The sequence below is a fragment of the Lucilia cuprina genome, chromosome 2 (genome assembly GCF_022045245.1).
Source record: "Lucilia cuprina isolate Lc7/37 chromosome 2, ASM2204524v1, whole genome shotgun sequence".
NCBI classification, from domain to species: domain Eukaryota; kingdom Metazoa; phylum Arthropoda; class Insecta; order Diptera; family Calliphoridae; genus Lucilia; species Lucilia cuprina.
In genome coordinates, this window is record NC_060950.1 from 2,463,561 (window position 1) to 2,528,111 (window position 64,551).

The window sequence follows — 64,551 nt, forward strand, 5'->3', positions numbered from 1 at the left end:
AATGATGTTGTTGTATGTTAATGTTGTCAGTATTATTTTTATTTTATTATATTATTTCTGTCAAAAAGGGGGATTATCGTCTTGTTAATTTTCCTGTTGGCCCAATGATGATTATGTCAGATCTGTGCAAGTGCCACCATAATTTTAAGAGTATTTGAGAAAATTTATTACACTAACATGTTGTTGTTGTTTATTTGCTGTTGTTTGTGGTGACTATAATAGCAATGGGGATACTTACTTACTTAGCCAGTTTATATGACATAATTTTTATTTGAAGAATACAAATGTCAATAACATGCTACTAGTATAGCAATACCAAAAGAGATAGAGAATGAGTGTAATGAATAGCAATGCATTTTGTGTATAGCAATGCCCTACAGCAAGTGGTTACTACAAAATCATGTGAATTAAATAAAAAATATTGCTCTCTGAAGTAAGTTTCGCTTTTCGAACAATCGACAGATATTACAATCATATTTAAAGTTTCTACTCATATTTTAAACTTTAGTTGGCAATTATTTTTAATCAGGTAGTGTATACACAAGCGACCTTTACGTAAACAACTTAAGAAATAATTCTCTCTTCAATTGAGGTTTTTTTTAGAAAATTTCAAATAAGTTGTTTCACTTTCTGGCAAAACTAAGCGCCTGTTAAAAAGTTTAATACAAATGTTGGTAACATTGTACAATAATTTATAAAATTAGTGTTGTGTTGTTGTGTTTACTGCTAAATGCAGCTACACACAAATGGCAACAATATTTTGTTGAAATTTATTTTTATTAACAGATTTTAATGTATACGAAGAAGCATTGAATAAGAAACTGAAAATGTTCAGTTTTTTTGAATTTGTTTCAAAAGGAGTTGCCAATTATTATAGTGCTGTTGAAAGGATGTTAAAGGTGGTTAATATTTGAAATTATTTTAAACTTATTGCTACAATATTAGTTTATTTTTAAAATCCCTTTGTAGAGAATACATATGTAAATGTAAATACATTTAAAACAAAAACAATCCCTTAAATTTGACTTACTTTTCTTCGTACAAAAAGTACGTACGCTACATTCATGTATTTTATTGTTGTAATTTGTTTAAGAATAACAAAAATATTTTTTGTTTAACAACATTGTTGTCGTCGTATCGGTCTGCTGAAGAGCGATGAACATTTTTGAAATTTTTGTTTATTTGACTGCCATATTTTCCTGTTTTCCTAATACAAATGATGTGGATTGTAGTCATTCTTTGAAATTTTCAAATTCTCCAAATTCCAACCCGACCAACCAACAAACAGGCAAGATGACGGACGATGAATGAAAAAATGTGGTGAAAGAGAGAAAGAGAGTGTATTAAGTGAATGTTGAGAAAGAGAAGGGAAATGAATAAAGATTGTAAATAAAATTTCATTATTATAATGATGATAATAATGATGACAACAAGTAAATAAATAAGTACATACATACATACACATGCATGATAATAAAATTTAAAAAAAAGTAGGCAACACAAAAAATCCATTATACCTACCAAATTTGTTTGACTATAGTTTATAGTCTGGTCTATACTTTAACGAAATTATAAAATATTTATTTTACTTATTTATAAAAAGTAATATTTATACAAAACTTTTTGACGTTTGGTGCGGGAATTTTTATGGCGGTTCGAGAAAATAATATAATTTTTAGACTTTTCGACTATAAGTATTTTATAAAAAGTAGACTTTTCGACTTTTCGATTTTTTGACTATTTTTGACAACTTTCGACTTTTTTCCGACTATTTTTTTTACTTTTTTCTAGTTTTTTTTTTCGACTATTTTAGAGTTTTTGACTTTTTTCCACTTCTTTTAAAATTTTCGACTATTTTTGACCTGTTTCTACAATTTTCGAGTTTTTGAGTTTTTTCGACTTTTTCCGACTTTTTTCGACTTTTTTTGATAAAAAGTTGATTGTTCGATTATTTATAGAACCCTTATTATAAGCTACCGTTTCTCAAAGGAAATAAAAAAATTAAGAAAACAATTTTTGAGTTCAATAAATATTTTTTTAAATTATGAGCTGTTTAGGATTTATTTTTAGGTTATTGTACAAATTAATCATGCATTTCAATTCAAATCGAAACATTCTCCTTTTGGCAACTTTAGTAGTTAACATTTCGATTCCAAGCTCCGTCACTTAAACGTAATCGAGATGCAGAATAGGTGTGAATGAATTGAAAAATAGTGTACATTTAGAAATAGTTTTTAGCTTATTTTATTTTCCTATAAGTTACAAATGTTTAATATTTAATATGTATCTCTTACATGCTGTTTTTTGGCATTTAAAGCAAAAATTTATGTATTATAACTTCATGCACAAGATTCTTTACATTTAACAGATGATCTTGCATATACAACTTATATGCAGTTGTAATTCAGGTCTGAGTTGGGGAACAACTCTCGCGTCATCGCGATTATTTCTTAAACGCGTTCAGGCTTGTGTTTGTTGCCTGGCTTTCGACAGTTTTGCGTCTCGCTCGCACTGGTGTAATGTATTACTTCATATAACTGTTCAAAGTTGTATGTTGTCTACATTAACCTCGTGCTTTCGTATTACCTCAAGTGAGGTTATGTTTTATTGGTGGAGACCATAGAATACTCAAACGTTTTTAACTGGTGGAGACCATAAAATACTCACGATATAACCTGGTGGAGACCATAAAATACTCACGATATAACCTGGTGGAGACCTTTTAGACTCAAATATATACTGGTGGAGACCATTAATACTTTTGATGAAATCAAGTCCGGATGCTCCAACTTCCTATATGAAGGTATAGGTCGGTTGGTGGGGTTTTCTCTGGACAAACGTGTGATAACCTGGCAATATGAGTGCTTGATGCACCGCCATCCTAATCAAAACCCCAAAAAAAAAAAATACAACTTATATGTATACGTATAAAACTAAAACAACACTCACTGCACGTGATGATGCGAAACGTAAAAACTTACGCATACTTCCTTAAATTCAAGGTCTACTCGATCAAGAGGATAATGAAGTAAAATGTTTATTTAAACTAGTTCCTCTTCCTTTGGTTTTAAAATAAATTGTAATATATATAGAATGCACATTACACAGAAAACTGCATCAAAACAGGCACCGAACGACCAACACAACACAACCCAGACATATTCCATTAATGAAATTAGACGCACTATTGTCCTCATACAAATCCTCTTTGTAACAAGAGACCAGAATTTCAAAAAATGAAAATTTTTATGAAATGAACTTGAAAGTAACAATAAAGTTACTACAACAAAATTAATGCAATAATAATGGTGATGATTGCAAATAATATACATAAGTATAAAAGCAAGAAAAGAAAAAAAAACGATGCATCATAAAGCAGAAATACCGCAGATACTTAAGGAGAATCCTACGCTGAAAATAAATACAACAAAAATACTTAAATGCTCGATGCCATCGAACCAGCCAGCCACAGCCATTGCCAGCCAACCACCAAACAAACATCCAACGAGACACCAGCTAGTCAACCGCACACATTAAGTTTATATTAAAATGAAATGAAACTACATCTGCAGCTTCCCTTGCGTTCCTTATTATAGTAATATATTCCCCAATACTCCATACACACACAAAACTCAAAATATGGCAGAGTTATAAAGAATTATTTGTTAAATGAAATATTCATGTGTAACGTAATAAATATCAAATTTCTACAGAAATGTTGATTTTCTTTGGAAATTTTAAATTTAATTTCAAATTTCGCCAAATTCGTATTTCTAGTGAGAAAATTCGAATTTCTAGTGCAAATTCGATTTTTAGTGAAAAGTTGGTGAAAAATCAATTTTTTGGAGAAATGTCGTTTTCCTAGAGAAAATTTGAATTCCTAGTAAAAATTTTATTATTTGTGAAAATAAAATTTTTTTGTAAAAAGTTGATTTTTAGGTGAAATTTTGATTTTTTTAGTGAAAAACTGTTTTTTTTAATAAATGCAGATTTTCTAGTGAAAAGTAAGTTAAATGTCGAATTTCTAGTCAATATTTTATTTTATCTTAAAAATCTACACTTTCGTGAAAAATTTAATTTCTGGTGCAAATTCCTTTTTATTAAAAATTGGATTTTCTGATGCTGAAATACCGATGCTGAAATTTGATGCTGAAAGTCGATTTTCTAGTTAAAAGTCTATTTTGTACCAAAATATAGTATTTTGAAAGTTGAAACAAAAAATTTTTCTTTAAATATTTTATTTAAATTAAAAATTCATTGTACCTTAAAAATTTAATGAATGTTTAAAATATGTATACTCTCATATGAATATTTTTAATAAATACCAACAACATGAATAGTTTATTTAATAAAGTAATATCATTTTTTTTTTAATTTTTAAATTTGTAATTGTATTTAGGCAAAATAAAAGCAACAAAATTAGACAGATCTAAAAGACAAACATATAACTTTTAGCTTTATTCTAATTGCATAACTTTTGTTCTGCACATTACTGTATATAATGTAAATATGTAATTGCATCTATTGTTTTTCTTGTTTAAAAATATGTATGAAAATTAATTGAGAAGATATTAAGAGGTATATAAATATATTTATAATCTTCATATAAATCTATTTTTACGATTAAAAATTATAATAACAATGTGTTGCGTTTGGAAGTAAAAGATTCTTGATTCTGTTATAGCTTTAACAAAATGAAAATTGTACTATGAAATGTTTTAAATGTACTTATGTATAAATAAAAATTTGCTTTTGATTTAATTTTAGCATAGTAATGATATATTGCCACTTTCATTAGCAGCCAAAAAGGCATGATTTAAAGGCAAAACTGCCAGAGAAGTTAGAACTCCACGGAAATTTTCTGAACGTAATTTGGTAACATTGTGAGAGGCATGAGAACTACTTAGATCGGAATATATGCCAATGCGATTACCGGTGGTGGCATATACTAATTCAGAGCCAATAGTTTGTAGAAAATGAGCAGGTTCTGCCGGTGGCCTAAAAGATAGTTATTTTTAAAAATTAAATAATTTGAAATGTAGACTAATTTTTGACTTACATTAACTGATAGTGTAAAATACCATCGTGAGCATGCCACACCGCCAAGCTGTGATCCAAAGCTGAACTTATCAATTGTTGATCATTGGGTGCTACTAATTGCAATAAATCACATTCCATGGGTCGCCAGGAATTCAAAATCATTCCCGTTCGTGTATCTAACATAACAATGGAGCCTGAAGATAAACCAACTGCCATCCAATTACCCGATGGAGCAACCGTTAAACAACGAACGGTGGCATTATTTTGTGTATTTGTAATAACACGCCATTCATTGACATACTGCATACAACGTGAATCGATAATTTTGACTGAAGCTTCTGCTGTACCAGCCACAACCAAAGGACTGGGTGAAGGTAGACATTTTACTACAGTTATGGGATTATGTTTGGGAGAGTCTAGTATGCCTAAAGGTCTTCCAATGAATGGATCCCATATGTGAACTCCAGAATCACAAGAAACGACAAAACGCATAGATTCAAGAAAGGCTAGGGAATGTATTGATTTCTTGTGGGCAGTATAAGTAAATTGGCAGGATTTTGCTTTTGTACCATCTCCCTCGCTGCGAAGTGACCATAATTTAACGGTTTTGTCCTAAAGACGAGACAAAAAATTCGGTTAAGCTGTATATAAAACAATTTGGAAAATATAAAATTTAATTTTTAAGTCTCTCCTCACCTTTGATGCTGATATAAAACTATTCTCATTGTCCAAAGCCAAGATTGCACGTACCGAATTGGTGTGACCAACAAACGATTGCAATTTAATTTGTTTCAAATTCAATGTAGTATCCTTATCAGAACGAGTTATTTCGTGACGCCAGTAGGCCAACCAATTTCCCTTTAAATGGCGAGTATTTGGTAAATGTTCAAATTTATACGCCACCATATCCAAAACCTCCATAGTATCAAGATTTTGAAGTGGCGCATCATTTGATTTCACTCTAGTCAAGGGTTGTGTCACTGGACTAGCCACCTCTATACGATTTCCTACCACCTGGGTGCCAAAACTATTAGCGGCTTGTTGATCGGGTCCAACATCTAAAGAGGTACTAGTGGGGCAATCAACAGCATCACTTGATCTGCGAGGTACACTGGAAAACGGTTTGTAATCAGGTGATTCAAATTCGTGACATAGTGTTAGTATAAATTCAAAATTCAAAACTGTTCTTTTCATTATATCTTCACCAAGAAAACGCAAAAAAGCCAGGTAGGCACTGTGAGCCAAAGCTGGAGAAAAAACATCACGGATTTCTTCTAATTCTCTTTTATTTTCCAACTCACTCTCTTTAGAAGGTGGACTTATACTAAATGAATTGTAATCTGTCTCGAAATTTATAGTTTCCCCGAAAGCTTTATCGAAAATTAAAAAGAACGGCCTTAAAACGGAATTGCATAGATGCTCTCGGGTCATATCGGAACCAAGGCGTACACTTAAGATATATACAGCATCCAAAAGTTTACGCGATAAAACGGAGCGGCCCAAATAACCACTAGGCATTAAGACATGTGTTGAGGCCAAGAAGCGGAGAACAGGCAATATAATGGAATCCAAAAATAAATCCTATAATTAAATAACAATTTCATTAGCATTAAAATAAATATAATTATTATTACGCTCACCTTCAAATGTTCCATAATGGTGGCATCTGTTAGACATGGTATCAAATACTTCAACAATTGTAAAGCACTAATTAAAGCTCCCTCTAGGCTACCGGTTATACGTTTTGTACTCAATGCCACCAGCTCACTGATATGCGGAAAATATTGTAATAATATCACTTGCTCTCCATACAAAGCCGCAATAGTCATTAAACATTCTAGAACTCGCACAGCACAACGATCTCCCACAACGCGAGCATCCGATACAGTAAAATAATTCAATAGATGAGCTTCATCTAAAGCTCCGGATTCAGGTAAGAGATTTTCTTGGCCCACATAACATAAAGTAAGCATTTTGAGTAGATTTTTCGTGATAAATCTAGAAGTCAAAACTGGTCCCAAGCGATGAGAAAGCCATACCAAGCTTTTGCTACTCATTTCGGATATACAATTATTTTGTAGAGATTTTTCTTCAGACATTTTTGAAATAACAGAGGCTTGTAGAGAATCGCAGGCTTCCTGAGAAAATATCTTTGAATTTTCATCTGGTCTTTTGTCATCTTCTTCATGTCCTTCTGATTTACTCTCCCTTCTCTTCTGTTTCTCTTCTTCTTCGGCGGCATTTTGTAAAATTTCAAAAGAATCAATGCTTTTACGTGAACCAATGTCACAATCGATGGTATTAAGTTGATATGATCTGCGAAATACACTAGCTGGTATTGCAATAGTTGGTGAACGTGGTCCCAATTGGCTTAAATTAATCGGTGAATCGCTATTGGCATTTTGACTATTTAAAGAGATTTTATCAGGTTCTTCAAAGGAATTATTTGATATTTTGGAGCCATAGATCATTTCCGAAATAGCCATTTTTTCAGGTGTGGTATCCAGTTGGCGTTCATCGTCTTCCTTGGCTTCTTCGGCAGTAGTGGGTCTCATTTCGAAAGAGTCCAGAGACCTGTTGGAGATGTGATCGGATGTTGATATGCGATCCGAATTGGCATCATCATCAAAGCTAAAAACATCCTCAATATCCGGCTTTAGATGAGATCCTTTATACGATTAAAGTGGAAAATATTTTAATAAAGTAATATTAAAATATGAAAAATATAAAAATTATTAGTAAAATTAGTTTAATATTTTTTTTCAAAATTTTGTTAGTTAGGTTCGATTGCATTTTATAAGACGGATTTGTGCTTACCATCCATATCCACCGACAGGGTATTATCCTCCAAATCATCGGCCTTTTCAGGTGACATTAAAGTTAAATCCTCTTCATTAGCAGCGGCACTGGTGGCATAACTGAGATTCTTACTAGTTCGTCTTCCCGTCATCGTGCTATGGTAGTGAAGTCCATTACCATCCTCTGGTTCTTTATAGCCACCCACAGCCTCTATGAGAGGAGCAATAAAGTTGGTCAAAAAACATTTCAAGCCGAAACGCACCATCAGCCTGAGCAAAAATATCTGATGATATAGCTTAACAGATTTTCGAGATTTAAACGAGCTGCTGGTGGAAAAACGCAAATGACCTGTGTTACTTGTAATGGAATCCGAAAGAGAACGATTTCGTACAGATGTCATGCCACGTTCAAAACTTTCAACATCGTAGAGTTTCATAAGAGGGTGTAATAAGAGTTTTTGCGTTTGCACAATGCCCAGCGATTGGGCCACTGCATCGAAAAGATTCCAAGATGTCAGTATGGAAGTGTGTTCTTGTGTCAGCAGATCAATAATATGAGGTAAAAGCAAGTCAATTGCGGGAAATTGCTCATAACCAATGGGGTCTAAAAGACGGCGTATATGAGCGCTGCAAGACATTACTTTACACTTGGCTATTTTACGTTCGTATAGAACCCGCAGACGATCGATTTCTGCATATTTCGCACAGTCCAAGCCATTGCAGTGGAAATGTGTGTGAAGTTCTAGGAGAACAGAGGCAAAATCAAACGATTGTAGAGATCTTATTAAGGCATAAGAGGGATAATAATTGCTGGGAAAGGGAATAAGAAGGTTATGATATATTGGTTCCAACAGCTGCTGAGCCGAGGGTAAGGGAAGTCCATTTTCTGTAATCATGTCTTGGCAATTCAAATTAAGTAGTTGCAACGTAATGGATCGCAAACACTTTGGTATTTCGTGCTTGTTAAGAGTAAATGTGGTTAAACAGGCCTTTAATCTATCCTCAAATTTTGGTGTCAAATTATGACCAATCAAAGGCCGCAACTTGGGTAAAGCAAATATTTCCACTATCAGACAACCTAATATTTGTAAATCCTGAAGTTTTTTCTCTACAGAATGTTGCGGAGATCTAGGTTTATGAACTGTTGGCAAGAGTTTAGTTGCTGTCAATAGCTTGGGTTTTTGTTTAGAACCTGCTGCACTTGTTGTGGGAGAAACGTCATTGAAAAGTTGATTGGTAAAACTATGATTTTCGCTGTAGTCTTCAAAAAGTAAGTCACTGTTGTAGATTTTTTCTTGAGCATTTTCAGTGGGCTTTTGCAGAGGAAAGGTTTTCGCTATGAACTGTTGAGCCGTTTCTAAAGATTGTAATTGGGCACAGGGATTATAATCTTTGGGCAGCTCTATAAAGTTGGTAGACTTGTAAAAGTTGGATGTTGTAGAGACTTCTTCGTGATTCGTAGGTATTTTTAACGACAGCCTGGGTGAGGTTTTAGAAGAAGCATTAGATTTTGTTTCCTGTATATCCAATGAATCTGAAGATTTATTAAGATTTTCTGTACTCTTGGCTAAACGTTTAGCTTCTTTGTTAAGATGATGGCTTCTAGATTTTGAAGATTTGTCTGCTTTTTTGCTGCTGGAAGGAAAGAGATTTTGCATTCTGGGAGCTGTTTTGTTAAACCATATGGAGTTTGTTCTCTTGGCTGGATGTGGATGGGTAAATAATTGCACTATACCACGCTGGCAAAGATTTTTATGTTGATCAACCATGGTTAGGCAGACATTTTTAGATTTTATGGCAGCTTTGCCACTTAATTTACAACCAAAATTTAAGTCAATCCATTGATGTAATCTATCGCTAACATATTGAGATTCTAAAGCTTCCCGGTGTTTGCAAATAAAATCCTCGGGGCAAGAAGCCCATGAGGGAATTTCCAAATCTGGTAAGTCTTCATGTATAGACTTAAAAATCATAGGATCTGTGTAGAATTCCGGAATACATTCATCGGGAGTCCATTCTTGTAGTCTTTGTATCGAGACCGGATATTCCGCTGGTACCCATATGGGTCTGACGTGTTCCCTTAATATATGCTGCGGTGTTCTACGAGCCATGTAAACAAAATAAGTAATTTCGGATAAAAAGTCTGATACGTGATGGGGTACTTGCGGTGTATTCAAAGGAAAAACTGATTCTAGTTCCTTGTGAGATTGCTGAGCAGCATGCTGAAACATGAGATCAAGATGAATGTCACCTTTATTTAAACGATATTTACTTTTGGACAAGTCGCGCCAATTTGCTCCGTTACGAGCAGAAAAGTCCGTCACCCAGGGCATGATGTGATGATACGAAGGGTTTGTAAGCGATCTGCCAGCAGCATTATTCAGCAGAGTTAAATAGTCATAGTTGCTAAGTAAACCATTACACCACATTTCGCAATAATCTCGTAAAGTAAACTGCTTCAAATCGTAAGAAAATTTCAAATCAAGTTTTAAATTTGATACTGATAAATGTTCTGCTTCATCGTTTACATGATCGAATTCTAAATCCTGATGTCCTGTAGCCTCACTTGGTGAATGTGATAGAGCCTCATCCAGATATAAAGGTAAGATATTGGCTTCCAAAGAAGGCATCAGCAAAATCCATAAGTTTTCATTTAGTAAAATATCCTGTAGAAATACATCTCCCAACAGTAAACCCTGACTATGCAGGAATTTATAAAGTTGTAGTAGTTGATAGACAAGAAATAAGGATTTATTATAGTTTTTAGTCAGTATAGCCGGACTAAAAGTAATGCAGTCATATAGGGAAGTCGAAATACAAGGTGGGTAGAAAAAAACGGCAAAATATGAAGAAGTCTCTATGGCCACTAAAGCGGGCATTATGTTAGAATGACATTCACGTGCATCATCCGATTCTACTTGTATATCCATAGAATCTTCCCTTAAACGATCTAGTTTACAGTGTATAACAGGACATTTGTAGAACCGCATAATTAGTTCTTTTAAAACTACATCATAAGGCAAAATACTCCCAGATGGTGAGTGACCTACTTTCATGTGCTGTTTACTCTGGTTTTCAGACTTTAAATGAGCCTCCGGGCACTTTTTATAATAGGTTTCCCATAAATTTTTGAAATTTGTCGCCATAACCTCAAACACAGCCTGTGAATAACTCAAGGGCATGGATGTAGCAAAATCTCCATTGACCTCAGCATCTAAGGCATAGTTTTTCAAAGGATACACTTTTACATTTGGCTGTTTCTTATACAACTGCAGTAGAATTCGACACCATGGGTGTTCTAAATCTCCCTCCGGATGGGCTCTTTTATCCAAATTTGGATATAGAGGAAAATTGGCAATTTTCCGTTTCTTTTCTAAGATTTGTAGCCACTGCTTGTCGCAAATCAATTGATAACGTAAATGTTGATTTGTCTCAGCTACATGTTGATAATTTAATCCAATTTCCAAGCACACCGAATCCATATTGCAAACTTGCGGAATTTTAAAAATGGTGCTGATGTGGTTAGAACTGAGAACAGAAAACTTAATTGTATGTACACAACAAAGAATTTTTCGTTATCACAGACTTAACAAATTAATCATAGTTTTTGTTTTTATTTTTCCTAAAAAAAACAATCTAAATTATTTTTCTTTTATCAAAATGAGGGGTGTTTTATTTAGCACAAATTCTTTGTTAGATTTCACTAATATAAATTATTTTAATTGTTTCTTTTACGATAACAGGTGCTATTTAAATATTTTTCTTTTTTAATTGATTGTTTAATTATTTTTGATGGATTGTTTGTATATTTTCTTAAACAAATAACTTCTTCTGCAATGCATAAGTAATAAAAATTTTGCACTGTTTGTCACTTTTTCTTTGTAACCCAAAAAAAAAAAACAGAACAAAAAATACAAATGAAGAATCAAAACAAACAGTGAAAATGACTAAAAAGAGCAAGAAGAAGATACATTTTAATTTGTAAACAATCACAATAGTGTTTAACTGTGGCATTATTGTGAATGGTCAGTAAAAATATAGAGTACGTTCAGTGAAGGTTAAACTTATTAAAACTGTTGAAATTAGAAAAGTTATTTAAAATTTAATATATATAATTTTCAGTAGCTGAAATGCATATTGTTATACACACAATTATTATTTAAAACATCATTTAATTTTAAATATTTTTTTTTTTCAGCTAAACATTTTCTTTTATATAATAACAATTATTTTTTGAATATTTGTGTTTGTCGTTAGAAATGATAATTTTTAAGATATAGGCTTGACCATTAATATATCAGTCTTTCATTAAGCAATAAATAACTGTAAAATTTCCTTTAACAGATCTTCATATCTGTGACATTAAATGGCAGTACTTCAAGATAATAACGTTACTTTTTTTATTTTTTAAAACCGCTTATATTAAATATTTACACATGTCAATACATACTAACATATGTGTATATTCAAAGGAATTTTATTGAGACTAATAATGATAACGTGCCTTGATATTGTTTAAATTATATCTTGATGGAAACAAATAAAAAACATTTTATTCCTACAAGTTCGACCATTTAAAACCGTACAGTTGTTGCTATTAATTAGAATATTAAATCAAAGAAGTATTTGACCCTAAATTGTTTCGGGTATACACCAGCAAAGAATTTGTAGACTTTAAATATATTTTAAGGTGTCAGTAGATTGATTCTAGCAATATTTCTAATATTTTTATTGCGGTTATGCTAACTTACATTTTTCTTGATTCACATACATATGTAAATAACTGTATCCGAAATTTTATGATATTACCTGCAAAATCCACCTTTATTTCAAATATCATGTTGACCAAGAACTATTTAGCCATGCGACAGATTCGAAACAGGTGATATAATCCATCATTTATGGCTGTTGAAACGACATTGTAGGGTACAATAATACAACTCGATAATCTTTAATACACACCGATTAAATTCATAACTAAAGTCAGACGATAGTAACAATATTTAATATGAAAACAATTTTTTTCGATTAGTATTTAAACAATTAAATGGAATTAGTCAAGAATTATGAGCATTTAGATCGATTAGTTAAAAACATTATATGACATGAGTCATGTTTAACGTGACCAGATGGTTTTGGGATTTTTATCAAATAATGTGTTTTTCTAAATTAGGGATTTGCATTTTTTAGTTAAATAGTAAAATCAAAAATATTGTTTAATAAAAAAGTTAAAAGAAGAGATTTTTCGATTTTTTTGGAATATCTACAGACGATCCCTTCTATCATTCGATTTCCTAAATGAAATTTTGTTATTTTTTAAGTTTTTAACTTTTTTATAGTAAAATAATTAATATTAAGGTGCGATAAGGGTGTAGTTAAATTGGAAATATATATTTAACTATAAAAACTAATTGGTGTTAACACTCGTGATATTTTTATGACAATGAGTCATTATTTTTTCACAAGTGGACTAAAGTTTTTATACGTGGTAACCAGATAAACAAGTTCTTCATAATCTTCTAGCAAAAGAAAATTAAAACAAGTATGAAAGAAAACAAAACATGTCAGTCAATTAAGTGACAACTATATCAGTGAAAAATCTTGTTAAAATATGCTTTAAAATACGAAATATTTATAGTATGTATAATTGAAAACAAGTGAAAATTTCTAAAAATATTCGGTTATGGCGAATCTTATAAACCCTTTACTCTACAAGGTAAACTTAATAAATGCTATAACTTTTTATTATCTTTTTCAGATCTATCTTTTAGCTCTAAGTTTATAAGGATATTTTTGAAAATGTGAATGAAGCCTTTACCATATATATTTATTTATATTGTCTCTTCATTAAACCAAAAATATATTGCTTTAAAACAAACAAACCTTGAAAATATTCGAAACAAATGGTGGACATACATGTATGGCATATTTATCAGCTAATAAGCTATAATAATACCTTAAACTTATATATATTTTTAATGTAATTTAATAATTTTTATAATTGCTTATAATTTATAAAATTTTTTTTTTCTACATTACTTTGGTTTATAAACATATTTTTAAAAAATTGATTTATTTATGCAAACCTAATAAGGTTTTTCTTTGTTTTGTTTTCCCTTTTTTAGAACAAGTGTTCAATATTTAAATTCTTATGCACAATGGGCTTTTTCCAAAACAATAGAAAAAAATATATATTTTTTGGTGAAAACATTTGGTGTTAGATTATAAAGTAGCAATCAAATCGCCTTAATTTGCTTAATACGTAATAAGTAACTAATATATCTTTTTTTACAACAACCTCAGTTCCCTACCAGCGAAAGAAAAATTTAGTCTCTGTTCAATATGTTCAAAACAGTATTTCTGCAATCTTTTCGAGATAGGTATTTCTTCAAAAAAGTTGTACACCCTGGTATAAAAGTAGTTATTTAATATTGCAATAATACACAATGTTTTTGTAGTCCCCAACAAACTTCCATTTAATACAACGACTTTTAAAACACTTAATTTTTTTTTAATAAGTTAAGTGTAAATTATTTATCAAACAATTGTGAATATGCAAACTTCTACAAGTGAAATTATTAAGAAACATTATAAAAATGATTTTAACGTCAAGTGTAGTGTAGTGTCAATAAAATATTGGAAATAAAATAAAAGCACAATTTTTGTTTATAGAACGTGAAGTAAATATTAAGTAAATATTATTTGAACTCATCAAAAAATGCCAATGGCTTAAATAAATTTCTTTATCACAATTAATTACTTTTGTACCAACCACTGCGTTTAGTTGTCTAAGCTAAATGTCTATCACAAAACCATTGACTTTCAGCTACAATTCTGTCAGAGATCTTAAAGATGATATGAAATATAATTTTAGCGTTAAATAAGTGTAGTAAGCTAATTTAACGCTCGATTTAAATACAAATATTATTTATTTAAAAAATTGCTAATGGAGTTGAAAATTCTTAAATTCTACAATTATTTGTTTTAATATAAAATCATTAAAACATTTATTTATCTTAAATAAATTGCGCTTTAGGCAAAATAACAAAACAAAATTGTTTTAAATATTTAACGATTACAAACGTAATCAATATTTCAATATGAAATTAGAATTTTCCAGAAAATAAAATCTAAAATTACTTTTATATTTCTATACTTTCCATTTCTAAATGCGTTTTAACTGCTGAGGCATTGTATTTTAGAACTCGTTATTTTATAGTAAAAACACTTTCTTTAATTAGTTTTAAAATGATTACGTTTTATCTTTTAAAAGCAATTCGTCGCGCTCGTCATTCTGTAAAAGAATAAGATTAACATTTTAAATAATGATCTTTTTTTCAAACAAATTGTCTCTTCTTTTATATTAATTTTTAATGTGAGAAAGACCAGCATTTTTGTTTCTTGGTCAAACAAAAAGGTACCGCTTTTTTATAGAATTAAATGTCAATGAATTTTCTTAAGTAATAGACCGGTCTGTAGCAAGTGTAATTTGTAATCGGTTCTCAAAATTACCTGTTTAGAAGGTATATTATATTAATTTTACGATAACAGTAAAGGAGCGTGAGATTTTTTTCAAAACATGAAAAACTAAAGATGAATATAAGCTGTGAGAATGTTGTTGGGAAAAAAGAAAGTAATTTAATGTAAATACAAAATATTGATTTGTATTTGACAATTCAATAGAACGTGCTAGAATTTTAAAAGTTTGTTTGTTGAATTGTGTTAGACCAATTTAGTAGGTTTTAAATTTTAACTAAATAGCAAGAACCGCAAATTGAATTTAATAATTATTTTAACGAAAAAAGAAGAAAATAGAATTTGGTTTTGAAAATGAATAATATTCATAACAAATAAATATTTTGATTATGCAGAAATCCCTTTTGCAAAAAATTATATATATTGCATACCACACAATCTGACTAAACAGATCACTGCAAAGTCAAGGTGAAATTTATCGGATTTTTCATAAAATCTGTATTTTTATTTATTGTAAAATTTTTTAAATATTTTGCAATGTTTATTATAGCTGTTATGACGTTTGCCTGTAGTTGAACGTAACTCATTCATGCCAGATAGTTAGGCAGACAAGTAGAGATATTACTACTGTTCTACTACTTACTTATATATTTATTTACAATGTTTTCGATTCGATGCTACTGATTTATAATTAATTTTTCTACTTCAATGCACTTGTTGCATGATTAAATATTAAACAGTTCATAAGAACAAAACAAATGTTGAAAAAACAAATAGAGTAGAATAGAACTAAAAACACACAGGCCGAGACATTTCGAAAATGTATTTACAACTATATAGTATAAACTATTGAAAGTAAAATATAGATATGTAGTAACAAGTATGTAAGTGGGTATAAAGAAAATATTAACCTACAAAGATAATTAAAATTGTTAAAGTTCTTAGTAGAATTATGAAAACTAAAAAAAAATTAAAGTAAATTTTACGAACGAAAACAAATGAAATTCCCACAATAATCGCAACAAATAAAATCAAGAAATGTCATTCAATTTGAGTTTTGATTAACGTCTTTCTAAAGCGAAAGTAAAAAAAAAAGAAAAACACAAATGCAATTAATAACAAATATGAAGTGACTTATCTTGCCTTGTACATACAAGTACAAATATATAAACCATGCAGTTGTCAACAATCGATTACTACCTTAAATGACAATTTGTAACAAATTGTCAAGAGTAGAGTCTACACTAAACATTATGATCTATCCAATAATATGGAGTACAGTCAAATAGTTTGGACTATAGTCCAGACTATTGACTAGACACTATTTAAACTATGGATTATACTATAAACCAAACTACGGACTAGACTACTGTCCAGACTACTGATTTGAATAAAGTCCATATATTTGGCTAGAACATAGTCCGGACTATAGACTAGACTATCCAGTCTATGGACTAGATTATAGTTCCGACTATTTATAAGAGTTAATACTAGTCTACAGTCCACACTAGAATAGAATATATGCACCATATATCAAATTATAAACTAAACTTTAAATCAGACTATAAACTTAAAATATAATTCAGATTATAGACCATAGCCCATGTTATAGGTCACCCTACAGTTCAGACTATATCTCATTAATGAATAAATTAATTAACCGCGTTCTAAAGTAATCATTATGTTGAAAAAAAGAATAAAATTGTTTACAAATTCGAAACTACTGGGTATGATCATGAACTCATAAATAAAATCATTTGTGCGTTTTTCCAAAAGGGGCTGGTGGGAGAATTTGTTTGTGATTGGTGTAAACAACATATTTTGTTTTTGCAAATTCAGAGAAAAATTTGCGACAACATAAGAAAAGTGCAAAACGAAGAGAAGAGTCTACGAGTAACAAGAAATGGAAAGTGTTTAAAAAATTTAAAATATTTACTCAGTTGCAATAGCAAGCAGTTTACTTTTGTTGTCATTTTATTAAAGGAATACTGTAGTTTTTTTTAGTTTCGATTAACAATAGAAGTCATAGCAAGAGTGGAAAATTATGATGGATTAAAGCAGTTTTTACTGGTTGACACAGTCTCAATGTGATACTTGTACTTGTTTAAAGGCAAAATGTAGTAAATTATTTTTTTTTCCAACAACTAGTTTCTTGTAAATGAAAAACTTTATTGTTTTTTTTTGAAAAAGGAAAATGTATTAAACTTAAGCAGTGATAATCACAGATTGTAATGCATGAAAAGTTATATATAAAAAATCAAAATATGAAATGGATTCTTAGGCAATAAAGATGCATGTATGAATGATTAAGGAAATATGTATATTAGACTGTGATGACCTCAAATGTTTGACGCTCGACACTTTGAAACCAATGCATCATAATCAATAGACTTGAGGATTCATTTAAATTCAAGTCAATGACATTTTTGTCATACATGTTTTCCTTCTCCCCGAAGTTTGTTGTCAAACGTGACGATATTGACTGTGCAGTGCAAGAAATCTATTGACATTTAATAATCATTGTAACATGCTTCCATTTAATACTTTCTTGTTTTGTTTACCGTATAACTTTTGATTTTCGCACATTTGTGTATATTTGAGTTGGAAAAAGAATCTGAATCAGAAACAGCTGTATGTTGGCGCAACCAAATTGCAATTTTTTGCATACGAAATTTCAATTTAGGAAACTTGTTTTTACGTAAATGATTTGGGGGTTTGGCTTTTGGACAAAAAAATCTAAGAATTACTTTAAGTGCATGCAAGTTAAATTTACAAATTGATCATTAAATCAGTTTTCTTGCTTTGAATGTGCATAAAAGAAAATGTAACAATCTAAATGAAACTAGTTGAACAAACTAACCTAGACCCGCTTTACTTAGTTTTAACATTTTGTAAAGTACAAGATTTTGTTATGAAAATTTTCCATGCCTTCGGATTGGAAAAAAACTGTTAATGATAAAAAATATATGTATGTATTTATATGGACTTACTTGTAAGTATTTACATATATAATATTAATGTTTTAGTTGGTCATGATTGAAACTAGTGCCCTACATTTAAATCAAGTTCAAGTTAGATATTAAATATGTTTAAATTAAAAAAATTTACAATTGAAAAAACAAAATCTAGTTAAAATTGTTGACATATTATCATAGATCGATCAAGTGAAGAAAACAAACTGCTTCCGATATATTAAAATTAAAAAAATTTTAATTATTTATAATCTAATTATTAAGTATAAAATTTACAGAAAAAAACACATATTTGAGTTTAAATATAACTCTCTCATTAGTCCAATATTTTTTTGCTCATTTAGTTTTCAAAAATATATTCGAACCCCTGTGAAGTTTTAAAAGTTATCTAATCATCTTAATATTTGGCGAACGTGTTCTTACAATAATACCAGGAACAATTCCAAGGGGAGGTGCTAAATGTTTTACTTCATCCACACAATCTTGAAACACTCGGTTACACATATATAATTGTTATATGATATTTTTAATATTACCTATTATTTTTTTGTAATTGTATGCCTAATTTCAATTTAAAATATGTTTGTACTTAAATATGTATATTATTTTTCACTTAAGTATATTGATAAAACTATAAGCTGTCTAAAAATTTATAATCAATTATTTATTTCTCCACTCGACATTAACATTCTTCCAGTTTAATCTTATCACAACGATCACTTTTCATTTTCCTTGTACAATTTATACGACATGAAGATTAGAAAAGGTGTTATCATCGATATTGTGTTTTTTTATAAGCATCGTAAAAATATAAAAATTCTGTTTTTTTTTTGCTTTACAGTGTTTTTTTTTCGCAAGTACACGATTTTTGTATGTGTATGCAAAACTTAGTACAAGTATTAAAACATATTTATGATGTTTCTTTTTATCTCAATAGGAATGAAAATAAAACAATGTTAAAGATAAATATTTATCATTATTACCGACGACCAAAGGTTTGCAACGATAATATAAGCGATCTGAACCATGGACACACCCATTTCCTTATAAAACTGTCTAAAAATTTTGCGATTTATATCCCTAACGAACGCGTGCGTTTTTCCTTTTGATTTCCCATATTATCGCAATTATATGTGGATTTTCTATTGGAGGGATTGTAATATTTATGACAATTGTTTTGAAAATAAATCTTTTTTATTTCTAACTGGTATTTATTTCTGCTTCATTATAACTACAATCAGTTCAAAGGTGTAAATTTGAATGATATAATTAGCAGTATACGATAGCCAAAACTAACTATTTCGATATCAAATACTTCAGAATTAATCATGATTTTGTTCACAAATAATCGAATTGTATGAAAGACTAAGCATATTTGTATTCGAATTTTGACTCTTGTAGTTCTTTAATGAGATATTTTAAATCCAAAAAACCATTCAGTTGGATTTTATTTGTCAGGTACCAGCAAGGTTCTTTCTATTAAAACACATGTTTTGTGTCCGTTGATGAGGTCCAGAAAAATTTATATTAAATGAGTTTCGGATGTGAACATCGTACGGATGCTATGACTTACTATGGAAAAATCAAGCAGATGCCAAAAAATAGGATAATAATTTGTTTAATTACAAACATATTCCTGTCAAGCTTTATTCTGACGTCAATATAAATAATAAACTAAATTCGTTTAAGTGATCTTTGAAACGATGATTTATATAAACACAAAACGTATTCAGGTCGAGTACCGATAACTTTATAATTCAATGCAATTTGTACATTTAAGTGATTTTCGGAAGTGGGCCTTATATGGAAGCTATGACCTATTGTGGACCTATATCTGCTTTAGTAATATGATTTCTGTTCATATTATATTAACATGTACAAAATTTTGTGTTTATACCGATATATTTCAGGGAGTCAGAAACGATAAGTTAATTTCCGGGAATATGTACCTTTGTATAGGGTCTATGGGAAATTTTGAATCGACTGTTATGATTTTCAACACACATGATAAATGGCAGAAATAAATATTAATTGACAAAATTCATCGAATTATCTTTTGTAGTTTCTTGAAAGAATTATGAAAAAACTTAATTTTTTTTGAAGTAGTCCGAAAATTTACTTATAACTTTTTAAATTAAGAACCGATTTTGATGATTTTAATATCAAACTGCTCAGGACAATATATTGGTGAATTTGGTTTATATCTTTTGTGCAGTTTAAACGTGAGCGTGTTTTACACAGACAGACATACAGACGGACATAGCTAATCGCCTCAGAATTTCACAAGGTTCCAGAATATATATACTTTGTTGGGTCTCAGATGAAAATGTGTAGTTATTACGCAAGGAACGACAAACTTATACATATTTACTAATGGTGGTGGTGAGTATAAAAAGCATTTACTTGACGTAAATTATTAAATAAGAATAATAAGGCTAAATAAGTCTTCATCTATGAAAAGATTTGGGAGAACGAAGTTTAAAGAAATAAAATTAAAATCAACATTTGTAAGGATCCATATAACTTGAATAACTAACTTTTTAGGAAGCAAATACATGCTACAAAAATTACAAACGCAATGTATCTTAATATTTAATTTACTTTTCCTGTAAAATTATGATATGTATTATTACGTAGTTTTTCATTTCATTTAACTCTAGTATAATCTATATACATAACTTTCATAAACCTGTTATTGTTTCATATAAAAAAATCTCCATTCTAAATATATTGAACTGTCAACAATGCCATCAATCAATAAGAAGTTAATTGAATTGATACAACAATTATATCAGTCAGTCAATGTACGACGAGTATAAACATAAATATTACTTTCGAGTATTCGAACATGTAATTACTCTGAATAAATACAACTAAATAATAATAAAAACGAGCACTTAACTATCACTTAATGTAAAAGTGTCATAATTTGAAAAATATAAATTTTAATAAAAGTAATTTATAATGATATTAATGTATAAAGAGAGAAATATAGTTTGATCAGTCTAGTGAGAATTTTAAGTTCACATCCATTTTGAGTGCATTGATTTGTTGTAATTGAACATTACATATATCATAACGTGACGTTTATATGTCTATACAGTTGTTGAGAAGATAGACTATAGGAAATGTCGTTTTTTTACAGCTTCTTAAATAAGATTAGATCTACTTTAAAGTTGCCAAAAACAAAAACCATCCGTCCAATGACAAGCTAATGTCAAATTTATGCGATTTTTACCAAAATGAAAAGAAATTTAAATATGTTATTTGTGTTTAAAATTCTACATATTTTCCTGATATTTTTGTCATAAAATGTTAATAGAAAAAGCCAAGATCAAGATCAGTGTAGATTGATATTTGATTTGTTACTTTGTTTTTGTGATATTTAAACAAAATTTTTGTATAAGTTTTTATAATTCTACCATACAATCGATATTAAAAGTATTTATTAAAAACAGTATCAATACTTCCAAATCAATTCCAAAAAAAAGTATAACAGTTAGGAAACGCTTTATTGACAGTGTTTTTTTGCATGTTATAAAAGATATATAAAATTTTAAGCTATGACAGTTTCGCATTAATTGTAAATACTTAACAATATGTAAATAGTAATAGTAAATGTTAAAAACGTGTTGCATTCGATTATTAAATAAAAAAATTATAAAAAAAACAATAATATATGTATGAGCAATTGTACTATACAATTCTTATATCTATTTACACATAAGATATTATAAACTAAATTGAAACATTTTGTTTTAACATTTTTAAAAGATTATACAATGTTTAAGGCAAATGAAATTAACCGAAATTTGTATTTTACTGTAGAATATTTAACAGATTGATTAAGTATGATTCAGTTTTCGCTGCAAGTGTTAATGATCTCCTACTTTACGGTTTAATACACAAATATCTACATAAATACTATAGTTCAGTTAATTTCGTATTGTTCTCGTAGTGTGTGAAACATTCTGTTAATTCAGAAAAAAATGAGCTGATTTATTTTTTTGCAATAATAATACTGTACAAAAGAGATTATAAACAATATTTTATACAAAAAACAAATAGTTTTAAAACGTTAGTTCAACGCGACGAAACACGATTTTATTTTGGAAAAATATAACTAAATAAAATAAAAGAAAATTTGAAGAAATAATGACGTTTATAGAAAATATAAAATTGTTAATAAGTAAAATGTAGTGCATAAAATATCATATTATTAAAAATGATATTTAATTAATGATATTCAAATACATATGAAGAAGAAGAAGATAAATTAAGTGTTGTAAAAATAAATTTCTAAAATCAAACTATCTTTTCGTAAAATCGCTTAAATTTATTTATACATTTTAACTTATTGTTTTTAACTGACGTTTATCTTATACGCACGTTTAAGAATATAAAACCTGTTATACACATTAAATTTAATTAAATATGTTTATATACCCTTTAAAAAAAATATAAAAGCATCCGTTTTAATTATTTTAACCATGATTAGAAATATTAACTGAAATTCTGGTTAATAGATTAAATTATCTCAGAGCTAGAGTAATGTACATACATATATACATACATATATCGAGGGACAATAATCCATATGTACTTTCTTTTTTAGATTTGAATAAAAATGTGGTTTGACCATCTCTGATATAAATTTTAAAATAAATTATTTCATTAACATTTTCATAATTTCTTACTCTTTAAAAAATTATTTCTATATTTTCCAGTAATTGCATTTAAGGATATACTATATAAACGAAAACTTTATATTCTGGAGGATTTTGATTAATTGATTTCTTTTGGTTTCGAACTTCAATAAAAAATTTTCTATTCTCGAAATAAATTATTTTTTTCTTTAATAATAGGATCTCTAAGATAGAGAGTTTAAAATATGATCCTTCAATATTTAGCATTTTTTTCTGAGATGTTCTTAATTAAGCGTAATATACAAAAAAACAACAAATTCAAAACTGTTTTCAAAACATTTAGATTTAAATTCACGGCACTTATCCTCTTAAATTTTAATTGAATAAATTTGAAAATAATAATGAATAAATTTGAAAATAATAATGAAACATTGTTGATTTATTAAAAAAAATATATACCTATACCGCAAAAAGGAGTTTTATATTTATATGTGACGAATCTTATAAGCTCGCATTTAGCTGAAAGATATTTCGATTGGGAATTACAAAAATTTCAAAATGACTTTCATTATTTTGTCTAAAATAAAATATTTATGTAAATAATAATATATTGCTAAAATAAATATGAATATGTATTTAATATTGGTAAAAACCTTTCGTGTCTGTAATGTACTGATTTTTATAGAATTTATTTTAAATATCCAACTTTTTTTTATAAAATTAAATGAACTAAATCATGAAATAAATCATTTGTTAAAAGGTGTTGTAAATAATTGCATTTATATGTATGAATCTGTGCAGATTGTAAATTCCTCAAAAAAAGAATTTACAATTGCCAATTTTTAGGTTAACCAGCAAAACAAAAATACAAACATTTCCTCTTTAATAAAAAAAAATCATTAAAACGCGTTTATTTATTTTAGTTAAGTTTCTTTTATCAAATCAATTTACTAAAACGTCTAAAAACGATGACATTCTTACCTTGTTTATTACTTATATAGAGACCTGGCTATGATTGTGCGAACATACACACACACACGTACATACATATTTTGTTGTTTTAGGAGTAAATTCATTCATACATACTCTGTTATTCCCAAAAACACAACGCCAACAATATGATATTGTAAATATGTATGTATTAGTAACAATTACAATATACGTACATACATACTTACTCACACTAATTTAACTACAAGTCACTAAACTAAAGTGATCGTTGTTAAATGTCGGTTAAAATATCCAACAACAACAATAACATCTAGAACATAATTATTACGTCTAGCCACATAAAAAATATATACGAATTTGTTCTGTTTTGTTGTTGTTGGTGCTGCTTTTAAAACAATAATAGTTTGTTAATAAAACACGGGATAATACAAATTATTAAAACGATACTCGTACTACTACAAACCAACAATCCAACATCATCAATACTTAATTCAAATATAAAATTATACACATACATACATATGTAAAATCTATACATGGGAATATAAATAATTAAAAACATCTAGAACTCGATTTACAAGAAAATTTAAAAATTTTTGAAATTTGGCAAAAAAAAAGTTATCGGTTGTGAAATTGAAAAAAATTATTGCAAAAAAAATTTGGTCACATTTTTGAAATATGTACTTTGGTTCTGGTTGTGTTATTTTTAAAATCTTATTCATCTTTATTATGTAAGCTCCATGTTCAATATGCCCAGCCATTTGTAAGGGAGATATGTTTGTGAAATCTTAGACCTTTGTCAACCAAATTAATAGAGTTCGACCAAATATAGGATGTATGCGAATTTTTATAAAAAACGTTTTTGGACTGGCGGATGAAGATTGAAAAATTTGGTCGGAAAGTTATTAAAATGCTTCAAATTTATGAAGGATAAAAGTGTTAGTTGGTTTGTTTCTATTCTTAAACTGACGGTCTGTCGACTTTGAAAGTTATACAAATTATTTTAAACTAGTGGTGTTCGGACCGCGTTGCAGGGCCTTGATGAACATGTGAAATTTGCACACAAGAATATATACATCCCTAAAAATTTAAAATACTCAGTTTAGCGGTATAGGTTTAAATGACTGAATATGACTTCGACGCCATTTTTCGGAAACATTTAAAACTTTACAGGAACACCTCTCACGATCCGTGAAATTTATATTTGAAATTTGGTCCTATGAGGTACTGAGTTTATCAATTGCGAACAAACATAGCTACTTTATTAATATTTTATTCATGAAGATCATGTCCACTTTTGAAATATAAAAAGGATATGTCTACTGTATTAACTGTTTTTTAAACAATCACTTATAACAATTAAAAAAATTTATAAAAAATGATATTAATATCCATCCTTTAATATTTTTTGAAACAATTTTTCATTTTCGATCAAAAATTACAATAACTTAGTATTAAACCTGTACATCGAGTTAAAGGTGTTCAGAAGAAACAAAAAAAAAAACACTTAACTACTACCACCACCAACACAACCAAACGACAGATTATACTCTACACTCAAACTGTCGTTTAAATGAAATAAAAATTAACAATAACGGCTTATCTTCGTATATAAACTAAAGACATTTAAAAATCTCTTTTCATTTGAAATTTAACGTTCGTTAGGCGCGAATGTGTTTTTTCAAAAGAATATCAAAAAGAAAAACATAACGAAATCGGGGAAAAAACGAACATTTAACAGAAACAAATATTTGAAAAAAGTGCGCTCACTTTCGTTGGTGCAACCAAGAAAATAAACGCTTAGATCTGGGAAAGCAGATCAGTAAGAACTTTTTAAGGAATTTGTTGTGCAATGCATACATATGTTTATTTTTAAGTGTTTAGTGTGTTAAAACAAATATAAAATAAAGAAATTTTAATAAAAATAAATTAATTTAAAAAAATTATTTTAAAAAAATAATAAAAATCTTGAACCAAAGCGGAAGTGTAACAAATAAAACAAAACAGGAAATTTTTTTTTATTGCAAATACATAAATTTTCCCAAAATAATTGTGTAATTACAACCACAAAAAAAGTTAATTAACAATAAAGAATTTAGAGAACAAAAGAAATCCATAACAACTTTAAACATGACGCAGCAACAACCGGCCTGGGGCGTAAGCCTCTCTAAATGTAAGTTTGTTTAAAGACTTTTGAATAAACCAATTAAACACCAGATAATCTGAATTTTAAGAAACCTTTAAGTCCCGTTTAAAAATAAAATCTTTACAAATTATGGGTCGCAATTAAGCATCTGTTATTTAAAATTTAAATAAGTAACTGATATTATTTATTGTCAAATATTTATTAATAATTTGTAAAGATATTGTTGACAATACATTTACATATAAAAAATTGTGCTAATTTTATTTTTAAATAAACACATATTTCCGTTAAGTTTGTAAATTATATTAAGAACTTATTTAAAGTTTAAAATTTTTTGACGTCATTAAAGTAATTGTTATAAATGTAAATTTTAAAGTTTTTTATAGTTTTTTTTTTATATTAAAGAATTTTTTATAAATTTAACACTTGTTAGCGAAAATGTTTAATAAATATTATTAAAATAACTCAATTCCGAATAATTAATATCAACCCAATGTCGATGCCGATTTGTTTATATCATTTTATTGCTTTTTTTATAAAATTTCAAATATTATTTTTAACCTTTAAACTTGTTATAAATTCCTCTACATTTGTTTCACGAATATAAGTTACTTATTCGTTACTAAATTGACAATTACAGTTTCAATACTATTTCTAATGAAATCGCTAAAATCTATAGATTTCATTGAAAGTTCACCTATATATGAGGTTTCTCCAATAAAAAACCCAAATATCATTAGAATTATATATTTAAAAGATAATTAATTAAAAAGATGCCTTATTAATTAGATAATACAATACAAAAGAAGAAATTATATTATTTAATATGCAATAATTTTTGTCATCTTTTTTTCTTTGCTAAAACATGTTTAATAAAAAGTGTGGTCTGCAAAGATCTTGAATTTATAACGAAATTAATAATGACGTTTCTGTATCTGTCTCAAATTAAAAAAATCAAGAATGTTATAAAATTCAAACAAATATTTAAAATATTGCACGAGTATGTATTTGAAAACGATTGTCATTGAAATGTTTAAGTTTGAATTTGTTATTTAACAATTATATAAATAATACAATGTGCGAATTGGAACGAAATGACAAAAAAAAGTTGGTAGTGTGTTGAACCATTTAATGACCCAACAAAAAATTTAAATTAACTTCCGATTAATGTGCATAGAATTGTTATTATTTTTGTTATTATTACTTTTGGATAACAATCATTCATACTTATAATTTGTGTTTAAAATTGAACTTTAAGTTGAACTTTAAATGTAATTATACATAAAACGTGTTTAACATAAAAAATCAGATTAAAATTTTAATAAATTTGTGTTGAATACAAACATACATACATATGTTTGGGTGTATGAATATTTATGTTTTATAGTTAAAAAAGAATATCTTATTAATATGCTTGACACTTGTTTCAGACAAACGACTCATATGGTGGATATGATCTGCATACACATAAAATTGTCAGACGGACAGATCGAGACATACCTGTAGACTGATTCATTTGTATCGGATAGTATTTATATGTCTGCACTTGCACGTACGATTTTAGACAATATTAATTGATATAATAACAGATTCACAATTTTAACAAAATCTCTATAGATTTTTTTATAATACAAGATTTTTGCAACTATTTTTACTAAGTTGTGTGAAAATATAGGTCAAGGTATATTTCAATTTCTACTATAACGTTTAAAATATAATTAGGTATCCATGCGTGAAAAAATACTACAACAATTTATAGCGTTTTAATTTTTATTCTCAAACAACTGCGATTTTAAAGTTTCATTTAAATTTTCTAATTTATACTAATTCGTTTTATTTAGTTCAGCAAATATTGTCAATTGATCCTCTCGTAGGATTTTGTTGAAAAGCCCTTCGTATCATATCAAACAAGCAGTTACAGAACTAGTTAGTTTTTCTTATCACATGGACATAGGGACACAATCTTATTCCCTGTTTAACACGATAAATAAATCGATAAAAATTAACGGTACATTGGGAAAATGGCGATTAAATTGTTTAAATTTATAAAGGAGTTTTTATACTCTACATATTTCCAAATGTAGGTTTAAATTAAAACTTTTCGAAAGCAATTGTGGTAAAAATATGGAATCATAAAATTTGTGATACTTTGGACTTTACCTTTTCAATGTCAAGGGAATGAAGTTTAGAATAAAGTCATGTCATGTTAAATCGCAAAAAATTTCAAAAACATAAATAAGAAAAAATAAACATAACAATTAAGATAAATTTTACTCGATCACTAATGTAATTATTAGGTCCTTGAAATAATATTGTTATTTCGTAGACATATAAATATCATTATTAATAAAAATTAGTTTAATGTTATATTTAAGACCATTGAAATATAGAATTATTAGAAATGAAAGTCTTAATTATATTAATGATAAGCAAGAATTCAAATTTAATGTGAAATTAAATATTATTTTTTTCGTACTCTTCCTATAAGAGGCGTAAAGTCCCATTCTCAAGATTTATTTTCAGAAATAAATCAAAAGCGCTAACTCATTCAATATTATTAAAAGTAAAATTAATCTAAAAAATAAGTCTAAAATGATTGATAATTGCAATTTAAGAAGTTTAATATAATATATTTTTCAGAATTTACACTTCATTAAACTGTTTAAATATTTAAATTTTTTCACCATTACAGACACGAAATTCCAAGAACTTAAAAGTTCTCATTATTGTAAATGTTTACTTTAAACAAAAAGTTTAAATTTGACTTAACTTCTTTGAAGTTTCAATTGTGATCATTATATTGCCGGCAGCGAACATAAAAAAATAAAAATAATTTTTAACAGGGGAAATACCCACGAAATCTTTTTTTAAGGTTAAACAAAAATGTTATCTAAATAGACGTGATTAAAATTTTTAAAAGAAAATCATTACATTAGTATTTAAATAATTAGTTTGTATTTTATTTAATTAACGAATTAAACAAATTGTCGTAATGTATTTAATCTAAAATTAATCTTTTAGAATAAAGTTATCTGCAATTTTTTATCAATACAGAGAACGTATTAGCGGTTTGGCTAATACGTTCTCAAGGATACTTTTATTTATTAACAAGCACGTTTCTCTGTGTTTAAATTTATTGAAGTATTATTATTTATGGCTTTTTAGAGAAAAATAAAATTAGACACAATAACAATTTATTCAAGTGCAAATAATTAAATTTAAATTACTGTTCACACGGCGGTAACTTTTTTATGTGTAATTTTGAAAAGTTTTCCAATACGCTTTAGCAGGCATTATGTGTGGTAATTTAAATTTATTATATTTGTTTTTTAAATAATATTTATTGTTGTTTTCACAAATAATAAATATTGGTCATAAACAGTATTTTTTGAAAAGTTTTCATTTAATTTATGTTTATACACACTTTGAATTGGAAAATTATCTGGAAATTATGCAGCTACGATGACTCTATAGATTTTAAAATATTTTAAAGATGATTATTAACCCTACTTTAGGATATATAGATGTTGTTGAGTAAAATTAATATGTTTCCTTTTTTGAAAGTGTTAGATTAAAATTGACATTTAACCTTGAAGAAGGTAGAAAGGTTTTCCTCTTATAAAGTTTTTGAATTTAAACTTGACTTCTCTGCATCCCAATGAGACAGTAGTGGAACTAGTGTAACAGTTCTTATTATTGAATCCAGATATTATTAATATCTGGATTTTAACTGTTAGAATTGTCCTCAATATATTCTTTCTGCAAGGATTTAAGTTAAACGTATGTATATCAAAATAAATCTCTTAAAATGTTTCTTCTTTGAGGTTTAAGTTCAATTTGGTTAGGTTTTATGGATATTATTTTTTCTAATTTCCTTGAAAACATTGCAAGTATACAAAGATGTATCTAACAGAGTTGGAAAATTTCATTCCTTAAAATAGCAATTTAATAATATAATAACTGCAATACAATCTATGTTTTTTTAACAGGAATTTAAAAGAGTTAATTATTGAATTAAATTAAACAATTAGTTTATGAAGGAATTAAATTTTTAGATGTTTGCTGTCAAAATTTAAAAATTTTATTTAAAGTTTTTATAATCAATGGCAGATTCAAAATATAATAACAATATTTTACCAAAAAGCATTTTTTACCATGACTTGTGACTTTTTAGACTACATTATTTTAAATATCTGCTTATTTATTAATGAGTTTGCATAATATCTATCTTTTAAGTTTATTTACTTGGAGATATTCTCTGTGGTTTTAAAGATTGCCGTTGGAAATCTACAGCAGAGCTTTTTAATTATGTTTGTTAAATTTAATTCTTAATCAGATAACAAATTTACTTTACGCAAATGAAATAAAAGTACATTTAAAAATTATGAAAATAAAACAATTGATTGATTATCATTTCTTTGAAATATGAATACAACAGCAAATAGCAACATTTAAACTAATTTACTAACTATTATAAAAACTATATGACATGTTTCTGATATGATAATTTATTAGCTATTAAATTAACACAATGACCATAATTGGTCCTAATAAACTGTTTAGTTTTTTTCACATTTTTTTATCAGTTTTAGCTTTAAATATTTTGCCTGGTAATAAGTAAAAAATAAATAAATAAAAGTGATATTTTATAGTACAATTTAATACATTATTAAGTCACTTGATCACTTAATTAAACGCTCTTTAAAAATAAAAACAAGAATATAATAAAATGTTTTATTGCCTTTTGATTAAATTATAATTTATAATTAGTAATTATTTCTATTGCACTTGAGCAGTCTTAACACATCGTATTTAATACGGAGCATGTGCTGCTATAAGAAAATACAAATTGTTTCCGCAAAAATGTAGGTGATAATTAAAATTTTGACATTCGGTTCCAAAAAAGATTAGATGTCTGGTAATGCAAATATTTTTAATATTATTATAGAAATTTAATAAAATTAAATAATAATTTCTGCATGTCATTTGTTCATAGTGATATTCAAACAGGTGGCATATTATCACCACTGGAATGAGTATGCTAAATCAATTTTCATCGATTGATTAAGTTGTTTTATTTAACAAATGCGTTACTCCCTTATTCATAAACAATATTTTGTTTATACAACTAAACTTCCTTACAAAATTGGAATTATAGAAAATTTGAGATCCATAGTTTTTAAACTGTAAATATATGTTAAAGTTTATAAAAATATTTGTTTTATGGATAACTTTCAATAGGACAATAATTTTCTAAAAAATACTCAACTAAAATTTTAGACAATCAATATTCCATCAAAAACTGTTAAGACGATCAGTTTCTATAGAAAAATTTTGGAAGATCAGGATTTTTACAGAATACATTAAAGACGATCACTTTTTTTATAGAACATTTTAAGAACGACCAGTTTCCATTTGAAACTGTTAAGACGATTAGTATCTTTAGAAAATTTTAAGGCGATCAGCTTCAATAGGACGATCAGTTTTCTACAGAAAGCTTTTAGGACGATTACTTTCTATAGAAAAACTGTGGAAGATCAGTTTTTTTACATAAAACATTAAGGACGATCAGTTTTTTATAAAAAACTTTAAGGACGACCAGTTTTCTATAGATATCTTTTAAATTTCCTATAAAAAAGACTTAAGACGATCATATTTTATATAAAATATTTAAGGCGATCAATTTTCTATAGATACATTTTATAACGACTAGATTTATATAGAAACATTTTTAGAAGATCAGTTTTAGTACGATCATTTTCCCTTCAGTCTTTAACAAAAAAAATAAATCTCATTAGTATACAATAGAAAGCCTTAAAGACAATCAGTTTTCTATAGACAACTTTTAGGATGTTTCTATAGAAAAATTTTCATATGATCTGTTTCTTATAGAAACTTATTGTCCGTTTTTATATAAAACTTTTAAAACGATAATATTTCTATAGAAAAGTTTAAAGATATTTTAACTCAAAACCAAAGTACTTTCTAGGTTTCAAAATAAAAACCCTATATTTCCCTTTTAATTTATTAAATTTTAGACAATATCAAATTTGTTTTTAATGTAATTAAACTCAATTTCATAATTATTTAGAAAAATAATTCAAATAGAAACATTATAAACATTATAAAAAATGTATTAACAGCAGGTGTTTTATTGTTTAAAATACATGCAATTGTTTTAAAATATTTTTTACTTTGAAATTTCAAACAATTTAATTTCATTGGCAAATTGCATTTTATAAGGGCACGTGAATTTAATATTTATTTAATTTTTATGGTACACATAGAAGCAGAGTATAATATTTTTCAAATTTTGTTTTATTATTTAAATTTATCAGAAAATAAACTGGATTCCTTAAATATGTACATGTCGCATGTCATTTATTATAAAAGCAACAGAATCATTTAATTTTAATGATAAGAAGTTCTGTTTATTTGTTTTTTTTTTATATACTCTTCATAAAAAATGTCTTGCACACAGTTCAAATACTCGTAATTGTTTTAAAATAATTTCCTGATAGTATATCTTGTTTCATAAAATCATCATAATTTAATTAAGTTGTTAAACTTTTATTTATTAAGTCGTAGATCGTTTTTATTGCAATTGTTTTTCACATATTACTGGAAAACAGCCTTTGACTAACTAACAACGAGCCAAATTAACTAATTTAATTGGTTAAAATGGGTTTATTTAATTTTACCTTCAAAAAGGTGTTTTACCTTTTTTCTAAAAAATTTAGCTTTTTTTTGTTAATAATATTTTATAGCCACAAACTAATTGTATAAATCAAACTTATTATTAAATGCAATGAATTTTAATAAGCTTGTGGTAACTAGTCATTACTTGTAGTATTGTAATTTATTAATGTTAAACAACATTTATAAAAAAAATATATTTATTAAAAATTTTTCACATTTTATTTTCTTATAAAAATAATTTTTTAAATTACTGGAAAGAATTTTTAATGGCAATGACTAATCGCATTAAAATAACATAGAAAATATAAAATAAAAGTTTAGCATAATTTATTTTAATTTATAGAACTCTAGAAAATTGTTTATTTTCATAACAGTTTGTCTTGTACCTTAACTTTCCAAAAAGTACTTTACATCCCAGTTAATGATCATAGATGAATTTCTAGCAAATAAACAATTTGTTAACTTGATAATGAATATTTAATATTTTACGATAAATACTTGATAAATATTTAAAATATTGTTGACAAATTTATTAAATGTAAAAATAATAATAATATTAGTTAATAATTTACTTCATTCATGCAACAGTAAAAATACAAGGAAATTAATGCTAATTGATTGTTGACATGAAAATACTTAATGTTTTTTTAGATTTTATTGATTTTACTTTAATTTAACACTATCTAATTTATTCTCTATGTCTCTCTCTCTTAATAGATTTTGTTATACCTCAACGTGTGATATTGGCTATAATGGGTTTTTTGGCCATTTTAAATGCTTATACAATGCGTATCAGTTTATCGATTGCCATCACTGAATTGGTAGTAAAGAAGAATCACTCTGAAGGTGGAGATACTGCAGTTTGTCCCGCTGACAATTTGGATTCTGAGTCATCGGTAAGTAAGGGTTTTCACAAATTATTAAGTTATTTTATTAAGTCAAAGTGTTTAAATCTTTTATATTTTTGATTTGTAGAACTTCTTTTTAATAATTTTCTTCTGTTTCACGTTTATTTTAGAGCGGCGGTAGCTATGAATGGTCTGAAGAGTTACAGGGTTTAATTTTGTCATCCTTTTATATTGGTTACATTGTTACCCATATACCCGGCGGTTTATTGGCCGAAAAATTCGGTGGCAAATGGACTTTGGGTTTAGGTATCCTCTCCACTGCTTTTTTCACACTCATCACCCCAGTTGCCATTACTGAGGGAGGTTCCACCGCATTGATTATTGTTCGTATCTTGATGGGTTTGGGTGAAGGTACCACATTCCCTGCCCTAAGTGTTTTACTTTCTCAATGGGTTCCCATCAAGGAACGTGGCAAATTGGGCGCTCTTGTTTTAGGTGGTGGTCAAGTCGGTACTATTTTGGGCAATTCGTTATCGGGTGTTTTACTCGATGCTTATGATTGGCCCGTGGTATTCTATCTTTTCGGTGGCTTGGGTATTGTTTGGTTCATATTTTTCGTAAGTTTTTTATATTTCTAAAACAGATTGCAGATCATTTACTAAATTACTTTTATTTTTTAGTGCTTCCTGTGCTTTAGTGATCCTGCTTCTCATCCCTACATTAAGCCCAGTGAACGTGAATATTTGGAACGTGAAATGGGTTCAATTGTACGCAATGAGAATTTACCGCCTACACCTTGGAAAGCCATTTTAACTAGCATGCCTATGATTGCTTTAGTTTGTGCTCAAATTGGTCACGATTGGGGCTTCTATATTATGGTTACTGATTTACCCAAATACATGTCCGATGTCATGCAGTTCTCTATTAAGGCAAATGGTTTGTACTCCTCATTGCCCTATGTCATGATGTGGATATTTTCGATTTCTTCTGGTTTCGTTGGTGATTGGTTAATGACTAGAGGCATTTTGAATATCACCAATACACGTAAATTAATGACAGGAATTGGTAAGTAATTAGATCGGACGTTAACTAGTTAATACTTACCAAATTGTTTAACACTGTCATATGTTTTCACTTTTATATTACAGCTGCCTTTGGTCCTGCTATTTTCATGGTGGCCGCTTCTTATGCCGGTTGTGATCGTGTTGCCGTTGTTGTGTTGTTCACTATTTGCATGGGTCTGATGGGTGCTTTCTACGCAGGCATGAAATTAAGTCCTCTTGATATGAGTCCCAATTATGCTGGTACCTTGATGGCCATTACAAATGGTATTGGTGCCATAACAGGAGTAATTACACCATATTTAGTGGGTGTAATGACACCTAATGTAAGTAAAAGATCTTAATGATATTTTCCAAATTTGTAGTTAAAATTACTTATAAAATAATTTTCATTATTAGGCCACTTTATTGGAATGGCGTTTGGTATTCTGGGTGGCCTTTGCCGTCCTTGTTATTACTGCCATTATCTACAGCATATGGGCTTCTGGTGAGGTTCAACCCTACAATGATCCCCAACCCAAGCATAAGGACTTTGAAGCCGAGGAACGTGCCGAAAAACAAAGAAAAGAGAAAATCTAAGACTGTTTTACATACAGTAGGCTGCAAACATTTAGTTAAAAGTTAAGTTTTCTTTATTTGTTAGAAAAACACTAAACTTTATGAATTTTGTAAATATCAGGAAAAAAAATAGTAAGAATGAACAACTCTATTACATATTTTAGAAACGGTACCAAATTTGTATTAAAGCGAACGAGATAAAAAATTACAGCAAAAATTTTAATTAACAGTATTTATTTTTCACTGTAATTCTGATATCATTATTATGAAGAAAAAAATTGCAACTAAAACTTTAAAGTTACTTATGGACTCTAATATTAAGTAAAACAAAAGTGCCTTTAAAAGAATACGAAATTTTTTATGTAATTTTTTTTAGAAATGCTGTCTAAATAGTATTTAAATGTATTAATTAATTCATAAGATTAGTTGTAAGAAAATTAGAGTAATAATATTAAAACTCATTGCAAAAACTGGGTAAAAACAATGTCAAAACATCTGGTTTGAACGATTATAATAATGACAATGAACCCAATTCCGCAAAAACTTCCACAATTTAATTTTTTTTAATATATCTTCAATATATTTATACCTACATTCGTACATATATGTTTAACAATTTGTTAAAAATGTTTCAAACCCTTATTTACACAGATCCAATTCGGAACTAATGTTCAAACCAGTTGAATTGAAAATAATGCTGATTTAAATACAGTAAATATATGTGATATTCTTTTTTAGCATAATTTACTAAAAAATATGTTAAATTACTAAATATTATATGTAAATTTTACAATTTAATTTTAAATTGTTTTAAATTCAATTAAAATAACAATTATGTATTTACAGCATTTAAAAATTAAAAATAACTGCTCTAAATCATTTACACACTCTGCCTTTCCATATCACTTTTTCAAATGCGAATTTATTGTAATAATTAATTAATTTAATAGTCATATACTATATTAACTAACTACTAAAAGCAGAAGTTTTATTATTGTAAAATTCGATTTAGAATAAAATTTAAGGTTCCTCCATTTTGTTAAATAAATAAATTTTATTAAATATATTTAAATAATGTTTCATTTTTGACGAGTAAAACTTCTGGGAAATACTCTAACATCCTCCTCACAAAACTATTAGGAATCTCAATAAAATTTTTTCGCAGCTGTAGGAAAAAAATATATCATCAAATGAGTTGAGATTTGTAAGACTTGGCAATGTCAAGTCTTACAAATTTCAACAATACAATGGTACATTAATTGTCCATCTTTTTTTTGTGTTGTCCTATATCCACATATTAGATGGACTTTTGCTACTTGATGCTAGTGCCTTACTATGGTGTAATCGTTTTGTATGTTCATAATTAAAATCATGATTTCTTGACAATATCTATTTTTATACCCACCATCAAAAATATGAGGGGTGTATTGATTTTGTCATTCCGTTTGTAACACATCGAAATATTGATCATAGACCCACAAAAGTATATACATTGGGTGTCCTTATTATTAGCCATGTTTCTCTGTTGATAGAGTCCGAGAGTTGGAATAGAGCTAGAGAGTTGAAATTTTCCACAAACATTTCTGTATTATAGGAAAAGTTTGTTTGGTATTGATAATAGGCAATATTGGACCACGTTTTCGCAAAGCCCTCATACAAATGGCTTCCCGAAATACAGCTTCATAACTATTTTAAGTAATAATTATTTTAAAAATAGCAACAAAATTCGATCAGAAAATTAATTTAACGTACATTTCTGTGCGTTTATAGGGTGTGTATAAAAGTTCGGAATAGTCGAATATAACACTCATACTTGTTAGATCTTATTTTGTTTTGGTAATCACGACCTAAATTACTATATTAAGTCATCTGAAAAAGTCTATCTTCAAGAATAAATTTTGTAACCAAACTCTGAAGGTTTACTTACTTGTTCTCGATCTTGGTGATCGATATTATCATATCCACATATGTGGGCTTAATATCTGTCACAATGTTCGAAATTTGCTAAATGCATGCAGTGTAATGGTAGAACTAATTTAGCATCAATTTATAACTGTTCTATGGACTAAATAGGTACTAATTATGCTGGTATAATACTAACTGCTCTGGATACAAGTCCCAAATATGCAGGAACTATAATGAATCGGTAAGCTAGATTCCTTCTTTATTTTTGATATAAAAAATTGATTTTAAATTTTTATTTGTTAAAAAAAATAAGTTTTTAAATTTTATTCTATAAATGTTAGAAATCACTGCAAAATTATACTTTTACTGCAAATTTGTAAATAAATTTTTAATCGAATTTTTTAAGTATTATGACGGATGTCACAGTTTTTATACAACAAACGCAACCGGAATGGGGAGTTAAGCTATCAAAATGTAAGCGTGGAATTCATTGATAAATTAAAAACATTTCTTTATTATTTGCGCTCGAAATAGTTATATTTATACCACAACGAGTAATACTAGCTCTTATGGGATTCTTTGCTGTAGTAAATGCCTACACAATGCGAATTTGTTTATCTATGGTAATTCCAGCTTTGGTTTTACCCCGCAATTATAGCGATGAAAAGGTTTCTGAAACACATTGTCCTGTGTCGGAAGATATCTTTGCAAATGATGAGATTGTAAGATATGAAAATATTATATCCGTAAAAAATGTGCACATATTTTTAAATAAAATTACTTTTGCAGTCTCTTTCTGGTACTCATGATTGGTCTCAGGCAATGCAGGGATTTATTTTAAGTTCTTTTTATATTGGCTACTTGATCACGCATGTACCCGGGGGTGAGTTGGCGAAAGTTTTCGGAGCCAAATGGGTTTTGAGTTTGGGTCTTCTTTCTACTGCCATTTGCACTTTATTAACTCCTTTGGCCATTGACTTTACGGGTCATATTGGTTTAATTGTTATACGTATTCTAATGGGCTTGGGAGAAGGAACTACATTTCCGGCTTTAAGTGCTTTAATAGCTCATTGGGTGCCGAAAAATGAGAGAGGAGTAATGGGTGCAGTAATTCTAGGTGGTGGTCAAATGGGTACAATTATAGGAAATGTTATGTCTGGATTTCTTTTGGCCAGGAGTGGTTGGCCTGCCGTATTTTATGCCTTTGGCTGTCTAGCGATTTTGTGGTTTATATTCTTTGTAAGTTTAATTTATATAAAGTGTTTCTTATTAAATAATTTGGTAAAATTTTCCTAGTCCTTGTTTTGCTTTAGTGACCCTGCCTCACATCCCTATATAAAATCCAGTGAAAAGGAATATTTAACACAAGAATTGGGATCTATTACACGTAGAAGAGATTTAGGTGCAACTCCCTGGAAAGAAATTTTTCTCAGCATGCCAATGTATGCCCTGCTAGTTGCTCAAGTCGGTCACGATTGGGCATTTTATATACTTGTTACCGACCTGCCGAAATATCTAAACGATGTCATGCAAATACCCATCAAAAAGAATGCTCTCTACTCCTCATTACCTTTCGCTCTTATGTGGGTTGTTTCGATAATTGCAGGAATTTTGGCAGACTTTTTAATAAAACATGAAGTTTTATCTATAACGGTAGTAAGAAAAATTATGACTACCGTCGCAGCCCTTGGTCCTACACTTTTCGCAATTCTAGCTTCATATGCCGGCTGTAATGAGTGGGAAGTTATAATATACTTTTGTTTGTGTTTAGGTACAATGGGTTTCTATTATGGCGGTGTAAGGCTTACGCCAAATGACTTGAGTCCAAATTACGCTGGAACTCTGATGGCTATAACAAATGGTTTTGGATCGTTTGCAGGAATTTTAGCGCCATATTCTGTAGGTTTAATGACACCAAATGTAAGTTTTTAATTGAATAGATAAGTTTGCGAAAATTTAATTTTGAATTATGATTATTTACAGACAAGTATACAGGAATGGCGACTAGTATTTTGGGTTGGTGGATTTATACTTTCATCAAGCGCAGTATTTTATTGCATATGGGCAAGTGGCGATACTCAATCATGGAATGAACCTAGTCCAAAGAAGGGTGTGGAAAAGGAATAACTTATAAAATTTATTTTAATAATATGAAATTTTGAATGTGTTTTGTATTCAATTAATAAATCTATTGTTAATGAAAAATTGACGATGGCTCAAAGTTATTATTTAGAGGCCTTTAAAATTTGTCAAATTTCATCGTCATGTTGTCATTTTAAAGCCAAACAATTTTTTACCCCCATATGAGGCCAGTAAAAATTATGAACATTTATTCAAATTCTGTTTGAATTCATTCAATGAAAATTAATTTGTGGTCACTAAAATTCGACGATTTTTTTTCTATTTAAATTATAAAAAAATATTTCCTGTTTTATTTTTCAAATAAAACCAATTAAATGCATTAAGGTAACCCAAAATGATAACTTTTTAAAATATGTGAAACATTGTGTGGATTTTACAACCTTATTTACCTTTTTAGTAATAATGAAACGGAAATTAAAATAATCAAACGTAAAAAATAAGACAGTTTTTTACATCAAATTTTGTAAAAATTTTAGATTAATATATTCCAAATTCTTAAGTATTATGGCTGTCTCGTCACTTTATATTCAAAAACCGCAACCGGAATGGGGTGTTAAGCTATCAAAATGTAAGTTTGAAACAAATTTTCAAGTTTTCCGCCTTTTTACATTAATGCGCATGAAATAGTTATATTTATACCTCAACGAATAATACTGGCTCTTATGGGATTCTTTGCCGTAGTAAATGCCTATACAATGTGAATTTGTTTATCCATGGTTATTCCAGCATTGGTTTTACCTCGCAATTATAGCGATGAAAAGGTTTCTGAAACTCATTGTCCTGTGTCGGAGGAGCTATTTGAAGATGATGGGAATGTAATAGATTATTAATAATGGAACTCGGTTTTTATAATAAAATTACTTTTTTAGCCTCTTTCCGGAACTTATGACTGGTCACAACCAATGCAGGGATTTATTTTAAGTTCCTTTTATATTGGTTATCTGATCACCCATGTCCCCGGAGGGGAGTTAGCAAAAAAATTCGGTGCCAAATGGGTTTTAAGTTTGGGTATTCTATTCACGGCCATCTGCACGCTACTAACACCTTTAGCAATTGAATATACTGGTCATGTTGGTTTAATTGTTATGCGTATTCTAATGGGATTGGGAGAGGGAACAACATTTCCGACTTTAAGTGCTTTAATAGCTCATTGGGTGTCAAAAAATGAAAGAGGAGCAATTGGCTCTTTAATTTTAGGTGCTGGACCAATGGGTACAATTATCGGCAATCTATTGTCTGGATTTCTTTTAGCCAGAAGTAGTTGGCCTGTGGTATTTTATACCTTTGGTTTTCTAGCGGTATTGTGGTTTATATTCTTTGTAAGAAAACTATAAAATTGAAAATTGTTCATTAATTAATAATTTGATAAAATTTTCCAAGTCCTTGTTTTGCTTTAGTGACTCTGCCTCACATCCCTTTATTAAATCCAGCGAAAAGGAATATTTAACACATGAATTGGGATCTATTACACGCAGACGAGATCTAGGTGCAACTCCCTGGAAAGAAATTTTTCTCAGCATGCCAATGTATGCCCTACTAGTTGCTCAAGTCGGCCACGATTGGGCATTTTATATACTCGTTACAGATTTGCCAAAATACCTAAATGATGTCATGCAAATACCCATTAAGAAGAATGCAATCTACTCCTCACTGCCTTTCGCTATAATGTGGATTGTTTCGATAATTGCAGGAATTTTGGCAGACTTTTTAATAAAACATGAATTTTTACCTCTCACGGCAGTAAGAAAACTTATGACTTTCATCGCAGCCTTTGGTCCTACACTATTTGCAATTCTAGCTTCATATGCCGGTTGTAATGAGTTGGAAGTTATAACATATTTTTGCTTGTGTTTAGGTATAATGGGTTTCTATTTTGGAGGTGGCAGGTTAACTCCAAATGACCTGAGTTCAAACTACGCTGGAACGCTAATGGCTATAACGAATGGTTTTGGGTCATTTGCGGGAATTTTAGCACCATATTCTGTAGGTTTAATGACACCAAATGTAAGTGCATAAAAGAGATGTGATTGCGTAGAATGTTTTTATATGAAAAAGGTATTATTTTCAGACAACTATTCAGGAGTGGCGACTTGTTTTTTGGGTTGCCGGTTTTATACTTTCAGCATCTGCTATATTTTATTGTGTATGGGTAACTGGTGAAACTCAATCATGGAATGAACCGAGTCCAAAAAAGTATGTGGAAAAAGAATAAAATTACAATGAATTTTCGTATTTAAAGTTTTGTGCGAGTTTTTTGTAGTTATAAATAAATATTGTAGCTTTATAAAAAATTAAATGAGATATTGGTTTAGGTATTTGGGAAAATCTGCATTTGCAAAGAAAGATTCAAAAATATTTTTGTTTTTCAGATTACTTTACAAAAAATTCTAAATTATTCTTCAATGCTTAATATTTAGCATCCAAAAATAGAAATATAAACAAATAAATGAATACTATTTTAATAATATAATAATAATTATATTTTTATTATAATTAATTTGAATTATTTGGTTATTTTGGTCTAATTTTTTTAACAATATTTTGTATTTAATTTGTAGATATTTTGTTGCATATTTTACAGAACTTTGAAAAATAAAAATGCAAATAGTTAAAAACGAAATATTAAATAAAAATATAAAAAATTGGCGGGTTATATGTTTGTTTAAAGAAAAGGTCGAAGAATATTAATGAAAATAAAAAACTTAAGTTTCAAAATTTAATTGCAGTATTCAAAAATTAAAAAAATTTCATAAAAAATACAATATAATACAATGCATAATAAATGATTGTAAATGTTTTTAAAGTTATAAAACTATTTTTACTTTTCTCTCAAAAATAAAATAGTAAAAATAGTCTGAAACTTTTGATCGTATGTAGCAAAAGTGCTGCCGTTTAATTGTTGTTGCAAAAATTCAATACTTTTTAATTAATTTTACATATTGATAGATTTAAAATGAATTTCAAATTCCTTTTTCGAGTTAAATGTATAAGTAAAAATGGCTGTGGTGTATGTTGGTTGTATTTAATTTATATTATAATAAACTAAAAACACGATTTGATAAAAATGTTTTATCAATTATTAAAAAAAAGATAAAGGAAATTATAAGAATTAACAAATATTTAGTTACATAATAATAGTTGTTGTATAATAGTATAAAGTTAACTTAGATCTTTTAATTGGCCGGTTGTGGTGGCATAATACCCGCTTGCGCCAAAGCCGATATCGTCGACATATCAATACCCAATTTACGTGTGACATTAATTTGTGCCACTGCAGCATTACGCAAGGCATACAGATGACACATTTCAGCTTGACTCTTTGCCAATTTAATGGCCTTTTCAAACAATTCCACCGCTCTATCCAAGTTTGCACGTTGCACTTCGATTGTACCCAATGTTTCATAGGCCAACTCACATTTATCGTCGACTTCAATTGATTTCTGCATTAGGCCGACGGCCTTTTCAATATCACCCACCCACTGTAGAGTCATAATGCCGCGGTGTACCAAGAGTGACGCATTTTCTGGGGCCATTTTGATTGCTTTTTCATAAAAATGATCGGCCTGTTGGAATTGCTGTTGATCACTTAATACTTGAGCCATTAAACTATAGCATTCCACACAGTCGGGGAATTTCTCAACGGCATTTTTAAATTCGTTCATCACCATCATAAGACGCATTTGATCCTGTGACAATAAAGCCAAACGATATTCTGCATAACATTTCTGTACAAAGGCCATGGCGTTATGAGGAGCTAATTTTACAGCTTTCTCGAATTCCTGCAAAGCTTCGGGCAGCTGGTCAAGTAAAATGTAGATTTGAGCTCTTTGATGATAAAGGTCAGGATTTTCGGGTTCAAGTTTTTGGGCTTGAGCAAAATCGTCGAGACCTAAGTCTTTTTGTTCTAATTGTATGAAGTACGAAGCACGTCTTATTAAGGCATAACATTTATGTTTGGTATCAGCATTATCTGGAACAATGGTAATTAAAAGATAAATGTTTTTATTTATAAAATATATATATTTAAATAAATATAATGCGTTTAAGAATAATACAGATCCAAATGTCAATACTATTGAGAGAAATATTTAAATCTCAATTTAAATTTAAATAATCACTTGGAAATTTAGGAATACTTATAGAGTTCACGATTCCTGCTTAAGTGTATAGTATGCATGCTTAGCAGCAGCATTATTAACTCGAACCTAGGGGATAATTGTATTTCAAAAGGGATTATCAGGGGAACACCTATGTACTCTTCGTTGGCTTCTAATAGTATGATAAAGTTATTTGAACTTTATCATACTGAAAAATTAAGAAAACATTTTATAAGATACATTGTCTCTTTTCGCCTTACTGAAGTACTCCACAAGTGGCCTTTTACTTCATTATGTACCTGTCGCGGGTGTAGCGGCTAAGAATCTACTAAGACTTTATGAGTCTTACATACATAAATTCTGTACATTAAAGATTATCATAAGAGTGAGTTGGGTGCGGGGTAATGCAATGCGCACAGTAATGAGATTACGGATAAGCTAGCTATTTTATTAGTTTCGAACCTTTTATAGATATCAATTGTCACAATTATATGTTGATATTAAATAATCATGGAAACAAGATTCCTAAGGAATAGGTTTCATGACGAACTGGGTGATATTCCGGGACTTAATCCTCGAGATAATTAGTGGCCTTCGATATTGTTTTATACAACTTTATGGAGTATTACTCCTTAACCTAAACTTACTGCAGTCATAGTAATGCAATTTTGCAACATCTCTTTCGATATCTACGACATTTAGTTTAGACAACAGAAATTATTTTTATTTTTCTTACCGTTATTTATAACAGCATCCAAATCCTGTTTGGCTTCATTGAATGAACCAGATAACAAATGGAAGGTGCCTCTCAACAAAAGAGCTTCCGTCTTATATTGTGATTCCGATTCAGAAGATTCGATCTCCTCTGTGCATGCTGCTAAAATTTCGTCATACTTTTGCTCATCCAATGCCTGCTTGGCACGAGCAAAACCATGTAATTTTTCTTGTGTTGTTACTGACTCTGGCAGACGCATGTTTTGCAAAGGGTCAGCCACAAAGGAACGCAAATAAGTGCTGATAAAACTTCTTGAGGGCAAAAGTGGCGATTTGTCCTTCATACCCTTTTCGGCATCCTCACGACCTGTTTGTTTCAAAATACGATCTGCATACATGATTGTATTGTTGTTCTGGAACATTTCTAAAATGCAAGTCGCTGTTACATCATCTAAACATTCAGACATTTCATTGGTAGCCTCAAAAGCCTTGGCGCGTCTGAAATAAGCCTTTGCATAGCGTGGATTACATTCCAATGATTTAGTGCAATCTTCCTTTACTTTGGGCCATTTACGTAACATTTCATATGAAGCTGCCCTGTTCTGATAAAAAATGGCCAAATCTGTTTTGTTTTCTTTGGGGCACTTGTCAATGGCCTTGTCGTAGAAACTAATAGCTTCATCAAATTTACCATTGCGATAACAAATATTGCCCTCATTCTTAAACATTGTGGCCTCTTTGAGAGGAGATAATTTTTCGTTCTCCAGTTCAACAGTCTTTTTCTTTTTTTCCAATTCCTTATCTTCGCTGGTGCCATCAATCGATAGTGACTGTTTGTTGGAGTCCAATTGTTTACTTTTTGAAGATTTTTTCCTTTTATCACCGCCCTCTGCTTCTGTTGTGGTGTTCATCTTTTTGTACACATAAACACCCATACCAATAGCCAAAGGTGTTCCAACCAACAAGGCCAATTGCCATTTCGTCAATTTCACTGAACCAAATTTATATGTTGCTGACATCTTTGCTCTTAAATGTTTGTGTTTCAGTTCTAAACGAAGAAAGCAATTTATAATTAAATTTCACACAATCTTCTTAAAATTATCAATTCATTCATAACAAAAAAAATCGATTTTTTATCACTTTTTGATTCGCGTGAAAAAATCTTTTTGCCGTCTGTCTTTACTCACTAACCTTTTTATGGCTGCCTTTTGTCCAGTCTTGTAAGCGAAATATTGCTTAAATTTTAATCTCAAACAAAAATGTATAAATAATTCGTTGTGTAGTTTTTAACTATCTGCAATTTCTAATTCACCAAAATATTAAATTTATATAATTTAATGTAGAAAACTAAAAATTGTCTAAGAATTTTTTCATCCGCAACACACACAAACACACAAAATCTTAAGGGGAAAAAATGGCATGTGAATATTTTGACAGTTTGAGAGTATAGTGTTACCGTATGTAGAAAATAAAAAAACGGCAAAAATAAGTGAGATTTAAGACATTAATTTATTTATAAAAATATTAGAAATATATAACATTTTGTAATTATTATATAAATTATTATTTACGCAGTTGTGTGACAAGAGTTAAAATACACACAAGGCAAATTAAGTATGCAGTAGATATCTTGAAGAGTTCCTAAAAATATATCTCAATAAACTACATTTTTTTATACGACTCAGTAAAATTTATATTTCCACAAAATCGCTTGAACAGGGTAACACACCCTTATCTGGTAGCAAAGTTTCTACCAAACACTTCCCAACCCGTTTTACACACAACTGACATCTCAATAAAGGTTGTCAAACGTCGGTAATACAGTTGGCCAGAAATTCAGTGAATTTTCTCAGCGACAGTAATTTTTTCTGTGAGAATTTAAGTAGAATAATCGCAAGAAATCCATTAATTAAATTAAGGGAATATTAAAAACAAGTAATCAAACAGAAAATTAACAAAATAATGGCTCCAAAAGCAGGAAACGTTGCTCTTAAACCCAAAGGCCAAGCCTTCAAAGATAAATCTAAACCAGCCGATGTTCGTCTATCGAATATTCAAGCAGCCAAAGGTTAGAAATAAAAGTGTTTATTGCAAAATTATTTAAACAGAAAGACAAGCTTTAACTAATGAAACAATATTTTTGTTTAATAAATATAAAGATTTAGTAATATTTTATGGAAATTGTGTTAGTTGTCCAAGAAAAATTGAGTTTTCCTGAGCAGTTGTTGAAGTGCAATATGAAAAAAAAAAACAAAGGCGGCTTCTCTAAGAGTTTTAGCCGGCTATTGGTTAAAAATGATTGAAATAGAAGAAGAAAAATGAGTGTCACTCTCGAAAATTCTACATGTGCCTAAAAAAATGACTCATGTGATTAAAAATGAATAAAATGAATGAAAAAATTCTAAATTTTGTAGGAAATTGTTAAAAACAAACAGAATTATTGTAACAACATTAGTATATAAAAAAGTGGTTTGCCCAAACAAAAATATATTGAAAAATTATGACGTCATAATTTAGTTAAAGCAGCGTCTTCTTTGGTTTTGTAAAAACATCTGTTCAAAAAAAATCTTTTTCCCAATTCCAGCTGTTTCCGATGCCATTCGCACCAGTTTGGGACCCCGCGGCATGGATAAAATGATCCAAGCCGGAAATGGTGAAGTATCCATCACCAATGATGGTGCCACCATTTTGAAACAAATGAATGTTTTACATCCAGCTGCCAAAATGTTGGTCGAACTTAGCCGTGCCCAAGATGTTGAAGCTGGTGACGGTACTACCTCTGTTGTTGTAATTGCTGGCGCTTTGTTGGAGGCTTGTGAAAAACTTTTGCACAAAGGCATCCATCCAACCGCCATTTCCGATTCATTCCAACGTTGCTCGAACAAAGCTATTGAGATCTTGAACGAAATGTCCAAGCCGATTGAATTGAATGATCGTGAAACTTTGATTAAGAGTGCTTCCACGTCCTTGAACTCCAAGGTCGTCTCACAACAGAGCAGTTTATTGGCTCCCATTGCTGTCGATGCTGTATTGAAAGTCACTGAACCCGGCCGCGAAGGTGCCGTCGATTTGAAAAACATCAAAGTTATTCAGAGTTTAGGCGGTACTGTTGAGGATACTGAATTGATTGATGGTTTGGTATTCACCTCTCGTTCAGCTGGTACTAATGCTCCCAAGCGTATTGAAAAGGCCAAAATTGGTTTGATCCAGTTTTGTATATCTGCACCCAAAACTGATGTAAGTTGAAATTTATATTTTTTCTTTACAATACATATTAAACACGTATCAATTTGTATTTTAAGATGGACCATAGTGTCATTGTTTCGGATTATGCTGCCATGGATCGCGTTTTGAAGGAAGAACGTGCCTACATTCTTAACATTGTCAAGCAAATTAAAAAGGCTGGCTGCAACGTTCTTTTGGTACAAAAATCCATTTTGCGGTAAATTTCTTTCTCTGTTTTAAATCAAAGAAATGTAATTAATTGTTATTATTTCCTTTAGTGATGCTGTTTCCGATTTGGCTCAACATTTCTTGGACAAAATCAAGTGCTTGGTTGTCAAGGATGTCGAACGTGAGGACATTGAATTTGTTTGCAAGACTTTGAACTGTCGTCCCATCGCTTCTTTGGATCATTTTGTTGCAGAGAATCTCGTCAATGCTGATTTGGTTGAAGAGGTTGCCAGTGGCACTAATAAATTTGTTAAGATCACTGGAATTCAAAATCCTGGTCGCACGGTCTCCATCATTTGCCGTGGTTCCAACAAATTGGTTTTGGAAGAAGCTGCTCGTTCATTGCATGATGCTTTATGTGTTGTACGTTGTTTGGTTAAGAAACGTGCCCAAATTGTTGGTGGTGGTGCTCCCGAAATCGAAATGGCTTTACAATTGGCCGCTTATGCTCAAACTGTAGAAGGTGTTGATGCTTATTGTTTCCGTGCTTTTGCTGATGCTTTAGAGGTTATTCCCTCCACTCTGGCCGAAAATGCCGGCTTGAATCCCATCGCCACCGTTACAGAATTACGCAACCGTCATGCCCAGGGTGAAAAGCACGCTGGTATCAATGTACGCAAAGGTGCCATCACTGATATTTTTGCTGAAAATGTTGTCCAACCCGCATTGGTTAGCATTTCAGCCATTTCCTTGGCCACCGAAACTATACGCTCGATTTTAAAAATCGACGATATTGTCAATACTATTTCTTAAGTTTTGCCCTTAATAAGTAACTTTTTACATCTACTCCACACTACTACTACTTATTACTTTAACCAACAAAACTCAACACAAAAATAAACTCATTTATCTATCTCTAAAAATCATTCACATAATAATTTATCATAAAAATTTTCTTGTGCTTTAGCAAAAATTTGTTTTCTGCTTTATTTTTAAACATTAAAATAAAATGTATTCTTTATATGTTAACATTGTATTCTATGGCATATTTCATTGTGCTAAGCCGGGTTTTATTGTTAAAAAAATGATGTACTTGGCGCATTTAAAACTTGTGTAAAAGTAAAATTTTAAAATGTTCACTCACCCCAAAAACAAAATCTTTGAATAAAATTCACCAACTGATCTGAAAAGAAACAAAATAATTTAAATTTACAATTTTTTATTTTTATAGGCGAATATTGTTTGTTTTATCATAACCTTTGTAAGTAGTCTTAATAGTCTAAAAAAATATTGTAAGAAAAAAAGTAAGAAAACAAAATAAATTTTGTTCTGCAATATATAACTGCCCTGAATTTGATGGCAGTAAGATCGGAAAATTATCAAGCATCCTGAAACAGAAAAGAAAGTCAAAGAACTAGTTTTTGCGACGGATTTCCTCTCCAATTGAAATTTTTATAAATTACTTTTTTGGTTTCTTCATAAAAAGAAATTGAAATTTTTATAATTTACTTGTTTGGTTTCTTGAGAAAAGACAAATTACAAATTTTTAATTTTATTTAAAAACCTTGTTTTTTTTTTAATTAAAGAAATAGAAATTTCTCTTAAATATTGAATTGGATAAAAAATTAAATGCAATAAAAAACAATTTGGTTTTAAAAAATAGTTTTGTTATTTCCACAAGAGAGAAACTTTTTATGAAAATTTAATATTTTCAAAATATGTTTTATAAAACTTCACTTATAGATTTTTTTAAATTTAATTTTATTTTAAAAATTATCAGGAAAATAGTTTAAACTTTTTCTAAAAACATTACATACTCTTCCAACGAGTAAAACTACAAATTTTTGAATATATTTTTTATAATTTTTTTTCTCAAACTGTACAAAAAACCAATCTCTGTTTTCAACAATTAATATCAGAATAAATTTAATATTTTTTTCATAAAAAAATTTTTTACAAACTCAAATTTTATATTATTTTTTATTTTTTGTGTATATTCATGGTTGGAGGTGCTTTAATATTCTTCCCATTTACACATTAAGTTCATATCCCAAATCTACACAAGATTATACTTTTCAGTTATTTAAAATACATGTATTTTTTCTCTTTTATTTAAGTGTTAACAAAAGTTCTTACACTACGAGGAAAAAGACATTTTTAAAAAATCTAAATATTAAAAAAAGAAATCCAATTAAAACCTAAATAAAGACTACGCTTTTACACCATACGCCTCCGGCATACGTTCAATGGCGTATTTGTGGGCCGCTACATACATAATCGGTACACCGGGTATTTTACGTATACGATTTTTCAAATCCTTGTCATTTGTTGCCACTATATAGCATTTGTGCTGCTTAACACGGTCCACTATGCAATCATCAGCATAGGTGCCACTATGTAAACAAGGTAAACGTTCAAAGCGTGGATCAGATATAATTCTTAGGGCTAATTTATATTTATTGCCCAGTTTTTCCAATTCCGCACGTACACAATCCGATATGTAGGGTATACATTTGGCATACAGGCAATCCATCATGCCCTGTATGATGTCCAATTTGTTTTTTATACTGAAATTAATGAAATTTGTATCCAAAACAATGTGATAGGGTGGACCCAGTTGGGTGTTATATTGGAAGAAGAGCGCGGAACTTTGCTGGGGAGCCTGGTTGACTTTGATTTGGGTGGGATCAATGGAAGTTTTGCGCTTTTTACGCAATTCTTCTTTAATGCGGCTATCGGTAGGTTTCAGCAGTCGTTTCAATTGAGCATTTTTCTGTTTTTTTACCTTTTGTGTTTTCTTTTGTTTGCCCTGTTCGTGGAAAATAAGATTTTTTAGTTGTATATTTAATACAGTATGAAATTTATCTAAATATTTACCATTGTTATTTATAAATAATATCAAAAAAATTAAATTAATTTTATCAAAATATTTTTTTCTTTTATACAAAAAGTGCACGTGTGTATGGTTAAAAAATTGACAGTTGTTTGTTGATATTTTTTTTGTGGAGAAACAAAAACACAGAAAAGAGAGAGAGAGAGAGTACGACAAGCGTTGCCACATGTAAAACGAGTTTGCCATATTTTCAGAATTAAAAAATCGGTAGAATTTTACGAAAAACAAATAAAAAAAAATGGCATTATTGAATTTGATATCCCTAAAGCTATGTTTTTTCTTTTTCATCCTAAAAGAATGTCGCTGTTTGTTACTTTTTTATTTATTATATGTTAAAATATAATGCCTTTACTAAGGAATCTATACTTCTTTTTTCCTGTTGGTATATGTTTATTTGGTACTTTGTTTTTGGTGGTTTTGTTTAACGCAAAATTTTTTAAATGTTTCTCGAAATAAATTGAGCTTTTAAAAGCTTTGTACATATGTATGTATTCCCAATAAGCAAAAACCTTTGAAATGATGTAAATATGTATTTGAAAACCTATTCAAATTTCATACATAGCCTTTGAGAACAAATTTGAAAAATTTTGTTTTCAAATGGAAAATTATGGCCTTCTCAAACAAAAAGGCAGTTAGAAATCAAACGTATTTTTCAAATGTATTTCAAATTTAAAAAAAGGCTAGAGGTAAGCTTGAAACTAAAAAAAATTTCAAACGTATTTCAAGTATTCTTTATTATTACTTTCATACATATTTCAAACCCTTATTATAATGCTAACTATTGCAAAATTCATATATTTTTTTACATCACCTGAAAATAAAACATTCATACATTTATTTTAGCATATTTTTCTTTTATATATCCGATTATTTCTCCTATATTTAACGTTTTTTCGCTCTCTTGCTGTAGAAAAAATGTTCTGTTTTTATTTTTCTAAAATAATTTATTTTTTGAATGAAACTTTTCTAAGTTCAATTCAAACAAAACTTTGAAAATTTTATAAATATCATACATTATATTTTTTAAACGTTTTTGGAAATTATCATGTTTATTTCAAAGGCTAAACTTTAAAATTTGAAAACAATTTGGAAAAAACATTATTTAGTTAAGAAAATTTTCAAAAATATTCACAGGTTTGAATCGATGTTTATTGGGAATAAAATAAGTACTCACCTTATTTATCGCTTCTTTTTTTAAATATGTTTTAATTTGCTTTTTTACATTAATTTCCACAACATTTCTCATAATTTTTTTTCTTATTTGTAAATTTTCTTTTATATTTATTTTATTTTTTCTCAGCTTTTATATACACATACATACATATGTATTGTATGCTCATTTATTTACTTTAACAACTGTTTTACTTTATCATTATTTAAGCTTTTTTCCTTCAAAAGATCAACATTTCATTTCCTTTACAACATTTGAAAGCTTATTGCTTATTAATTTTTTCTTTCCTCATTTCCTTTACCACACTTATAAAAGCTTTTTTCTCTTTTTCGCTTCACACAAACCTTTATTCACTTCCCACACTATACCAACAGTTGCACTTAACACACACATCCTCACTTACAAATTTATTAACAACGCACCTAATTACACATTATTATTTAATAATATTTTTACACAGAAATATTAACAAACATAAACATTTCATATTTATGCAAAAATATAAAAGATGTATTAACTTTTTACTTAATTAAACGGCCACTAATCTCCAGACAACCGAACACTTGCGAAAATTCTAGAAAACTAAGAGAGACAAAAGCAAGTAATGATTCTGTTGCTATTGTTGTTGTTGCTGGTGTTGCCAACATTTGATTTGTACTAAATTATATGCATATAACAATGTGTTTGTTGTAATTTTATTGGGATAGTGAGGGAGACTATTGAAGAGTGCGTAAATAGATTAGGAGCACAATTTTATGTAGAATAGTTATTAGTGATGGTCAAACTAGAATCGACTTTTTGTCGGAAAAAGTGGAAGTTTACTTAACTTGAAAGAAAAAAAAAAAAGAAAAGTAAAAAAGTCTAAAATTTTACTTTTTCACCAGTTTTAATGAAGTTAACTTTTTAAGGCATGAGGTCAGCTACAAGGATGGATACCATGTTACCATCATGTAAAAACCGCTGAATTCGAGTTGAATTCGACATTATTATAGGAGATAACGTTTTAGTGAACTTTTTTAAAATTAGCTTAACAAACAATACTATATACAAAAACAAGTATGAATTTATAGTCGGACATTGCCGACCATATGATAGCCTAAACAAGTCAGTATGTTAAAACTGTGGATTTTTTTTTATATGAAGCATTTAATTTGTTTTATTGTGAAATTTTTTACTTTTTGTTGACAAAAAATAGATTTTCTACAAGAGGGCTCATAGGGGAGAAGGGGTAAATATGGTCCTACCCTTATAAATTTTAGTAGATGAATTTACGTCTACTTCAAAGTCATTTAAGTAGATTTTGATCGTTTTATTAGTAATTATAAGTTAATTTTGACCTTCAAGTCATTTTCTGAAGGGGAGTTTGTATGGGGACTAGGGTCAAATGAGGCCCGATCACTATAAAAATTAGTATTGTCATTTATCGTTCTATAAAACAAATTTCTGATGATTTTTGTTGACATTATAAAACATTTAACATAATTGTGAGCCTAAAGGCTCGATTCGGGGGGTACGGTTGTATGGGGTCTAGGAGAAATAATGGACCGATTTCAACCATTTTCAATAGCGTTCGTCCTTGAACCAAAAAAAGGGTATGTGCCAAATTTCATCAAAGGTTTACATGGACACACAGACAGACGGACGGATGGACGGACAGACGGACATAGCTAAATCGACTCAGAAAGTGATTCTGAGCCGATTGGTATACTTTAAGGTGGGTCTAGGACAAATATTTTTGGGTGTTACAAACTTCAGCACAAACGCATAATACCCTCCCAGCTATAGTGGGGAGGGTATCATATTTTAAATCATTAAAAATAATTTGTTAAGCTTGTTTCTATTATCTAGCCAACACGGTACATATTAATCCTTTACTTTTTTATATTCACTAATTTGATGATAATAAGAATTTTATGGAAATAATAAAATTTCCTGACCTGTATTTGTGTTTTATATGTTAATGAAGTAAAAATGTTCTTACAACACGATTATTTATTAAAATAAATTATTTAGTTTTATCACTTTTAATTAATTAACATTTTATTCCTTTATTAAAGTTTTTAAATTTCAGTAATAAATCTCCTTAACATCTTGCTCTCAATGTACATATTTACGCGCTGTTATTATTATCCCCCTCTCTGCAACAAATAAAATAACAACAAACACATTACATATTTGCATACAATTTAGTACACATCAATTTTTGACAGCAGCAGCAGCGACAACAACAATAGCATTAGAATTATTACTTGCATTTTTTCTTTCAGTTTTCTAGAAATTTTGCAAGTGTTCGGTTGTTTGGTGATTAGTGTCGTTTTATTAATTAATAAATCCGGTTAAAAGTTAAAAAATTGTTAATATTTTTGCATAAATAAAAACTTTAAATGTTTCTTAATCGTTGTGTGTAAAAATATTGTTAAAAAGTAAATTGCGAATTAGTAAAAATAGTGTAGGCAAAAATGTTTGGAAAAATATAAAATGCTGAGCCGGTCGGTGTGTTGCTTTAGTTTGGTTGTTCGATGTTAATAAGTGTGAGTTGGTGTGCGGGTAGGGGAATGTGTTAAGTTCGTTGGTTGGAAAGTGGAGAAAATGTATGTTGGTGAGAAAAGAAAAGCTTTTATAAGTTTTGTAAAGAAAAATGAAGAAAAAGAAATTTTAAATAAGTATAAGCTTTCAGTTTTAGTAAGTAAAATGAGAAGGAAATCAAGTGTTGATCTTTGTAAGAAAAAAAGCTAAGAAAATAAAATAAGTTGTGAAGTAAATAAAAAAAGCTTTAAAAGAGAAAAATAAAAATAAATATAAAGCTACATAATTAAAAGTAGGTGAAAAATAAAAAAATAAAATTGTGGGCGGAATGAAAAAGTGTTAAGTAAGGTGAGTGATTTTTTTTTAATTTAATTATATGTACATAATTTAAAACATATAAAAAGGGTTAAGGGTTTTTAAAGATTAATTTAAAAATATTCAAAATTTACATAAATTTACAGTTGGATCAATAGCAATATATTTTTATAAAAATTCTGAAAGTTTTTATAAAGTTTTAATAAACTTAGTGTTAAAAAGCGCAACTTTCAATGACCGATAACATAAAAGTTTGACCTACCAACGCCGAACGGTTTGGGGGCTTTAATACTCTAACCTAGTAATTTATGTTATCATGGGAATTTTATCACCCCCCAGACCATGACCCTCAATTTTTTGCATATTGTTATTTATATGTCAATAAATTATTAATATTTTATTTTTATGAAAAAAGTACTAAATATATGTATGTAGGTACAATTGTTTATAAATGTAATAATATAGTAAAATGGGTGGACTACATAGCTATAGAGAGAGGGAGTGAGATATGTTAAATTAAATACTAAAATTCTTATGTGTATGAAACTACAACAATGAATGTATACATTTTTAAAAGCAATTTAAAATTATATGTGAATATTTTACACAAAAATAGGTGGATTATCAATTGACGGCGCTCTATGTAATTTTAAAATTATAAGTTTTAGGGGATTTTTACAAAGCTTGATAGACCGAAGTTTTTGAGTTATTTAAACTTATTTATCAATATAAAGAAGTTTAGAGTTAAGTGTATTTTTAACTGGAAATTAAAAAAATTATTATGAAAAACTTCTAATTTGACACTAAACAACACTTTATTACTCAGATTTCAAACAGACACTCTTTTACAGTTTTTTTTAACGAATGGACACTTGGAAAAAACACAAGCACTTGACCCTTTTCACTTGTTTTTTTTTATTTTTTTAGAGCGTGTTTGCAAAAAGGGTTGCTTAATAAATGACTAGAAAGGAGTGGAAAAGAAGTAAATATATTTGTCAACCCATATGTTGGCTACTTAATGATGTTTAGGCTAAATGTCTTTAAAAAAGTGACCAAAAAGTAAGGGAATATGGGAGGATTGGGAGTTTATATACATTTAATTTCATCATTGGTGTTATTTTTGTAATGATTGTTTCTTCCTTATTATCTGAAGTCTTTTTTTTTTGCACATTTTAATGCGTGTGTTAAAAGGGTTTGTTTGTGTATCTTATCTAGTCACAGTTTTTTAGAATGTTGTTGTTATAGAACATATTTAAGATTTTTTTTAGTTTTTGTTTAAATAAAGTTCATTCAGAGAAATTTTTTTAGTGTAAATTTGACATAATATGATGTGAGTGTAAAAGGATTAGAAAGTATTCTACTACAAACAATGTTGTTTGATCCTATTTGTCCTTTATAAGTTTCTTTTTTATTCAAGGGGTTAATGTGATAAATGGTGTTAATATTTCGAGTTAATTAAATTATTGTTTAAGTTGTTTTATAAACAGATAAAATAACAAAGAATTTGTTTGATCTTAAAGGAATGTGATGGATGTTTTGTTTGAGATTGTTTAGATATGAGTTTAAAACAATTTTTATGATACGCTTTTAAAAGATAGAATAACTGTGCTTGTAGCATCATATGATTTAAAATAATTAAATTTGTTTTTCGTAATATGGGACAAGAATAGGGGAAAAAGGACAGTTAATAAAAATAGTTTTAAATTTTGTTTAAAAGTACACAGAAAAAATTTCATAAATTTTTAAACATAACTGTAATATTTCGCAATTTTGAAATTATATGAATTTATTTAATTTTACATATTTTATTTTAGAATCTATAAGAATATAGTCAGCAAGAAATACAATCATACAAATAAACAAGAGTCTAAATTGCTTAATTATTATACCCTACACCACTTTAGTGGGGAGGGTATATCGGGTTTGTGCTGATATTTGTAACGCACAATAATATTGTCCCTATATCCACCTTAAAGTATCATTTTAGAATAATTTTCTGAGTCGATTTGGCTATGTCCGTCCGTCTATGTAAAACTTGTTATCAATCTATAGGTCGCAATAATAAAAATAATTCAATAAAATTTGGAACGTGATAAACTAAGGTCCCGGAGACGCCTATTGAAAATGGTTAACATCGGTTCATTATTTTACCTAGCCCCTATACACGGGGGAACCCCCCGAATAGGGCTTTTAAGTTCATAATTATGTTTAATATACTCGTATCTCGACAAAAAGCTGCAAAACCAAGTTCAATACTAGCATTGATGACCCTCATGAATTGTATAATTATAGGGCCTCATTTGACCCTAGCCCCTATAAAAAGCTCCCTTCAAAATTTTACTTAAATGACCACAATTCTATTTAATAATAAATGTCTTAAGAAAATATACTTTTATATTTTTATAAATTTAAAAATTTTATTATCGCTCAGTTTGTATACGTTTCAGATGTTTAAAAAATAGACAACAACAAAAGGGAGGTTAAAATATTTATGAGAATGTAAAATTTTTTTAATTTTTCTTTAAATTCATATGAAGTTTTCGAAAGATGTTTTTATTATGAGTTTTTATTATGAGTGCAATATGTAATAATTTAATTTAAATATTTAAAAAAACTTTTGTGAAAAATATTTATTTAATAATTCAACTTATTAAGAAGGCCAAATATAAGCTTATTATTCCGTTTGTAATATCCACATTATAATTTTCCTTCCCTATATATACGGAAACTTTACCTATGTCCATCTGTATGATATCATCCCAGATATCTTTAGAATTCAAATCATTCAGGAAGTTTGTTAGACGATAACTGAAATTAAGATATGAGCAAAATTTCTATCAGATTGTTTACAGTTGCCCATGATTTCATATCAAATGCAAATTAACCCTTATTTTGTGTATTTTCAAATCTAATAACACCCCATATTTAACCAGTTGCCATTATTAATCAAAAACCATTTTGTAGCCAATAAAAAAGATTCTGCTTATTTGTTAAGGTGATTTTCTTTAAAATTTATCCAATGTTAGGTTAAAAGTTTAAAATTTGTGTAAAGGATTTCACGTTTATATTTAATCTATTTTGTCATGGTGGAATGTATTTTTCAAATCAGTGAATGATGCGGGTGTAACAGAGATTCACAAAAACATACATACAACAACGCGCCATAATCATGTCTTTTTAATTTTTTTAACTATTTTAAAACGTGTGGCTGTTACAACAAAGGGTTGATTGTTTTAGAAAATGTCATAGAAGTTGTAAGGGTGCCTCTTAAAAGAAGACATACAAACATAAGTTGTTGACTGAGAAAGAGATGTCAATGTAATTTGATTAAAAGGTCATCCTCAATTTTATTTTTTTGCCCTTTTTTTCCCTCCTTCCCTAATACTTTTCTATGAGTTTGAAAATAAATATTTGCACAAGTTATGTTCATTTAAAAATGTTTTAAGCAGTTAAATCTTGAATTTTTTTTGGCAACCAATTCTGCTGTGTAAACAAGTGTAAATTCAAGTCTTTTGTCTTTACATGCCATCATAATCATTGTCATTGATGTGAATGTTCAAAACGACATCCATCGCTTTTTAACGACATCTTTATTCTATTGTTTTTATTGGAAGCTTTTTAGTTTTGTATAAAATATAAATAAAAAATATCAAAAATAATATTTGTTCATTTGATTGTTTAAATATTTATGCAGAGTAAATACTTGATTTTTTATTAAGGCTTCATAATGTACTTTGCTTGCTATTTGCGAAAAAAAATTATAATTTTAGCTGAAAACTAAAAAAACAACATACGTAATGTTTACCAAAAATGTTATTGGCATCTTCTAATGCTTAAAGTACTTAATTTTACAAAAATAGAATTTATTTTATTACAGAATTAGATTGGTATTAGTATATTTTAATAGTTTCAGGAATATATATGTTTTTAAAATTATACCAAAAAGAATACCGTCTAGTTTATAGACGGTCCAGTCTTCTGTGTAAACCATCCCAGCAGTTCGACAAAGAGTCAGTGGATACGAAAAAGACAGTAATTTCCCTTTGTAATCGAGAATAAAGACAGTCTCTTTGTAAGCAGGAGCGGAGACATTTCTCCCTTTACTGTCCTCAAATAACCTAGAGATTATACACTTAAAAGTTGTTTCTTTTTTTGTTTCCTTCCGGAAGTAGTTATTTTACCCAACTTTTGGAGAAATGCTTATTACTTTCAACTAATATGCCACCATCTAATTGACTTAAATTTATATCTTTCGGGTCAATCGTCACATAATTGTCCCATAGTATTCTAGAGAGTAAACACTTGAAATTTGTAAATTTTAGTTCCATTAATATCTTTCCACCTGGCTGACTCCAATTCGTATGTTTTTGGTCTTTCGTCACAAATCACACTCTTTGTAATCAAAAATGAAGACAGTCGTCACTTTAGCGTCCCCTTTGTAACCGAGAGCGGAGGCTATCTCTTTACTAGCTCCAAGTAATCTAGAGATTAGACTCTTAAAAGTTGTTTTCGTTTTATTGAACTTCCGAAAGTAGTTATTTTACCATATTTTGGAGAATTTATTGTTACTTTCTACCACCACCATTTGGTTGACTTAAATTTAAATCTTTCGGCTCAATCGTCACATTGATGTTCCATAGTATTCTAGCGCCAGTTAAATAGTGACTGACTTCCAAGAACCCATTTGGAGATTATCATCCTTTGACTATTTTTGACCATATTTTGACTGTCTCTTTGTAGGGTGTAGAGTGACGATTGACTTCCTCGTTGGACAAGCCCATGTTAATATGGTTGGTCACCTGGTAGGTTAAGTGATCAGTTCGGGACTGTCCCGTCGAACTGCTGGGATGTAAATCTTGTGCGCACTACAGACTAGACTATAAATTAGAATATAATAAAAAAAAACAACTCGAGACCCAACAAACAAAAACTACAGAAACATTCCACTTATTTTTATTATTATCCGATAGATGGCGTCATGATTTTTAAGTGTGCATTTCCCAAACGAAATATTTGAAATTTTCTAATTTGTTTACTTTCGCATTCATATTAAAATTCTATACTTGTCGTAAGTATTTCTTTATATAATTTTCTCAACAAACATACATTCATATATATCTGTTAACAAATTTAACCATCCATGTTTATTCCTTTGTTAAACAATTGTATTTTAACATTTAATTTGCAATTCTTTTTCAAACAAACGATATTCGAGGATGACAATTCCAGTAATGTTATGAATTGGTCGCTCGCTGATTAGTCGTGCGAAAGAAAACAAATCTTGTCAATAAAAATTGAATTGAAAATTTGCTTGTATGCATTTGACATGATGTTAGCCATACATACATACAGAGTTTAACTAGAATAAAGAGTGGTTAACGAATTTTATACAAAATTGTATTTATTAAGTAAATTGAAGCATATGTAAAGGCGATTAGGTGGTTCAGTAAACTTTGCAGAATATATTTATTTCTTTGAAAATTTCAATTACATATAAACTAGCACTGTCTATCATGTTTATCGATCAAAAGTAGGGTTCTACTGCCAAAAATTCTAGAAAATATCTCTTGAAAAATAAACTCTAAATTTTCAATTTAAGTTTCAATAGATAATAATATTTTATTATTTTTCCATGCAATATTTGTTACACAAAGAGTAACCCTAAATTCAGGACATTTTCTTTAAACATATCAAAATAACCATTTGTTTTTTTTGTTCCTATGATTAATGTTTCTATTTTGGGCGTTAAAGTGACTGTTAACAACATATCAAACATTCATAATATAATTTTACATCAAATTACTGTTACATTTTCTGTGATAAATGGAAAAAAGAAAATTGTTTTATGAAAAGTGACCATTTTTCAAAACATTTAATTAAACAAAATTACAATAAAAAAATAAACATTTGAAATTCTTAAAAATAAATAAAGAAAACTTTATTTAAAATGGCTAACGAACATCAAACAAATTCAATGCAACCAAAAACACATGCAAAGTATTTTTACCCTTTAAGTCTTCAAAAAATCATTTCATTTCAAATATTTTGCTCTACTTCCTTAAGCAAATAATTTTTTTACGAAATTTCTTTGAAATAGAAAAAAAACTATTTCTTTTTTTAGTGAAAATCTTTTGTATCCGATCTAAGCTTTAACGTATGCTACAGAAATTAGCAAATAAATAAAAATAGCCTTTAGTATAAACAAACATTTGACCATTTCTTAACAAACACACATATAATCTACCATATTTCCTTTGAATACAAACAACAAAAGTTGAGAGGATATACATATGTACATGTATGTATATTCGTTTGAACAATTTACAAATCATAGATAGTCTATCGTCCAGTCTGTAGTTTTGTCTATAGTCTAGTCCATTGTTTAGTTTAAAGATTAGTCTTTAATCATAGACTTGTGTAGACTAGTTTTGTTTATCGTCTAGTCTATAGTTTAGTTTGTAGTCTAGTCTTTAGTTTAGTCTATAGTCATGTCCATAGCCTAGTCTATAGTCATGTCTATAGCCTATTCTATAGTCTTGTCTATAGCCTAGTCTAAGTCTAGTCTTAAGTCTAGTCTATAGTTTTGTCTATAGTTTATTCTACAGTCTAGCCTATAGTTTATTGCCTAGTATAGACTATAGTCTAGTCTACAGTCTAATCTATAGCTAGTTGACCAAAGAAGGACATTCATACAGCATAATACGCTCCTTATTTTTGTAGCGCACCATAATTTAAAGGGTTCAAATTCTACAATATGCGTCTGTTTATACAACAGCAAATAATAATAAAACCATGTGCCCCACAATTGAATTAAACTTAAAAGATGTTGATTTTATTTGTAAAATGGGCAAATTTCAAAGTATTTTACGTTTTTTGAAAGACCAAAGACCTTTGGTCGATAGGACATTTGCTCTTTGTCCAAACAGTAGCACTCATATGATAATGAAATCTTTAACTTGTGGTGGTTTTGCATTGTATTCCATATACAGGACGAGGGCGAAAAAAGTGACTGTTTGCTGGTTGATAAGACTAAACTGGGCATTCTTCTGTATGTTTAAATGGACGCATGTGTGCGTATTTATTCAAAACAATTTTCATTATTTTCTTCTTACAACTCTCCGAGGCAATTATCGTATTTTGCACAGGGTGACTGTGCTTGTTGTTGCCTGTATTAACATGTGATGATAGAATTTTCATTTTAATGGCAACTTTTTTGCCTTGAGCTTATTGTTAAAAAACAGTTCTTATGCTTCGATGGTTTTTTGCTTTTTGAAGGTATTTTCTTTTTCTTGTGACCAGTTGACTAGTTTTAGTTTTTGATTGCTGGTTTATGATGTTGTTGCTTTTGGTATTGTTGTCCTTCAGGCGTCTGTCTAGGAAATTAAATAGAAAATTTAATGTGATTTTAAGATATTATCAAGAGTAGGCTATTTAAGTGACTAATGTTATGTTAGATGATTATTATTGTTAATGTTAAAAAATAGAAATACATTCATAGAAATACATAAAAAATACATACATAGCAATAATAAAATGTTTTTGCAAAATTTTAATATATAAACAATTTAAGGTAAAAGTATAAAGTTGATAACTTCGATATTGATCCATTTATCTTTGTGTAATAACTTTATTTTCAATGCCTATTTATTTCTTTTTAAATTTCAAAATGTGATATTTTTCTTATTTTGTAAATTTTAAAAACCACTTGCATTTCTTTTAAAGTATACGAGTTGCTAACTAACATTCTAGACAACAGAAAATTATGTCAACATACAATTTAATAAATTGACAAACAAACCATTTTAAATCGAAACACCGAATTATTGTTATTGACCTTATTGCAAAAAAAATCTACTCCTTCTCTTACAATACGCAAACTTTTGATAAAGGTTCCAATTTTTTTTTATTAAAAAAATATGTCCCAAACATTTAAAACGCACAACAACAACAGCGGAGGAAAAAACATTTAAAACATTATGTCAAATCAAAATAATAAAAAATGAAGGAAAAAATATCTAAACGACCAACAAACATGTGAACTTACCAAACAAAACTCAAAGTGGGGAAAGGGGTATGCGAACCATACATTCATACATTTATTTATCTTACACCAACTGAAAAAAAGGATTTGAAAAAAACATTTTTTAAGAACCACAACAAGTTGTAGCAGCAACAACATAACGATGTGTGAATGGAGTGTTGTTTCTTCATGTTAAATAACCCTTTTCTTTTTCTCATATGTATGTTTAACTTTTGGGGAGGTAGAATAAGAGTCCTTTTGTTCCTACAAATGTAAAAGGATTTATGTTCATATTAAGTTTCTTTTTTTATTATGTTTTCATTTTACTAATATACAAATACGGGTTGGAATAGAGTGACTGCCTTAAGTACCGGGCCAAACGCTGCATGCAAAAGTATTGTGACAGAATTTTTGAAGTGATTTCCTTTCTATTACAGTTTATCCTTTAAATCTACTTTCTAGTATCATTATTTAACTACATTTACCATCAACGTTACCTTAAATTCTTATTCGTTTATAAATGTCAAAGAGTTTTATTTCGCATTTATTACAATTTTAATGTTTTGCACCAGAAGAGGAAGTTGATTTTAAGAAAAATTTTGTTTTCTGTTTATTATTTGGCGCGTGCCATTTTATTTTGTGTATTTATTTTCCTGTCATATTGTATCAATAAACGGAAATATTTATTAAGATTTCCAAAATTAGTTTAATATTTATTTAGGAAATGTTTATGTAATATTTGTATTTCAAAGAAAAACATTAAAAAACACTACTAGTAATTGGACTTTGGAAAATAGTTTTACGAAAAAATGTAACAAATTTAAAAAAAAAAAAATTTTAAATATTTGGTTGTATTGATATACACATATAACCAATTGTTTTAATCTCTGCTGGAACTATTTTAAGACAATCAGTCGAAAAGATTTTTTGAAAATAGGCATAACGGTCCAGGTTTTAACATAAACCTTATTTAAACATCCTTTTGGAATATTGTTTAAAACCTTATAATTAACATATTATGCAGCTATCACGTTATATTTTTGCACAGGTATAGAGAAGTTATACCATATATTATGTGTTACAAAAATTGGAACTTAGTTAAGACTATTCTCCATATAATTTCCCCTTTCCATAAAGCACTTTAACAATTATATTTATCTAATAATTATTAATATACCTAGTAAAAACATATAATACCTTGCAGTTGTAACCACTTACCAATTACCACACTTTTCAATCACTACCATATACCATTCTAATTACACATAAGTGGTCTAGTAACGACTTGTTATTAATGTGTTATAAAAATATACGATTAACAATTGCTAATTTCTCTAATTACTTGTAAGCTATTGTGATAAGTATTTGCCCCCAATAACATCTCCTGAATCTCTTCACAATATTTAAGAGAAACGGTTCATAATTGACTATTGCTTAACTATTTGGAGCTGTAATTTTTTTAATTCTATCTTTCAAAATCTGAAATCTATGAAATTTCAGATAGAAATTGGAATAAAATTTTGTTATAAAAAAATAAACAATAAATTTAAAATTTTTTTATAATTTGTTTTATTTATTAATATATGGACTTAAATACTAAAATTGTCTATTATACACATCGTAACATAAAATGTACATTTAGGTTTTCGTATATTTTGTTTGTTTGTTTTTTATAAATTCATTATTATTTATGAATTATTTTCATAGATTTTAATAAATAGTTATTTGTTTAGTATACATGTCTCTTTTGCTAATGGCTGATGAATATAGAAGATAAAGAGAGTGAGTGGGTGGTTGATTTTAGGAACTATAGGTAAATGCTCTTTTTTAGTTTTTACTTAAAATCTAATGATATTTACAAAATTTCAATTGGTTTTTTTAGTATTTCTTAAATAAATTCGTTAATACTTTTTTATATTAAGGATTTATAATGGAAGTTTGTTTTTCTTGTTTAAGTAATATTAAACAAATTAAATGTTTTCCTAAGTATGTATTAAAATATCTGATACACAATACATGATATGAATACTGAAATGGAATGTTGTCATTGTAATGTCAGAGTTGGGGGATTTGTTCGTAACTATATACAATTTGGCCTTATCTTCCGACTGCAGTGGATTGTTAATAGGTCTGCGAAGACCAAGACGAGTTAAAACTCATCACTTGAGGCGATTGATGCA

The 64,551-nt window shown here is 28.8% G+C and overlaps 7 protein-coding genes across 8 annotated transcripts; 4 read left to right on the plus strand and 3 right to left on the minus strand.

Moving 5' to 3' along the window:
- Nucleotides 1–4,755: 4,755 nt before the first annotated feature.
- On the minus strand, nt 4,756–11,672 carry LOC111690331 (WD repeat-containing protein 81). Its single transcript, XM_023452800.2, has 5 exons — nt 7,858–11,672; nt 6,681–7,708; nt 5,737–6,621; nt 5,060–5,652; nt 4,756–4,998 (listed from the first exon to the last, which is right to left on the minus strand). Exons 1-5 carry the CDS (start codon nt 11,318–11,320, stop codon nt 4,764–4,766), a joined length of 6,204 nt encoding a protein of 2,067 aa, XP_023308568.1. The 5' UTR covers nt 11,321–11,672; the 3' UTR covers nt 4,756–4,763.
- Nucleotides 11,673–25,378: 13,706 nt separating this feature from the next.
- Nucleotides 25,379–36,261, plus strand: LOC111690335 (putative inorganic phosphate cotransporter). Its single transcript, XM_023452805.2, has 6 exons — nt 25,379–26,056; nt 33,446–33,624; nt 33,747–34,193; nt 34,257–34,641; nt 34,725–34,963; nt 35,037–36,261. The coding sequence occupies exons 1-6, from the start codon at nt 26,014–26,016 to the stop codon at nt 35,214–35,216; spliced, it is 1,473 nt and encodes a 490-aa protein (XP_023308573.1). The 5' UTR covers nt 25,379–26,013; the 3' UTR covers nt 35,217–36,261.
- A 1,150-nt stretch (nt 36,262–37,411) lies between these two features.
- LOC111690346 (putative inorganic phosphate cotransporter) lies at nt 37,412–39,307 on the plus strand. Its single transcript, XM_023452816.2, has 5 exons — nt 37,412–37,574; nt 37,635–37,822; nt 37,890–38,339; nt 38,397–39,020; nt 39,084–39,307. Exons 1-5 carry the CDS (start codon nt 37,511–37,513, stop codon nt 39,225–39,227), a joined length of 1,470 nt encoding a protein of 489 aa, XP_023308584.2. The 5' UTR covers nt 37,412–37,510; the 3' UTR covers nt 39,228–39,307.
- A 346-nt stretch (nt 39,308–39,653) lies between these two features.
- Nucleotides 39,654–41,635, plus strand: LOC111690345 (putative inorganic phosphate cotransporter). 2 transcript variants are annotated; one of them, XM_023452815.2, is made up of 5 exons: nt 39,654–39,810; nt 39,870–40,057; nt 40,112–40,561; nt 40,623–41,246; nt 41,311–41,635. In XM_023452815.2, the coding sequence occupies exons 2-5, from the start codon at nt 39,956–39,958 to the stop codon at nt 41,452–41,454; spliced, it is 1,320 nt and encodes a 439-aa protein (XP_023308583.2). In that variant the 5' UTR covers nt 39,654–39,810; nt 39,870–39,955; the 3' UTR covers nt 41,455–41,635. The 2 variants fall into 2 exon arrangements, with proteins under 2 accessions (XP_023308583.2, XP_046806073.1); XM_046950117.1 differs by lacking the exon at nt 41,311–41,635 and having other exon boundaries at nt 39,655–39,810; nt 40,623–40,982; nt 41,041–41,212.
- Nucleotides 41,636–42,103: 468 nt separating this feature from the next.
- LOC111690334 (mitochondrial import receptor subunit TOM70) lies at nt 42,104–45,465 on the minus strand. Its single transcript, XM_023452804.2, has 3 exons — nt 45,245–45,465; nt 44,076–45,101; nt 42,104–43,212 (listed from the first exon to the last, which is right to left on the minus strand). Exons 2-3 carry the CDS (start codon nt 45,070–45,072, stop codon nt 42,416–42,418), a joined length of 1,794 nt encoding a protein of 597 aa, XP_023308572.2. The 5' UTR covers nt 45,073–45,101; nt 45,245–45,465; the 3' UTR covers nt 42,104–42,415.
- Nucleotides 45,466–45,856: 391 nt separating this feature from the next.
- Nucleotides 45,857–48,654, plus strand: LOC111690325 (T-complex protein 1 subunit delta). Its single transcript, XM_023452794.2, has 4 exons — nt 45,857–46,121; nt 46,638–47,290; nt 47,356–47,495; nt 47,557–48,654. The coding sequence occupies exons 1-4, from the start codon at nt 46,016–46,018 to the stop codon at nt 48,257–48,259; spliced, it is 1,602 nt and encodes a 533-aa protein (XP_023308562.2). The 5' UTR covers nt 45,857–46,015; the 3' UTR covers nt 48,260–48,654.
- Nucleotides 48,655–49,515: 861 nt separating this feature from the next.
- Nucleotides 49,516–50,416, minus strand: LOC111690351 (rRNA-processing protein FCF1 homolog). Its single transcript, XM_023452820.2, has 2 exons — nt 50,324–50,416; nt 49,516–50,255 (listed from the first exon to the last, which is right to left on the minus strand). Exons 1-2 carry the CDS (start codon nt 50,324–50,326, stop codon nt 49,656–49,658), a joined length of 603 nt encoding a protein of 200 aa, XP_023308588.1. The 5' UTR covers nt 50,327–50,416; the 3' UTR covers nt 49,516–49,655.
- Nucleotides 50,417–64,551: the final 14,135 nt, after the last annotated feature.

What these genes read in the sequence shown, in the direction of transcription:
- LOC111690331 (XM_023452800.2), bottom strand. Translation starts at nt 11,320, where the DNA reads ATGGATTCGGTGTGCTTGGAAATTGGATTAAATTATCAACATGTAGCT. An exon ending in CCTGTCGGTGGATATGGATG is followed by an intron (nt 7,709 to 7,857) that starts GTAAGCACAAAT and finishes AATCGTATAAAG; the next exon opens with GATCTCATCTAAAGCCGGAT. An exon ending in ATTTTACACTATCAGTTAAT is followed by an intron (nt 4,999 to 5,059) that starts GTAAGTCAAAAA and finishes ACTATCTTTTAG; the next exon opens with GCCACCGGCAGAACCTGCTC.
- LOC111690335 (XM_023452805.2), top strand. Translation starts at nt 26,014, where the DNA reads ATGACGCAGCAACAACCGGCCTGGGGCGTAAGCCTCTCTAAAT. An exon ending in TAAATTAATGACAGGAATTG is followed by an intron (nt 34,642 to 34,724) that starts GTAAGTAATTAG and finishes TTTATATTACAG; the next exon opens with CTGCCTTTGGTCCTGCTATT. An exon ending in TGGGTGTAATGACACCTAAT is followed by an intron (nt 34,964 to 35,036) that starts GTAAGTAAAAGA and finishes TTTCATTATTAG; the next exon opens with GCCACTTTATTGGAATGGCG.
- LOC111690346 (XM_023452816.2), top strand. Translation starts at nt 37,511, where the DNA reads ATGACGGATGTCACAGTTTTTATACAACAAACGCAACCGGAATGGGGA. An exon ending in TCTTTGCAAATGATGAGATT is followed by an intron (nt 37,823 to 37,889) that starts GTAAGATATGAA and finishes TTACTTTTGCAG; the next exon opens with TCTCTTTCTGGTACTCATGA. An exon ending in TAGGTTTAATGACACCAAAT is followed by an intron (nt 39,021 to 39,083) that starts GTAAGTTTTTAA and finishes GATTATTTACAG; the next exon opens with ACAAGTATACAGGAATGGCG.
- LOC111690345 (XM_023452815.2), top strand. Translation starts at nt 39,956, where the DNA reads ATGGTTATTCCAGCATTGGTTTTACCTCGCAATTATAGCGATGAAAAG. An exon ending in TATTTGAAGATGATGGGAAT is followed by an intron (nt 40,058 to 40,111) that starts GTAATAGATTAT and finishes TTACTTTTTTAG; the next exon opens with CCTCTTTCCGGAACTTATGA. An exon ending in TATTGTGGTTTATATTCTTT is followed by an intron (nt 40,562 to 40,622) that starts GTAAGAAAACTA and finishes AAATTTTCCAAG; the next exon opens with TCCTTGTTTTGCTTTAGTGA.
- LOC111690334 (XM_023452804.2), bottom strand. Translation starts at nt 45,072, where the DNA reads ATGTCAGCAACATATAAATTTGGTTCAGTGAAATTGACGAAATGGCAA. An exon ending in GGATGCTGTTATAAATAACG is followed by an intron (nt 43,213 to 44,075) that starts GTAAGAAAAATA and finishes CCATTGTTCCAG; the next exon opens with ATAATGCTGATACCAAACAT.
- LOC111690325 (XM_023452794.2), top strand. Translation starts at nt 46,016, where the DNA reads ATGGCTCCAAAAGCAGGAAACGTTGCTCTTAAACCCAAAGGCCAAGCC. An exon ending in GAATATTCAAGCAGCCAAAG is followed by an intron (nt 46,122 to 46,637) that starts GTTAGAAATAAA and finishes TCCCAATTCCAG; the next exon opens with CTGTTTCCGATGCCATTCGC. An exon ending in GTACAAAAATCCATTTTGCG is followed by an intron (nt 47,496 to 47,556) that starts GTAAATTTCTTT and finishes TATTTCCTTTAG; the next exon opens with TGATGCTGTTTCCGATTTGG.